This window comes from Bubalus bubalis, chromosome 16, assembly GCF_019923935.1.
Source record: "Bubalus bubalis isolate 160015118507 breed Murrah chromosome 16, NDDB_SH_1, whole genome shotgun sequence".
NCBI classification, from domain to species: Eukaryota; Metazoa; Chordata; class Mammalia; order Artiodactyla; family Bovidae; genus Bubalus; species Bubalus bubalis.
This window is the reverse complement of record NC_059172.1, coordinates 38,094,423-38,166,511: the sequence shown is the minus strand read 5'-3', so window position 1 is coordinate 38,166,511 and position 72,089 is coordinate 38,094,423. Positions and strand designations below refer to the sequence as shown.

Here is a 72,089-nt window from a genome sequence, read left to right as displayed (position 1 = left end):
GGCTAACTTTCCCAAGCAGAGTTCTTTTTCCTCCTAAATACAAGTCAATGTACATTTTCCAGGCATACTTGCAGCTGCACGTGTGCTCAGTGCCTCTGACTCTTTGCAACCTATGGACTATAGCCCACCAAGCTCCTCTGTCCATGGGATAGTCCAGGCAAGAATACTGGAGTGGATTGCCATGCCCTCCTCTAGGGGATCTTCCTGACCCAGGGATCGAACCCTTGGGTCCTGTCCCCTGCATTATAGGCAGATTCTTTACCCACTGAGCAAACTGGGAAGCTCATACTTGCAGTTGTGTGGGGCTTTATGACTAAGTCTGGCCAAGGGAATGGCATGCATCTCTTCCAGGAATGGCTTTTACAACCTCCTCGATGTCCTCTGCATTCTTTCTCTTCCTCCTCCTCTGGCTCGTTGCAGATAATTCACTGGAAGACACAAACCCATAGAAAAGAGTGGAACCACACAGTGAACAAGGCCAGGACCCTGAATGATTGGAAGGAAGAGAGCTTTCACCTTTCACATACACTGAATTTGATGTCATTAAAAAGTATAAAATTGCATTGTGCTAATTCACTGGTAAATTGGAATTGTTTGTTTTGACAGCTGTCAAGTTATGTTGCAGTGGTAAAGAATCTGCTGGTCAGTACAGGAGGTGCAAAAGACGTGAATTCGATCCCTGGGTTGGGAAGATATCCTGGAGAAGGAACTGGCAACCTACTCCAGTATTCTTGCCTGGAAAATCCCATAGACAGAGAAGCCTGTTGGGCCACAGTCCATGGGGTCCAAAGAACATGCTTGAGTGACATGCCTGACTGAACACACACACACACACACACACACACACACACACACAAGTTGGTAATTCTAGGGGAAAGGTTTAAAGAATTCAAAATAATAGTGTGTGTTTGCAGTTGTTGATTTAATTTGATAAGTTGTCATGAGTAATAAATGAACTTAACAGAAAGTTACCTGGTTTCCAAGAAGAAATTAATCACAATAGATAAAGTTTGTAAATATAAAGTCTTGAAGAATGTTCCTAGTACTTGGGAAGTCAAAGGTTAAGAGAAAGATTTAGAATGTCTTTGAGTAGCAAAGACTCATAGAAAATGACCCTGAGAAAAGACTGCTGCTGCTGCGCTGCTAAGTCTCTTCAGTCGTGTCCGACTCTGTGCGACCCCATATACGGCAGCCCACGAGGCTCCCCCACCCCTGGGATTCTCCAGGCAAGAACACTGGAGTGGGTTGCCATTTCCTTCTCCAATGCAGGAAAGTGAAAAGTGAAAGTCGCTGAGTCTTGTCCGACTCTTAGTGACCCCATGGACTGCAGCCCACCAGGCTCCTCCATCCATGGGATTTTCCAGGCAAGAGTACTGGAGTGGGATGCCATTGCCTTCTCTGGAGAAAAGACTAGATTATGTGAATAGCTGTCCTCTCATCTGATAGCCTTAGATAAACACCATTATATAGAAAAGCAGTTGCTTGGGGAAAGCAAAAATACATAAAAAAGGAAATAAAGTTTACCTAAGATAAATCTTGTTAAACTTTTAAGGGGATTCATTGCTAAAGGAACATGATCTAGGCTTTTAAAAAGTTTTTGATTAAAAATTAAAACAATCATTGATTTTAATATTTGACAGACACAAAACAGTCTCCAAATGCAATATCTGCAAAAGAAGTCACACTTTCCAATGCCTGCTTCATATAAGGCAGTGGGAGAACATTAAAGAAGACACAACCCCACCGATGCGGAAAAAGGACATGGAAAGCAACGGCCAGGAGAGTTTCTCCCAGAATCATATAAAGTGGGAGGTCAAGAGAACTTACCCAACTGTTAGGAGATAAAAGTATTGCAGTGCCTGCCCCCAAAGTATTTCAGAATTACCACTGACAAGTTCCTGCTAAATGTATTACATGCTTCAGTTCAACTGGGAATCTTTTTGGTTTATGCTCCACTATTAGATGTATGGCAGGAGGAGGAAGATGACTCATCCAAGAGGAACTACATCAGGACTTGATGGAAATGACCACACACCCCTGGAGACCTTGGACTGTCTGAGGATACAGTGCCTAGGTGAGGGTTCTGGTAGTCTCATTTCGGAAGAGGTTATATATGCTTTACATGTGAGGGTCTCTCATATCATTTTTCTTGTTATTCAGTCATTAACTAACTCTTTGCGACTAACTAAGATCTAACTCTTTGTGACCCCATGGACTGCAGCACACTAGGCTTTCTTGTCCTCCACCATCTCCCAGAGTCCACTCAAATCCCTGTCCATTGAATCAGTAATGCCATCCAACCATCTCATGCTCTGCTTCCCCCTTCTCCTCTCACCCTCAAGCTTTCCCAGCCTCACACTCTTTTCCAATGAGTCTGCTCTTCGAAACAGGTGCCCAAAATATTGAAACTTCAGCATCAGTCCTTCCAATGAATATTCAGGGTTGATTTCCTTTAGGATTGACTAGTTTGACCTTATTTCTCTTAAGAAATAAATATTTAATCACCAGGCCTCTCCAGCTAGATTTATGTAAAGATTCTGGCCAAGGGAATGCAGAAAAAATGGTGTAAATCTCTCTTAAATTGAATCCCTAAAATATCTTACAAAATCCTGCTCACTCTCCCCCTTTATTTGCCTGACATATTCAGAAGCACCAGTGGCAGTCTGTAATGGATTAGAACATGGAGTCAACTAATCAAAGAAGAATGGGTCTCCAAATGCTGACATGAAACAAAGCCCACACGTATTGGAATGGTATGTGGATGAGAATAAACTTTAATTGTTAAGTGTGTTAAGTTACTGTGATATCTTTGATGGAGAAATCAACTTTATTTACACTGAGCAATTCATTATACGTTGGGTTATACAGTGGTCTGCCTTTGCTATTTATAATATGGACCATGAAAAAGTCCAGAAAACTGCAAAACTATCCAGTTGAAGTCTAACAATGCAACTCACTCTTCAAAAATGTAATAAGAAAAGCAGATTTATGTAGCAGATATGCCTAACTCAATCTTGACTCTGGCCACTATTAATTAAATGATCATTAGGAATTTATCATTTTGGTTAATTGCCTAATTGGCAAGGTTAAAAATGATGATAAGTCATGGGCTGTTTTGAACATAATCTTTATTAAAGTAGCTTGTTTCTTGGTAACTGTCTGTTCAGTTCAGTTCAGTTCAGTCGCTCAGTCGACTCCGACTCTTTGCGACCCCATGAATCGCAGCACACCAGGCCTCCCTGTCCATCACCAACTCCCAGAGTTCACTGAGACTCACATCTATCGAGTCAGTGATGCCATCCAGCCATCTCATCCTATGTTGTCCCCTTCTCCTCCTGCCCCCAATCCCTCCCAGCATCAGAGTCTTTTCCAATGAGTCAGCTCTTCGCATGAGGTGGCCAAAGTACTGGAGTTTCAGCTTTAGCATCATTCCTTCCAAAGAAATCCCAGGGCCGATCTCCTTCAGAATGGACTGGTTGGATCTCCTTGCAGTCCAAGGGACTCTCAAGTGTCTTCTCCAACACCACAGTTCAAAAGCATCAATTCTTTGGCGCTCAGCCTTCTTCACAGTCCAACTCTCACATCCATACATGACCAGTGGAAAAACCATAGCCTTGAGTAGACAGACCTTTTGTTGGCAAAGTAATGTCTCTGCTTTTCAATATGCTATCTACATTGGTCATAACTTTCCTTCCAAGGAGTAAGCGTCTTTTAATTTCATGGCTGAAGTCACCATCTGTACTGATTTTGGAGCCCAGAAAAATAAAGTCTGACACTGTTTCCACTGTTTCCCCATCTATTTCCCATGAAGTTATGGGACTGGATGCCATGATCTTCATCTTCTGAATGTTGAGCTTTAAGCCAACTTTTTCACTCTCCACTTTCACTTTCATCAAGAGGCTTCTGAGTTCCTCTTCACTTTCTGCCATAAGGGTGGTGTCATCTGCATATCTGAGGTTATTGATATTTCTCCTGGCAATCTTGATTCCAGCTTGTGCTTCTTCCAGCCCAGCGTTTCTCATGATGTGCTCTGCATAGAAGTTAAATAAGCAGGGTGACAGTATACAGCCTTGATGTACTCCTTTTCCTATTTGGAACCAGTCTGTTGTTCCATGTCCAGTTCTAACTGTTGCTTCCTGACCTGCATACAAATTTCTCAAGAGGCAGGTCAGGTGGTCTGGTATTCCCATCTCTTTCAGAATTTTCCATAGTTTATTGTGATCCACGCAGTCAAAGGCTTTGGCATAGTCAATAAAGCAGAAATAGATGTTTTTCTGGAACTCTCTTGATTTTTCCATGATCCAGTGGATGTTGGCAATTTGATCTCTGGTTCCTCTGCCTTTTCTAAAACCAGCTTGAACCATCTGGAAGTTCACAGTTCACATATTGCTGAAGCCTGGCTTGGAGAATTTTGAGCATTACTTTACTAGCGTGTGAGATGAGTGCAATTGTGCAGTAGTTTGAGCATTCTTTGGCATTGTCTTTCTTTGGGATTGGAATGAAAACTGACCTTTTCCAGTTCTGTGGTCACTGCTGAGTTTTCCAAATTTGCTGGCATATTGAGTGCAGCACTTTCACAGCATCATCTTTCAGGATATGAAATAGCTCCACTGGAATTCCATCAGCTTCACTAGCTTTGTTCATAGTGATGCTTTCTAAGGCCCACTTGACTTCACATTCCAGGATGTCTGGCTCTAGGTGAGTGATCATACCATTGTGATTATCTTGGTCGTGAAGATCTTTCTTGTACAGTTCTTCTGTGTATTTCTGCCACCTCTTCTTAATATCTTCTGCTTCTGTTAGGTCCATACCATTTCTGTCCTTTATCGAGCCCATCTTTGCATGAAATGTTCCCTTGGTATCTCTAATTTTCTTGAAGAAATCTCTAGTCTTCCCATTCTGTTGTTTTCCTCTATTTCTTTGCATTGATTGCTGAGGAAGGCTTTCTTATCTCTTCTTGCTATTCTTTGGAACTCTGCATTCAGATGCTTATATCTTTCCTTTTCTCCTTTGTTTTTTGCTTCTCTTCTTTTCACAGCTATTTGTAAGGCTGCCCCAGACAGCCATTTTGCTTTTTTGCATGTCTTTTCCATGGGGATGGTCTTGATCCTCGTCTCCTGTACAATGTCATGAACCTCCATCCATAGTTCATCAGGCGCTCTATCTATCAGATCTAGTCCCTTAAATCCATTTCTCACTTCCACTGTATAATCATAAGTGATTTGGTTTAGGTAATACCTGAATGGTCTAGTGGTTTTCCCTACTTTCTTCAGTTTAAGTCTGAATTTGGCAATAAGGAGTTCATGATCTGAGCCACAGTCAGCTCCTGGTCTTGTTTTTGCTGACTGTATAGAGCTTGTCCATCTTTGGCTGCAAAGAATATAATCAATCTGATTTCAGTGTTGACCATCTAGTGATGTCCATGTGTAGAGTCTTCGCTTGTGTTGTTGGAAGAGGGTGTTTTCTCTGACCAGTGCATTTTCTTGGCAAAACTCTATTAGTCTTTGCCTTGCTTCATTCCGTATTCCAAGGCCAAATTTGCCTGTTACTCCAGGTGTTTCTTGACTTCCTACATTTGCATTCCAGTCCACTATAATGAAAAGGACATCTTTTTTGGGTGTTAGTTGTAAAAGGTCTTGTAGGTCTTCATAGAACCATTAAACTTCAGCTTCTTCAGCGTTACTGGTTGCTAATGTAACATCTTATAAAATGCTGAGATATATTCTATTTATGAATACTTGACTCACGTCATTGATTTGATATTGACTTTTCAATGTCAATGGAGAAAAGGAAATCAGAGTATAAATTGTCATATATACCTTTTATTTTTTAAGTTAATCATTAAAATTCCCATTGGCTTATGATCATGAAGTACAGTATTTTCTTCTTTAAGCTATCCACAGTCCTTCCCCTATTGTTGGAGATCCCAGAAATTTTGATTTCAAAGTTGTCAATCTCCTTTCAAACACCAAGCAGACTTAAGTGGAATCACTTTTGGAGAGTTCTGACAAAATGTGGTCCACTGGAGAAGGGAATGGCAAAACACTTCAGCATTCTTGCCTTGAAAACCCTATGAATAGTATGAAAAGACAAAAAGATATGACACTGAAAGATGAACTTCTCTGGTTGGTAGGTGCCCAATATACTACTGGAGAAGAGTGGAGAAATAGCTCCAGAAGGAATGAAGAAGCTGAGCCAAAGTGTGAGTGTGTCTGGTGGTAAAAGTAGTCTGATGCTATAAAGGACAATGTTGCTTAGGAACCTGGAGTGTTAGGTCTATGAATCAAGGTAAGTTGGAAGTGGTCAAACAGGAGATGGCAAGAGTGAACATCAACATTTTAGGAATCAGTGGACTAAAATGGACTAGAATGGGTGAATTTAATTCAGATGACCATTACATACACAACTGTGGGTAAGAATCCCTTAGAAGAAATGGAGTAGCCATCATAGTAAAAAAAAATAGTCCAAAATGCAATACTTGGGTGCAATCTCAAAATGACAGAATGATCTTTGTTCATTTCCAAGACAAACCACTCAATATCACAGTAATCCAAGTCTATGCCCCAACCACTAGTCCAAAGAAGCTAAAGTTCAATGGGTCTAGGAAGACCTACCAGATCTTCTAGAACTAACACCAAAAATTGATGTTCTTTTCATCATAGGGGATTGGAATGCAAAAGTAGGAAGTCAAGAGATACCTGGAGTAATAGGCAATTTGGCCTTGGAGTACAAAATGAAGCAGGGCAAAGGCTAACAGAATTTTGCCAAGAGAATGCACTGGTCATAGCAAACACCTTCTTCCAACAACACGAGAGACGACTGTACATATGGACATCACCAGATGGTCAATACCAAAATCAGATGATTATCTTTTTTACAGCCAAAGATGGAGAAACAATATATAGTCAGCAAAAACAAAACCAGGAGCAGACTGTGGCTCAGATCATAAACTCCTTATTGTAAAATTCAGACTTGAAGAAAGTAGGGAAAACCACTAGGTCAGTCAGGTATGACCTAAATCAAATCCCTTGCAATTATGCAGTGGAAGTGACAAATAGCTTCAAGGGATTTGATCTGATAGACAGAGTGGCTGAAGAATGATGGATGGAGGTTTATAATACTGTACAGGAGGCAGTGATCAAAACCATCTCCAAGAAGAAGAAGTGCAAAGAGGCAAAATGGCTGCCTGAGGAGGTCTTACAAATAGCTGAGAAAAGAAGAGAAGTGAAAGGCAAAGGAGAAAAGGAAAGATATACTCATCAGAATTCAGAATTTCAAAGAATAGCAAGGAGAAATAAGAAAGCCTTCTTAAGAGATCAGTGAAAAGAAATAGAGGAAAGCAATAGAATAGGAAAGACTAGAGAGATCTCTTCAAGAAAATTAGAGATACCAAGGGAATATTCATGCAAAGATGGGCACAATAAAGGACAGAAGTGATATGGACTTAACAGAAGCAGAAGATATTAAGAAAAGGTGGCAAGAATACACAGAGGGACTTTACAAACTCTTTTGTAAACAGCTTATCTTAATGACCCAGATAACCATGATGGTGTGATCACTGACCTAGAGCCAGACATCCTGGAATGTGAAGTCAAGTGGGCCTTAGGAAGTATCACTATGAACAAAGCTGGAGGAGGTGATGGAATTCCAGTTGAGCTATTTCAAATCTTAAAAGACAATGCTGTTAAAGTGCTGCACTCCATATGCCAGCAAATATGGAAAACTCAGCAGTGGCTACAGGACTGGAAAAGGTCAGTTTTCATTCCAATCCCAAAGAAAGGCAATGCCAATGAGTATTCAAACTACTGCACAATTGCACTCATCTCACACACTAGTAAAGTAATGCTCAAAATTCTCCAAGCGAGGCTTCAGCAGCACATGAACCAAGAACTTCCAGATGTTCAGTTGGATTTAGAAAAGGCAGAGGAACCAGTGATCAAATTGTCAGCATCTGTTAGATCATAGAAAAAGCAAGAGAATTCCAGAAAAGCTACTACTTCTGCTTCATTGCCTACACTAAAGCCTTTGACTGTGTAGATCACAATGAACTGTGGCAAATTCTAAAAGATATGGGAATACCAGACCACCTGACCTACCTCCTGAGAAATCTGTATTCAGGTCAAAAAGCAACAGTTAGAACTGAACATGGAATGATGGACTGGTTTCAAACTGGGAAAGGAGTATGTCAAGGTTGAATATTGTCACCTTGCTTCTTTATTTAACTTATATGCAATGTACATTATGTGAAATGCTGGGCTGGATGAAGCACAAGCCGGAATCAAGATTGCTAGGGAAAATATCAATAACTTCAGATATGTTGATGACACCACCCTTCTAGCAGAAAGTGAGGAGTCACTAAAGAGCCTCTTGATGAAAGTGAAAGAGGAGAGTGAAAAGGCTGGCTTAAAACTCAACATTCAAGAAAACTAAAATCATGGCATCTGGTCCTATCACTTTATGGCGAATAGATGGGGAGACAATGGAAACCATGACAGACTTTATTTTCTTGGTCTCCAAAATTGCTGCAGATGGTGACTGCAGTCATGAAATTAAAAGACGCTTGCTTTTTGGAAGAAAAAAAAAATGAAAAACCTAGGCAGCATATTAAAAAGCAGAGACATTACTTTGTCAGCAAAGGTCTGTTTAGTCAAAACTATGGTTTTTCCAGTAGTCATGTATGGATATGAGAGTTGGACCATAAAGAAGGCTGAGCGCCGAAGAATTGATGCTTTTGAATTGTGTTGGAGAAGACTCTTGAGAGTCCCTTGGATGGCAAGGAGATCAAACTAGTCTATTGTAAAGGAAATCCATCCTGCATATTCATTGAAAGGACTAATGCTGAAGCACTAATACTTTATCCATCTGATGTGAAGAGCTGAGTCATCAGAAAAGACCCTGATGCTGGGAAAGATTGGTAGGAGGAAACAGGGATGATAGAGGATGAGATGGTTGGATGATATCACTGATTCAATGGACATGAGTTTGAGCAAGATCCAGGAGATGGTGAAGGACAGGGAAGCCTGGCCTGCTGCAGTCCATGGGGTCGCAAAGAGTCAGACATGACTGAGCGACCGAACAACAACAACAAATGCTGTTTAGGCTCCCAGAATCCCTGTCTTGATGTCCCACTCTGGGTCTCTGAGGTCACAGTTGTCATCATTAGCACCCACATGCTTGGAATATATCATAAGCAAAATATAGCATCAGATGTACCAAGAGGCTTGCAAACTCCACTTTTTGATATGTGGAATGCATATTTTTATTTCCTCAACAATATTTAGCTCTTTGTTTTGAGTCTTGGTCACTAGGTTAGATTCTTTTTCCTCTAGATAATTAATTCCTAGGTAACCTGTTGCTCTCTCTTGCTACTGGATCTTGATTAAAATTTTCTCTGTTTCTCAATACTGTTGAATGGTTTCAGATCTTTATTTCTCAAAAGGATCTGTGTTGCTCATGTAAATTTCTCATGCAAATATGACAAACCTGCAAACCAGGGAGTGAGGTGAGTGGCTTTGATAGGTCCCACCTTACCCTTCTCTGGTTCTTAATACAACTTCTTCCAGAACAGTTGAACCATAGTCAGACCATAATAGCAAATCGACTCTTCATAGATTTTCTCAGTTAAATTGACAAAAACAACTACAGTCTACTAATTTTAAATACATTTAGTTAATACTAAATCTGGCCAACTAAGACTGTGCTAAGAGGACTTTTTTTTTTTTTTTTAATATTATTGAAACTTCTTGGCAGTGTTGGATCTGCCCTTTAGGACCTGGTTCTTTGAGTAATCCTGGCCCCATATTCCCATTCCCTTTACCTGTATGTAGAGTCACCTGAAACATTGTCTTGGGACCATTTTGTCCAGTTTCTTGAACCACCTTCCCTGGTTTTGACAATTCTGTGAGAGCCTGTGGTCCTCTTTAACCTCTTGCCTTAGAACCAGGGCAGAAAGACACTCATATGTAGGGACTGACTTCTGTAGAACTAGAGATTCATTGTAGACACTATTTGTCAACTCTACATTTATACACTTCAGTATTGTAAGTAAAGGAATGTTTTCTGAGCCCCTTCATGTGCCAAAATTGTGCTAGTTATCATGAGGAATGACAACTTGTGTATGTAATCCTACATCTTTTACAAATCCTTACAACAGATTGGTAGTATCTATCCCTGTGAACACTGACTTTGAGTCAAATTTCTCACAATTGTGTTGCTATTTGCATTGATTTAAAGACTCTGTATTTTCTTCTCTATTTTCTGATTTTGTCATCAGAATAAAATTAATCTTTAAAATGATTTTGAAAGATTTGCAAATTTGTTAATATTGCTAAACAGTTAATTATTAATATAAGAAACATATGACAAGTTATCATGGCTTCTTACCATCTTACTGGGGCTTCCCTGATGGCTCAGTGGTAAAGAATCCACCTGCAATGCAGGAGATGTGGATTCAATCCCTGGGTAGGGAAGATCCCCTGGAGGAAGAAGTGGCAACCCACTTCAATATTCTTGCCTAGAAAATCCCATGGACAGAGGAGCCAAGGGGTAGCAAAGAGTTGGATGAGACTGAACACACACACCATCTTACTTGGATGAAAATCTGCAATAACCTTTTTTGTCATCTCCCGTCATCATTTTGATCTGTTTAGTTTTTAAAAATCTTGTTTGTGTCAATATTGTAATTTCTATGTAGAAACCTGTCATTTGGTCATTTTTCTTTTTCTTTTTTTAAATTTTATTTTATTTTTAAACTTTACATAATTGTATTAGTTTTGCCAAATGTCAAAATGAATCCGCCACAGGTATACATGTGTTCCCCATCCTGAACCCTCCTCCCTCCTCCCTCCCCATACCATCCCTCTGGGTCGTCCCAGTGTATAAATTTATAAAGAAAAATGACCAGTGGTGCACTGGTCATTTTTCTTTATAAATTTATAGAAAATATAATTTTTTTTTAACTTAACCACCTCTCTTTGTTTATATTACCATAGTCCCATTTTCTGTTTATTCCTTATTCACTCTCTCTTGAATTTTAACCAGGTCCCATTTCCAATTAGAAGCCAAATGAATGTTTCTGCAGTTCCTAGAATACACAAAGAAATCAGTTATACTATCTAGCTTCCATACTCAGATGGGAATGACTTAATGTTAGTAGCCACTCTAGTGCATTCTTCCCTAAAGCTAATCATTGTGCCTCATGCCCTAACCAGGACTGTAGGGCATGTGGTTTCACTGAGTCCTCAAGCCCAGAGTAAGAACTCTTAACTCTTTAGGCATTATAGCCTTCTGACTTAAAGGCTTTGACCAAGGTCAGTGTTGAGTCCCTGCAGACCTCTAAGCACTGGGGTCATCTGTAGCTGGAACCAGTGACTGTAGAGTAAGATTGAAATTAGTAAATTAATCTACATGCACCAGAAGTAACAACCACACCAGAAACACATGTGTTTGTTTTCAATGTTTCTTTGTTCTTAGAAGCTGCAAAGTTGTTCACAACAGTTTTTTTTTTTTTTTTTTTTTAGTTATTTTATTAGCGAGTATACTGACACTCTGAAAGAGATGGGAATATCAGACCACCTGACCTGCCTCTTGAGAAATTTGTATGCAGGTCAGGAAGCAACAGTTAGAACTGGACATGGAACAACAGACTGGTTCCAAATAGGAAAAGGAGTACGTCAAGGCTGCATACTGTCACCCTGCTTATTTAACTTCTATGCAGAGTACATCAAGAGAAACGTTGGGCTGGAAGAAGCACAAGCTGGAATCAAGATTGCCGGGAGAAATAGCAATAACCTCAGATATGCAGATGACACCACCCTTATGGCAGAAAGTGAAGAGGAACTCAAAAGCCTCTTGATGAAAGTGAAAGTGGAGAGTGAAAACGTTGGCTTAAAACTCAACATTCAGAAAACGAAGATCATGGCATCTGGTTCCATCACTTCATGGGAGATAGATGGGGAAACAGTGGAAACAGTGTCAGACTTTATTTTTCTGGGCTCCAAAATCACTGCAGATGGTGACTTCAGCCATGAAATTAAAAGATGCTTACTCCTTGGAAGGCAAGTTATGACCAACCTAGATAGCATATTTAAAAGCAGAGACATTACTTTGCCAACAGAGGTCTGTCTAGTCAAGGTTATGGTTTTACCAGTGGCCATGCATGGATGTGAGAGTTGGACTGTGAAGAACGCTGAGCACCGAAGAATTGATGCTTTTGAACTGTGGTGCTGAAGAAGACTCTTGAGAGTCCCTTGGACTGCAAGGAGATCCAACCAGTCCATTCTGAAGGAGATCAGCCCTGGGATTTCTTTGGAAGGAATGATGCTAAAGCTGAAACTCCAGTACTTTGGCCACCTCATGTGAAGAGTTGACTCATTGGAAAAGACTCTGATGCTGGGAGGGATTGGGGGCAGGAGGAGAAGGGGATGACAGAGGATGAGATGGCTGGATGGCATCACCGACTCGATGGACGTGAGTCTGGGTGAACTCCGGGAGTTGGTGATGGACAGGGAGGCCTGGTGTGCTGTGATTCATGGGGTCGCAAAGAGTCAGACACGACTGAGCGACTGAACTGAACTGATACTGACACTCAAAGAGCTCTAAGTGACAAACTCAGGTAAACCTTCCAGTCAAGGGCAGAGCCTGAGTTTCAACCTGGATCTCATGACTCGTGCATGTCCCTTACCACTGTGTCCTGCTTGACTTTCATGAAATTCATCATTTTTATAGTCATGAACTTCAGCTTCTGACCTGTGAATAACAAGACCATAAGAAAAAAAATTATTGAAGGTACCGGGGGCATGACTTTTTCAAACCTTTTTCTCCCCTTAGGAATTTTGTAGCATCAGTGGGATTTCAATGTGAGAATTTTTGACGTACTTTTCCTGTGGCAAAAAGTAGAGTGATTATTTTGGAATCTTTGAGCTATGCCTTCCAATGGGGATATACAGATTATGACTTATGGGCAAAAAAGTAGTGTGACTGGCTTGTGTGGAAATGCCAGAGGAGTTTAATGAAAATATTTCCAATGTTTACTACTGCTTTGATCTTTTTATTATCCCACGGATGATCATGGAAAATTTTATTGGGGCTAAACATCAATAGCTTTTTGGGTTGAGCATCCTAAGTACTCGCTCTCTTATCTGCTTTGTCCTGACCCCATAGATGATAGGGTTAAGGGCAGGAGGTACAACCACATATAGATTGGCCAGAAGTATGTGGATACAGTGAGGGACATTGTGGTCAAAGCGGTGGGTCATGAAGGAGAAGAGTGCTGGCAGGTAGAAGGCCAACATGACGCAGACATGGGATCCACAGGTGCTGAGTGCCTTGAGCCGTGCATCCCAGGACGGGAGGTGGAAGACTGCTCTGAGGATTTGGACATATGAAAATCCAATCACAGAAAGATCAATGTATCCCACAGAGAAAGCAATCAAGCCATAGATAACATTGACCCTAATACTGCCACAAGACAACTTTGCCAAACCCATGTGTTCACAATAGGTGTGGGGGATGATCCGGACTTCACAGAAAGGCAGTCTCAGGATAAGGAAAATAAATGGAGTCACAAATACCAAAGTCCTAAATATGATGACTATGCCAAGGATAGCTATTACCTTACTGGTGAGGATCATGCTATATCTCAGGGGGTTGCAGATGGCAATGTATCGGTCTATGGCCATGACTGTCAGCACCACAGACTCCAGGCCTGTGCATATGTGAATTGTGTACATCTGTGTGATGCAAGCACCAAACACAATCTCCCTGAGATTGAACCAGAAGATACCCAGCATCTTGGGGATGGTGGCTGTGGACAGGCCAAGGTCAGTGAAGGCCAATATCGCCAGGAAGTAAAACATAGGTTGGTGGAGGCTGCGTTCAGTCTGGATCACAAACAGGATGGTAGTGTTTCCCAGGAGAGCTATTAGATAAACTGCAAGGAAGGGGAAGCCAATCCAGATGTGCATGTCTTCCAGCCCTGGAATCCCCATCAGAAGAAAGGAAGAAGGATGGAACTGTGTCTTGTTGGGGTGCAGCATATCTGTTTGGAGTGGTTATAGATACATTTTTTGCAGTTTTATTGCTTCCAGGGAGAGACCATAAGCTCTTTCAGAGCATGTCACCAGTTTTCTGGAATCTTTAATTTCATAATACTGCTGAGGAGACCTAGAGACGGAATATGAGGCAGAATTAAAAAGACATTCTCACTTCAAAGCACTTACCTCACCAACATAGAAAACCATGTGGAAAATTTCCCAAAAAAAGCCATTCTGCATGTGTATCTTTTTCCCTTTACTCTTTAAGGAAGAAACTGTATATGGCCTATAAAATAACAAATATTGATTGTTAATTATATCTATTAATCATCATGTAAAGCTTAAACAAGATGGTCTCTGTGTGTGTGTATAAAATTATAGGACTTGTATCGATATAGATGGTTTAGGGGAATGATACATTCTTTCAAGAGAGGCCTGAAAAGAAGATGGTATGTGGATACATAAGCAACAAGATCCTACTGCATATCACAGATAGCTATATTTAGTATCCTATAATAAATGATAATGGAAAAGAATATGAAAAAGACTTACAACATTATAAATCAACTATACTTTAATAAAATTTTTTTAATAAAAGAACAAGGAATTGTTAAATGAAAAGAGAAAATGGTATGTGGGAGGGAACTTAGGGTGGAGGGGTGGACAGCTGGTGTTTAGATTTGAGCTAAGGAATGAAATTAAGAAATTTTGACATATCAGGAAACTAATGTATAATTCCAGCAAAATAATAAACCTTCTCAGAACTATAAATTCTTCTAAGTCCAATCACCAAAATAATTCTTAGTCTAAATTTAATGAAACACTATCCACAGAGCCTTCCCCAGATGGCTTGTTTCATGATTATTTATTATTTTTGTTATTTTCCAGAAGTCTATTTATCTTGCTGTTATGCTAGTTATTATTGATTATTAGTGGTTTTTAAAGTGTAGTCCCTGGGCCATGGGTATCAGCATCATCTAATAATTTGTTATAAATGCTAATTACTGGACACTACCCCAGACTCTCTAAATCAGAATCTCTGGGATTGAGACCTATTAATAATGCTAATTAAACCCTCCAGGCAATTCTAATGCTCATTCTAGCCTAAAGATACACTGCTAGCTTTTTACCGCTAGGGTATAATGTCTTTGAGGTCAAAATCTGTGTCAGATTTATGTTCATGGTATAAAGTATCTTTATACTTTACGTAGGGATAGGCAGAGATCAGCGATAATTAGCAAATAAAAGTTAAAAGTTTTAGTGGAAATAATCTTTCCAATTATTATATAAATATGATATCCTAGATAAACACAAACTGGGTTACAGAGTGGCATGCAGAGGGATTTTGGAGGAGATCTCTCAGAAATTATATTTCTAAAAAAATCTAGGAGAGTAGGACTGGGTCAAAGGACAAGCTGACTTACCATGAGATTGCATCTGGGGCCTCCAGTGATATTATGGGAAGCTCTGGAGCTGGAATGGCCCTTCTACGTTGTCCCACGACGATGCAAGGAAATCAGTTATTTGCATTCCACGGTGTCCTGCCATTGGCAAGTGTTATCCTAAGTGATGGGACAAAACTTTGGTTGAGATAGTTTCTTGGGTTGGATGACAGTTCCAGAAAGGGGTGCAGATGTGAGCTCCCAGTATCTGATATTCCTAGTAGCTGGGAGGTAGATGCATATTTCCTAAAAAGCAGATCTGGAAGCTGTGTGACAGGGCATACCACAGATGGCACTGTGTTTCTGCTCATTCTTGGCTGTATTTCTCTTTCAGTCTCAGGAAACTTACTCTTTCCTTACTTAGTTGTCTGCATTTGAACTTCACACCTTACTTTTTCTTCTTTCTCTACCTGCCAATATTCTCTGTATTTCTTGTGTCAGGGGCAAAACTTTAATTTGCTCCTGGACATGGCTTGGACTAAAATTCACATTTGCGTGAATGCTAAGTTGCTTCAGTTGTGTATGACTCTTTGTGACCTTATAGACTATACCCGCCAGGCTCCCCTGTCCATGGAATTCTTCAGACAAGAATACTGGAGTGGATTGCCATGCCCTTCTCCGGGGGATTTTTCTGACCCAGGGATCGAACCTGGGTCTCCTGCATTGCAGGCAGATTCTTTATCATCTGAGCCACCAAGTACTTTAATAGTGTTAGTCTTCAGAAATAGCTATCAAATCTATTTTTCTTCCCCCTCACAGCTACTGAGTTAATTAAGACTTCTATAATCTTTTATCTTAATTTTTCAATAATTCATCCCTCTTCACCAATGACTCAGTAATTTTCCTTTTGAAAAACATATGACTGATCAATATAATACTATCAATAAAATGTGATTGAGATGTGGTGACTCATATCCTGTTCAAAGGGAGTAGGGGGTTCAAAGATTCATGTCCTGTTCAATGAGATTGTCCAGTGTTTCCAATGTTTACTACTGTTTTGATCTTATTATCATCCCACTGAATGATCATGGAAAATTTTCTTGGGGCTAAATATCAATAGAAGCATATTGTCATTGGCAAAAATGCTGTCTGTTTAGGTCAATATATTGCAACCATTGTCTTTACTGGTGGCTTCCCTGGTGGCTCTAGTGGTAAAGAACTCACCTGCCAATGCAGAAGATTTGAGAGATGCAGGTTCAATTCCTGAGTTGGGAAGATCCCCTGGAGCAGGGCTTGGCAACCCACTCTAGTATTCTTGCCTGGAGAATCTCATGGACAGAGGAGCCTGGTGGGCTACAGACCATAGGGTCACAAAGAGTCAGATATGACTGAGCCACTGAGCATGCACACATGCATTACCATTACTATGACCACTACTGATGCGGTCATCTTCGCCTTTTGTGTGCTTAATATTTTCTGCTTAATAAACACTTCCATGTATATTTTTAAAGTTTATATTTACCATAACTCTCTGATGTTCTTTCTTTTCCTTTCTGAACCTCTCTTTCCTTTCAGACACACAGTTCCCCAAGTAAACTTTGGTGAGCTTCTCCCAGGGACTGGCTTCCATCTTTGCAGCAGAATTGAATAATCTCTTTGCCCAGGTTTCCAGGCTTCCCATCTCTCAACCCCTTTGTGCCTCATTTTCAGAAATGCTGCAACCTCCCACTAGGATGACCGTGCCTAGTGTATGAGGTTCTCTTCTGAGATGACAAAATAGAAGGCTGTAGATAAAGAAGAAGTTCATTTGTTCCAGCCAATGAGTTACCATTAGTATTTTTCCCTCCTGTTTGCATATCACATTCTTTGTTCATATGTTTGAATCTATCTGTTCAATATCTATCTACCTATCTGCTGAGTTTGTTGATATCAGTTTGCATATTTAGTCCTGTGTTATGCTATGTGATTTTGTGTTAGTGACTGATGTGCAACTATAAATTCAGGTTTTTCTCAACACAATTTCTTGCTGCTCTGCTTGGAGATGGCCTTCTCTACAGACTCTGTACAGATGGAGCCACTGGAATTCCATCATTCCATGAATCACTTTGGTTACTATCATTGTGATCCCTCTTCCAGCATAACCAGAAACTAACTCACCTACCTCTGGCTGGCATCTGAGAAATCGTTTGTGAAGACCTGGATGCCACACCCTGGATGCCACAGACTGCAGCCTGCACATGTCTGAGTTCTCAATAGCCAAGACCAAGGAGTTATATGAGAACTCTAGCCCCCGGAAGGGCCTTCCCACTGTGGGTTGTATCCTTGGACCTGTAATATAGCATGGAAAATTTCCATATCCCTGAGGACAACCTTAAAATTTTCTGGTCAGAAATTCCCTCTGGTTACAGTTTATAGTCTGCATCCTCCAGTGAGTATCCTCAGGCGTCTAGTAAGTCAAAGGAATAATGGCCTCCCACCAAACTGGCGGGCTGCAGACCATGGGTCACAGAGTCAGACACAACTGAGCGACTTTCGGTTTCACCTTTTTTTTTTTTTTTTTTTTGCCTACATCTTAAATCTCACTGTGGATCAGGTGAAGTTACTTTTGGCAGACAGGGAAGACAGTGAAACATCACTATAGGAAAAAAAACCAGCGTTTCTCAAGCTCAGTGCAGAAATACACGTACTTTTGATAAAGGCCAGAGCCAGAATTCTTATGTAAGTTTACAAACTTTGAGCTATATTTGTTTTAAGAATTACACTAAATGATTTTTGTGAGAGTATAGCACCTCTAACACTAGATATAATAGTAATTATGTATCATGTATATTAGGAACATGGTCCCTTTGCCCATCCCTTTGTTCTATGACTTTTGTTCATTCAGTTTACCTTTTGAGCTTTGGTTTTCTCACAGGGAAATGAGGAAAGAGAATCAACTTAACGGGATTGTTGTAATGATATAATTAGATAATGCCTAGAAAGGACTCTATCACTGTTTATTAGAAATTAATTGATATCAGATACTGGCTATTTAATTAATTTATGGCATTATCTCTGGAATCAACATTTTAGAGTCAGAAAACTTAAGTTTAAATCTTTTTTCTACAATACAATAACTGAGAGACACTGAGCATAATTCTTTACCTCTATAAGCCTCACATTCTGCCTTATAAATAAATAAAATTTTTTAAAAGGGGTGAAAATGACAATTCACATCACAACTTTTTTTCTGAACTAAGATAATGCAATGAGAAATAAAAGTGTTTGACAAAAGACTCTGATGCTGGGAGGGATTGGTGGCAAGAGGAGAAGGGGACGACAGAGGATGAGATGGCTGGATGGCATCACTGACTCGATGGACGTGAGCCTGAGTGAACTCCGGGAGTTGGTGATGGACAGGGAGGCCTGGCGTGCTGCGATTCATGGGGTCGCAAAGAGTCGGACACGACTGAGCGACTGATCTGATCTGATCTGATTACTAAAATGGATATTGTCTTTATTACTTATTTAAGATACATGTTTTTGATGGAATTTGAATAAAACAACTGCAGTTACTTTTTAGTTCACTAGAGGGCAATGGCACCCCACTCCAGTAATCTTGCATAGGAAAATCCCAGGGACGGAGGAGCCTGGAAGGCTGCAGTCCATGGGGTCGCTGAGGGTCGGACATGACTGAGCGACTTCACTTTCACTTTTCACTTTCATGCATTGGAGAAGGAAATGGCGACTCACTCCAGCGTTCTTGCCTGGAGAATCCCAGGGACGGGGGAGCCTGGTGGGCTGCCGTCTCTGGGGTCGCACAGAGTCGGACACGACTGAAGCGACTTAGCAGCATTTAATTAAGAAATGCATTTAGCTTGACCACTAGGTGTCAGTAATGCTCATATGACAAGCAAACATTCTTGATTCAACCTATTATTTACTAAGCTCTTATTAGACAACACATTATTTAGGTGTTCAATAAATATAAGCTAAATCAATAAAACTTTGTAATTTTACCTTTATATATATGCAATGGCATAATCAACTACTTCTTGAGCAAGTAACAAAAGATCTCTTGTGAGCTATCAGGTAAATAACTGTAATTTTTCAAGACATTTTACGTATAGCATTACTTGTATGACTCCAAAGTGCATCACCATCTTCTCTTCAGAAAGCTTTGATTTATTTTATGGTAAAAGATCATAAAGGATAAAAAAAGTTTTTGACTCTTCTTCATTACTTATAGTATTCTCCACAAAATGTGTTGTATCTGGCTATACATTTTCATACCAATTTTTTTTTTTGAATTTCAGTGCTAGTTAAAGCTTTAGAAAGCTCAAAGTTTTCTTCAGTATCCATGGATTTTATAAAACATGTAACAGAATACTCCTGGCATTTCAGTTTTTCTTACATCTCACTTTAGATCTTAGGGAAAGAGTAATATAAAATTACTTGAGAACATATAGGAATACAAACATAGGACATGCATGGCAGTTACATGATTATACATTCCTTCTTTTTAAAAAATTTTGATCCTCCAGGTAAACATGGTACATTTAATTTCAGAGTGAATTCATAACATGAGTTTTGAAAACTGGAAGTATTTTGCATAACTGTTGAGTGGTCTAAAAGGATAAAAAGAAATCCAAATCTCTTCCAAGGGGACTCTGAGAGCGAATAGCATGTGTGCATGCCTGCTAAGTCGTTTTAGTCATGTCTGACATTGTGCGACCCCATGGACTGTATCCCACCAGGCTCCTCTGTCCATGGGGATTCTCCAGGCAAGAATACTGGAGTGGGTAGCCATGCCCAGGGATTGAACCTATGTCTCTTGTATCTTCTGCATTGGCAGGCAGTTTCTTTACCTTTAGCACGACCTGGGAAGCCTGAAAACAAAAAGAGACAGTATCAAATATCACAGATACAATACTGAAAAAATAGTATAGTACTTGAAAGGAGAATATATAAAAATGCTGGCCTTCAAGCTTTTGTTCTGAATTTTTTTTTAGCTCTTCATCTGTGTGGGCCAATGTGCTGCATATCTTCTCTGCCTCTCTAGGACCACTTCATACTCTGCATCCAGGAGGACTCACACAAATGTACTGCACTGATTGCCTCCTTTGCACTTGGACACCTGGTTGTATTCAGAATATAGAAAACACCAGCAGGAGGGTAGCAGGGAGGAAAGTTAGGGTATTCACTCTGGTTTCCAAGTGCCCACTCCTTGTAGATGACCTGAAAGTCATCATGTGCTGGGTGAGTCCCTCAAAATAAATCCCAGCTCCTGCCAGGTAAGTTCTTTCACTGTGTCTTTGAATCTAGATTCCAGGAACCACACTGTGCCTGTTTAAGGGTACCAGCTTGAGTTTGCCAAATATTTTTTCTGAAATTTTCATAGTCAGTAAGCAGCTTTATCTTTCACTGAAGATCTCTCTATTTAAATTTACTTTTAGTTTATACAATAATGTACAATATATAACATATCTTATATATATGTATGTTTTACTGGTCCTACTTTTAACATAGGCAGTTTTATCTTTAACCCTGATTTTCCAAAGGCTTTTGAACTGCATTCAAATATATATTAAAGGAGCTAGTTTTGTAGTTATTGGAAAAGACTGGCACAAACTCAGGCTTCCAAGGTGGCTCAGTGGTAAAGAATCTGCCTGCCAATCCCTGAACTGAGAAGATACCCTGGAGAAGGAAATGGCAACCCATTCCAGTATTCTTGCCTGGGAAATCCCACGGACAGAGGAGTCATGCAGGTTACAGTTCATAGGGTTGCAAAGAGTTGGACACAACTTAGTGACTAAACAACAGCAACAACACAAACTTTATAAAGGAAGATTTAAAAATGGCCAGTAAGTGCCAAAAGTATAATCAATGTCACTAGCTATCAGGGAAATGAAAATGAAAACTGCAGTGAGACACTGTTTCTCATACATTAGAATAGATAAAATTCAAAAGATCAAAAACCTCTCACCATTGGTGAAAATGTGAAGCAGCTGAAACTCTCATACTTGTTGGTAGGAGTACAAAATCATGAAACCACCTTGGAAAACTGTTGGTAATTTTCTTCAAAACTTCCAAGTGGGCACCTGGAAAATGGAAGTGTCTGCAAGGAATTTTCCAAGTTTTTAAAGATACCCCTGAATTATGGGTGGGGACTTCCCTGGTGGCTCAGATGGTAAAGCATCTGTCTACAATGTGGGAGACCTGGGTTCGATCCCTGGGTCAGGAAGATCCCCTGGAGAAGGAAATGGCATCCCACTCCAGTACGATTGCCTGAAAAATCCCATGGAAAGAGGAGCCTGGTAGGCTACAGTCCATGGGGTTGCAAAGAGTCGGACGCGACTGAGCAACTTCACTTCACTTCCTTTTGGCTTAGCTGGTAAAGAATCTGCTGGCAATGAGGGAGACCTGGGTTCGATCCCTGGCTTGGAAAAATCCCCTGGAGAAGGGAAAGGCTACCCACTCCAGTATTCTGGCCTGGAGAATTCCATGGACTGTATAGTCCATGGGGTTGCAAAGAGTCTGGTCGCAAATGAAGCACAAGCTGGTATCAAGATTGCTGGGAAAACTATCAATAACCTCATATATGCAGATGACATCACCCTAATGGCAGAAAGTGAAGAAGAACTAAAGAGCCTCTTGATGAAAGTGAAAGAGGAGAGTGAAAAAGTTGGCTTAAACTCAGCATTCAGAAAACTAAGATCATGGCATCCAGTTCCATCATTTCATGGCAAAGAGATGAGGAGACAATGGAAACAGTGTCTGACTTTATTTTTGGGGGCTCCAAAATCACTACAGATGGTGACTGCAGCCATGAAATTACAAGATGCCTGCTCTTTGGAAGAAAAGTTATGACCAACCTAGACAGCATATTAAAAAGCAGAGACATTACTTTGCCAACAAAGGTCTGTCTAGTCAAAGCTATGGTTTTTCCAGTAGTCATGAATGGATGTGAGAGTTGGACTATAAAGAAAGCTGAGTGCCGAAGAATTGATGCTTTTGAACTGGTGCTGGAGAAGACTCTTGAGACTCCGACTGCAAGGAGATCCAAACAGTCAATACTAAAGGAACTCAGTCCTGATATTCATTGGAAGGACTGCTGCTGAAGCTGAAACTCCCAATACTCTGGCCACCTGATAAAAGAACTGACTATTTTGAAAAGACCCTGATGCTGGGAAAGATTGAAGGGTGGAGAAGGAGGAAGATTGCAGGAGGAGAAGAGATGACAGAGGATAAAGATGGTTGGATGGCATCACTGACTCGATGGACATGAGTTTGAGCAAGCTCTGGGAGTTGGTGATGGACAGGGAAGCCTGGTGTGCTGCAGTCCATGGGGTCACAAAGAATCAGACACACCTGAGCATCTGAAATGAACTGAACTGAACTGAATTATGGGCTGATAAACCAAATGAATGGACCAATACTGGAACAGATTTGAGAGATATTGTATCTGGATTAAATGTCCTGAATGTTTGCTTCTTTCTTTATTTTTTTTAAAAACATGATTTATGTATATTTATGGATTTATACAATAATAGCAAAGATTTTTCTTGTGTCTGTAAGTGCATTAGGCACTTCTCAGTGAGTATTGGAGTGGGAATGCGGACTCTGCACTGGTACTAAACTCCACCAGCCAAATGTGGGAGGGCCTGTCTTTGTCTGGTTGGGATGAACGGGGCCGCCCTTGGCCAGGCTGCCAGGACATCACCCCCCTCAGGGAGGAGGCCAAGAGTAATATTAGGCTGTTTTATCGACATAAACCACACTGCATCTTTTATTGAACGACTACTCATTAATCATTCAGTTGGAGAGTGGGGTAGGGTAGGGTAGGGGGGATTGGTAACATATATTCAGCAGCTAAAATAAGTCCAAATAATATACTTTGGGGGAACTGTTTCCATTTTGAGTGTCTTTATTCTCTTTTGGGATGTTCCATTGGTTTACTGCTCACTGGGATTTTAATTTAGACTTTAGCAGTTTGTCAAAGCAGACCTTTCCAAGTAACACATCTATCCTTAAATATACTCCATATGTCTACATTATGGAAACAATACTTAATATATAAAATATTCAAATTGCTCTATAATACAAAATGCTTTTAATAACAGTACAAACTAGAGGAAATAAATCAATTAGACTGAGTTATGTCCACTCTCAAGGTGCTGGTGAATAATATAGAAAGAAACAATGCTAATATTCTATGAACTAGATGGGTTTCTGTATTCTGTGAAGTACCCTGTGATGTATAAAGGGTTCCCATAAAGGAGGGGTATCTGGGAGTGTAAGGGTGGCTTAAGAGAAAAGGCATTGTCTTGGGCATTTAATCTGATATAATATAATTAAAACTGGAGTCATTTTTCTCTTGTCACCATTTCCTTAACTATTTTTATGCTTATATATTTTTTCTTCTTATCATATTGTTCAGCGTTCAGTGTTAGTCACTCAGTCATGCCTGACTGTGACCCCATGGACTATAGGCCACCAGGCTCCTCTGTCTATGTAATCTCCAGGCAAGAATACTGGAGTGGGTTGCCATTTCCTTCTCCTATCATATTGCATATCTTTGCTATTAAGTCTGTATGTAAAGCATTTAATGTTCAGACCCTAGCAAATTCATGTCATGTGTAACACAAACATAAGCATGTGTACACACATACACTTACACACAGCATTGTCCATAAATCAACAGTCAAACTGCATACATATTATTCCCAGAACACTGGGATCTTATTCAGGTCCAGGACGGAATTATCTTGACACAGATCATAGGAATGAAATGGGATGTTAGAAGTTGGGTTCACAGAAACTGAATGTAAAAATGTATGGAGGACTTGACCCAAAGAACACATTGCCTGGGTCCTAAACATACAAACCATTTGCCTAAAAAATGTATGATAAACACCATGTGGTATATAGTAATTTATCAATGAGCATTTAAGATAATGAGTAGAGAAGAATTAATTATATATTTGGTTATTGTATAATCACTGCACGCAAAGATTCTTTGTAGTTTCCAGGTATTTTTTTCTTCCTGTTCAGCTCCATGACCTACTTGTTTTTTAATTGAGAAGACAGGCCATTTCTGGCCATTTCAAGTCTCCTGCTACAAAAGGTTCTGATGTGGTTATTATTTACTATGACATGGCTGTTCAGAATAATATAGACCATCTTGATTCTAGCATTTCCAAATTCTATTTGTTTAATGCTGATTGCATCATTAGTAGGCTGCTGCATTCTCCATTATATTACCCATGGATAACAGCTTCCAATGACTCTTCAAAAGTTCTTTCTATGTTTCATTGATGATGACTACAAATGCCAGGTTTAACCAGATCCTTTAGGAAATTTTTTTTTTACTGTGGCCACTGGACTGGAAAAGGTAGTTTTCATTCTAATCCCAAAGAAAGGCAATGCCAAAGAATGCTCAAACTACCGCACAATTGCACTCATCTCACACGCTAGTAAAGTAATGCTCAAAATTCTCCAAGCCAGGCTTCAGCAATATGTGAACCATGAACTTCCTGATGTTCAAGCTGGTTTTAGAAAAGGCAGAGGAACCAGAGATCAAATTGCCAACATCCACTGGATCATAGAAAAAGCAAGAGAGTTCCAGAAAAACATCTATTTCTGCTTTATTGACTATGCCAAAGCCTTTGACTGTGTGGATCACAATCAACTGTGGAAAATTCTGAAAGAGATGGGAATACCAGACCACCTGATCTGCCTCTTGAGAAATTTGTATGCAGGTCAGGAGGCAACAGTTAGAACTGGACATGGAACAACAGACTGGTTCCAAATAGGAAAGGGAGTACGTCAAGGCTGTATATTGTCACCCTGCTTATTTAACTTATATGCAGAGTACATCATGAGAAACGCTGGACTGGAAGAAACACAAGCTGGAATCAAGATTGCCAGGAGAAATATCAATAACCTCAGATATGTAGATGACACCACCCTTATGGCAGAAAGTGAAGAGGAACTCAAAAGCCTCTTGATGAAAGTGAAAGTGGAGAGTGAAAAAGTTGGCTTAAAGCTCAACATTCAGAAAACGAAGATCATGGCATCTGGTCCCACCACTTCATGGGAAATAGATGGGGAAACAGTGGAAACAGTGTCAGACTTTATTTTTCTGGGCTCCAAAATCAGTACAGATGGTGACTTCAGCCATGAAATTAAAAGATGCTTACTCCTTGGAAGGCAAGTTATGGCCAACCTAGATAGCATATTCAAAAGCAGAGACATTACTTTGCCAACAAAGGTTTGTCTAGTCAAGGCTATGGTTTTTCCAGTGGTCATGTATGGATGTGAGAGTTGGACTGTGAAGAAGGCTGAGCGCTAAAGAATTGATGCTTTTGAACTGTGGTGTTGGAGAAGACTCTTGAGAGTCCCTTGGACTGCAAGGAGATCCAACCAGTCCATTCTGAAGGAGATCAGCCCTGGGATTTCTTTGGAAGGAATGATGCTAAAGCTCAAACTCCAGTACTTTGGCCACCTCATGGGAAGAGTTGACTCATTGGAAAAGACTCTGATGCTGGGAGGGATTGGGGGCAGGAGGAGAAGGGGATGACAGAGGATGAGATGGCTGGATGGCATCACTGATTCAATGGACATGAATTTGAGCAAACTCTGGGAGTTGGTGATGGACAGGGAGGCCTGGCGTGCTGCAATTCATGGGGTCGCAAAGAATCTGACACGATTGAGCGACTGATCTGATCTGATATTCCATTTTTTTTTTTGGACTTTATAACATTAATGTAGAAAGACACATCTTTTGCCGCCTAAAATATTTAATCCCTAATGACTGCATGTCTAGAAGATGGTCTCTTTCAGTTCTTACTGCCTTGTTTCCTTTCAGACTGTGTCACCAGCTTGTAGCATAAAATGAGAAGGGCATTCTCACTCCTGTAAGGAATACCCCTACCTCATCTGGTGTTATTTAACATTGACTCAGGGTGGCATGTCATCATATCAGTTGGCTATAATGGTCACAAATCCTTTGTGGTATACAGATGTAACCACTTAGCTGACAGGTGGTATGGAGCTTGCAGAGAGAGTGGGATGGTCAGTCACTCTGGGTACCAGGGCCATGGTGAGGAAGGCAGTAAGGTAAAGGAGGTCTGCTGCTCCCGCTACTACCTTCAAGTGCTGTAGCTAGGAAACAGCATGAGACTGTAACGTAGACAGTTGAAAGACAGTGAACAGATCTAACACATAGTTCAAGCCCAGCATTTCAGAATGGACCATTGGAGGCCTAGAGCCCTGAACTCATCCTATGTCTGTCATGAATAATGAGTGAGAAACACCTCCAATCAGCATGTTAAAACCCTTCTGGTGGCTCATCTCATGTGATTCCATGAAAGTCTATGCTGTCCAGAAAGAAAAAACTGCTGACCAAGCCACTCTCCTGAAACCAGGTCCCAGGATCCAGCGATGAGGTCCCGAGACAACCTGATAGACATGGGTCATAGAGCCCCTTAGGGCAAATGTCTGACTCCATAAGGTGGTGGGTGTTGAAAAAAGAGAATCAGAGTCCTCTGAAGAGGAGAATTAATGATTAGGCCTATGTGTGCTTGATTCAAGTTCAAGGCACCCTGCACAGATAGTGTTGCTATCTCCAGCTGGCCCCAAGCAGCAGAAGTGAACTTAGAACAATTTGGGGAAGCTACTCCAAAGCACAGAGCTGCCCTGAGAAACTCTGCTCAGCCAGGTCCAAGCACAGCACTTGATTGTGAACCATTTCAGGGCCAGCATTACTGTTCACTTCAATCCACGTTGTGTACACTATTACTTTTACATTGAATTTTCCCCAATATCATAAGTAGATTTAATCATAAAGTTGCTTTTTATGTGTCACAGACCACTTAGTATAATTGACAGAGAAATGAGAAAGCATTGTTTTTATTTAGTCTGTTTATGTGTGGTATAGATATGAATGACCAGGGAGCTAGTCAGTCCTCACCACTCAGGATTTATAGACCATAGTAATACATGAAGACTGTATTAACTTTAGTCACTCTTTGCTACTATTCTGCTTGCACCTGCAGCAGAGTTTCTGTAGTCTCCTTTTTCTCATTACCAACACCAATCCTAGGTTACTTGCTCTGTTTTCCACTTTCCTAGCTATCTCTTGGAGAAGGCAATGGCACCCCACTCCAGTACTCTTGCCTGGAAAATCCCATGGACGGAGGAGCTGCAGTCCATGGGGTCGCTAAGAGTCGGACACGACTGAGCGACTTCCCTTTCACTTTTCACTTTCACGCGTTGGAGAAGGCAATGGCAACCCACTCCAGTGTTCTTGCCTGGAGAATCCCAGGGGTGGGGGAGCCTGGTGGGCTCCCATCTATGGGGTCGCACAGAATTGGACACGACTGAAGTGACTTAGCAGCAGCAGCTATCTCTACCTGGAACTATTATTGGATTGTCACTTATATATACCAAGTATTTTCTATCCAGATGTCCTGCAAGAGTTGAGTTTGTGGTCAAAATGATTTATCTGAGTGATCATTTCTTGTTACCTCTGTGCATGCATACTAAGTTGCTTCAGTCATGTCGAACTATGTGCAACCCTGAACTGTAGCCCCAGGCTCCTCTGTCCATGGGATTCTCCAGGCAAGGATACTGTAGTGGGTTGTTGCGTCTTCCCCCAGGGCATATTCCTGACCCGGGGATCAAACTTGTGTCTTTTATGTCTCCTGCACTGGTAGGAGGGTACTTTACCACTAGAGCCACCTTGTTACCTCTAAATGATACTAAATGCAGATACGCTTTATGCACAAATTTCCTGCCTCTCTTTGAAATTTGGTTTTCTTATTTGTAAAATACAGGAGGTAGATTAGCTCTCTCCATCTTAAAAATACTAAGTTCACATAAAATTTTAGGGACATGAGGCAGAGGCCTAAACAAAACAAAACAATTTATAACTCACGCAGACAGGCCTAAGGAAATTCCATAAAGTGTTGTAGGATACAAGAATTGTATTTAGCCAGTGTTAAATTTCAGATCAAGAGCTGACAGATTTACAGAAATTGTGACATACGTTGTTGCTTTCCTTGTCTTATTGGTTATATCTTTCCTAGTTTCCAGATATCTAACTCTGAAGAGCTTTGAATATTTTGCCTATCTTCATTAAACCTAGAGAGTGGTTCTAAAACACAGGATATGATAGAGACTTCTGATTTCCACTCAAGAGTGTTGTGGTCAGTCACGAATTTCAAATCAGTGCTCTTTTTACCTAGTTTAAGCAAACCACACTTCCCAACTGTATCTAGAGTTTGCAAATAAGACTATATATGTGAAATCTACATTGTTAATAAATTACAGTGAGATAATTTTGGCCTTGACACCAAGACTGGTCTTCTTAAACCACAGAGTGATCCTGATTCCTTTTTAAGTGTTCTGAAGTCCTGTACATCTGAAGGTGCATGGTATAGAAAACAAGAAAAATTTTAAGTAGATTTCAATTGGAATTAGACATAGTACAGAAGATTATTCACATCCAAAATGACTTTTTTGACGGGCCATCGCCTGCCTCCCTGGGGGTGCAGTGTGGCCTGCTCTGCTGAGCATGGGGATGGGGTCCAGTGTGGGGACCCCTACTTCCTGGGACACTGGGGCGAGGCCAGAAAGGCGGATATCCCCTTGCCAGTCACACACCTGCACTTTCGTGGGGAACCTGGTGCTAAACCATTCGTAGAGGACCCGCTTCTTCGTTGGGGTTTCCTAGAGCAGCTCCCTTGCTGCGATCTATTGAAAGTCAGCCCTGAACACAAGGGTTTGAAAAGAAAATAAATAAATAAAAAATAAAATGACTTTGCTTCAGGAGGGAAAACAATATTATGTATTCTTAATGCTCACACTGCAGATTCTCTTATTCTTTAATTCCCAAAAGCTTGATCTGTTAGAGAAAGAAAGAAGAAAGAAAGAGAGAGAGGAACTAAGAAGAATAGTAAAGATAAAAAGGAGCAAAATGAAAAGACTGAGGGATCATAAAAATAAAAATGAGTCCAGGATTCTAGAGTAGGGAGACTAAATTCAAGGATTGTTATAAAGAACATAGTTCTATGGAACAGGATATTCTAATTCAGACGTCACTACCCACCCATGGTTTGAACTTTATTTTCTTGATCTATATCATGAGATCAGTATTGTATCAGACTTTAAACTTACCTAAAGAGAAGACATGGAGAAATGAGGGAAATCTCACCCTTTTCCATCAGGCATTCTATCCAAGACCACTGCTGCCTCCAGAATATTGATAGAGTCAATTCCTAGGCAGGTTGATAAGAAGTCCAGGGTACTAGAGGAGGGGAGATGAGTCTGGGGCTCTCAAGGAGGAGATAGGGTTCTGGAATTCTCAAGGAGGAGGAAAGGACAAATCTTTTTTATCCTCTACATTCCTTAGTCTTAGTCACATAAAATTTTTTTACTCTAAGCCTAGAACTGATGATTACATGACAAACAACTCAATTTAAATTCTGTAGTAAGGATTATATAACGACAATGTATCCCACTTGAGAACAGTTTCTCCTTCTTGAAAAGTTTCTGACTAATCCTGAAATCTTAGAATGTATATTATGGGAGTGGGTCTAGTAAGATCTTTACAACTTTGAGACATTCTTTTGATTTATTGTAATAACCAATTAAAAAAGTATATAGCTCCTTTGCTAACACTAACAATGGGGGCAACTCTCTGGCCCCCTTTTTATGTCTATGTAAGAAGCTTTCTCTGTCTCTTTCATACTTTAATAAAACTCTGGTATGCAAAAGCTCTTGAGTGATATCCTCTCACAGGGACCAAGACTGGTCCCTGGTCCCAAAGCTAAATCTTCTTCTTTGGTGATCTAGAATCTGACTCCGTTCACCATAAGCTATCATCTTGGGAGCTCGTCCAGGATCTTCAGGACAAGGTAAGAACACTCAGAGCTCTAGCCTCTCTGCTTTCCCAGTATACACGTTTTCTACTTTACTTTACTAACTCTATGGTGTGCTTATGTGAATGAATGACACACCCTGATACTGTTTACCATAAGCTATCAATATCTTCCTGTTTTGTTAGTCTTTGCTCAGTTACATGGGGGAGGTGAGCAGAGTGGACAAAAATGGTAGTTTGCTTAATCTGTTTACCAAAGTAGAGTCGCTCAGTCATGTCCGACTCTTTGCGACCCCATAGACTGTAACCCACCAGGCTCCTCCCTCCGTGGAGTTTACTAGGCAAGAGTACTGGAGTGGGTTGCCATTTCCTTCTCCAGGGGATCTTCCTGACCCGGGGACTGAACCAAGGTCTCTGGCATTGCAGGCAGACACTTTACTGTCTGAGCCACCAGGGAATCCCGTTTACCCAATAAAAATGAAAAATCTGGAGAGTACTATACAATATAATGAAAGACTTAGATCTTAGATTATTAAAATTTGTGAATATATTTCCCAGTCATTTCACAGAGCTATTATTTCTATACAAATATTTTTACAACCCGCTCTCTGATTTGCTTTGTCCTGACTCCATAGATGACTGGGTTAAGGGCAGGTGGGACAACCACATATAGATTAGCCAAAAGAATGTGAATGTAGTGGGGAATATTATGACCAAAGCGGTGTGTCATAAAAGAAAAAAATGCCGGTGTGTAAAAGCACAGCATGACACAGACGTGAGAACCACAGGTATTGAGAGCCTTCAGTCGGGCATCCTGACAGGGGAGGTGGAAGACAGCTTGAAGGATCAGTACATAGGAAGAGGCAATCAGAATCACATCTACAATAATATTAGAAATCACCATGAGCCCATAGATAACATTGATCTTAATGGATGCACAGGCCAATCGGGCAAGACCCATGTGCTCACAGTATGTATGGGGAACAATGTGGTGCCCACAGAAGGACAGCCTCAGAATGAGAAACACAAATGGAGTCACAAGAAGTAAATTTCTGCCCACAACAACAGAGGCTAAAATGCCGATGGTTTTACTGGTGAGGATGGTGGTGTACTGGAGGGGGTTGCAGATGGCAACAAAGCGGTCATAAGCCATGGCCACCAGTAGAACAGTCTCCATTCCTGTAAACATGTGGATAAAGAACATCTGAGCAAGGCAGCCTCCAAAGCTGATCTCTTTGAGGTTGAACCAGAAGATGCCCAGCATTTTGGGGATGGTGGAGGTGGACAGACCCAGATCAATCATGGACAACATGGCCAGAAAGTAGAACATGGGCTGGTGGAGACTGTGTTCAGTCTTGATCACATATAGAACAGTGATGTTCCCCACAAGGGCAATCAGATACACAACACAGAATGGGAAAGCAATCCAGATATGTACAGTCTCCAGCCCTGGTATTCCCAGCAGGAGAAAGAAGGGAGGATGGAACTGGGTGTCATTGGTAGAAGGCATTCTCCTAGAGGTGTCATTGAATTCTTGTCAGAAAGTAGAATCACATTGTTTTTCTTATCAATGAGTCCTAGAAAGATGAAAAGACTTTTAATCAGTACACTGGAGGTTATGGTAAAAGTAGTTAATTTAGAAATATTAGATATTCTCCTGTTTCCTGAGAGTAGTCAACAACTCTGTCAATAGAAGTTATTGTTCTGAGATTCATCAGTTCAGTTTAGTCCCTCAGTCATGTCTGACTCTTTGTGACCCCATGGACTGCAGCGTACCAGGCTTCAATGTCCATCATCACCACCCAGAGCTTACACAAACTCAAGTCCATTGAGTTGGTGATGCCATCCAACCATCTCATTCTCTGTTGTCCCCTTCTCCTCCTGCCTTCAATCTTTCCCAGAATCAGGGTCTTTTTAAATGAGTCAGTTCTTAGCATCAGGTGGCCAAAGTATTGGACTTTCAGCTTTAGCATCAGTCCTGCCAATGAATATTCAGGACTGATTTCCTTTATGATAGACTGGTTGGATCTCCTTGCTGTCCAATGGGCTCTGAATAGTCTTCTCCAACACCACAGTTCAAAAGCATCAATTCTTCAGCACTCAGCTTTAGGCACTATTACTTTTTCTTATATATGAGAATTTTGAAGGAACTGGCAGTATTTAAAAAAAGAGTGTATACTATCTTTAATGGTATTCGCTTCCTTTCCTTTTCCAAGAAGTTTTTTGGTTACTTTTGAGAAATTATTATACCTAGTGTTTTTCAAGTGTGGTCTGGTGTTAAAGAATCCTAGGTCTAAATGAAAACTGCTGACTTATACCATTGTTTGTGTTTGATATTATACAAATATAGGGATTTCCCTCATGGATCTGTTGCAGCCACATTATGGGAAGCAGGGCTTCCCTCATAGCTCAGTTGGTAAGGAATCTGCCTCCAGTGCAGGAAACCTGGGTTCTACCCCTGGGTCAGGAAGATCCCCTGGAGAAGGAAATGGCAACCCACTCCAGTATTCTTGCCTGGAGAAACCCACAGACAGAGGAGCCTGGCGGGCAACAGTCCATGGTGTTACAAGAGTCAGACATGATTTAGCAACTAAACCACCACCAGTCAGATGGTCTCTCTTAGAATTTTCTTCTTTCTCTTTATACTAGAAAGCCATTGCTATTTTTGATGCATGCTAATCTTACGGAATTAACAAGCATCAACAATCTAAGCCTATTATACAGAGTGAAGTAAGCCAGAAAGAAAAACACCGATACAGTATACTAACGCATATATATGGAATTTAGAAAGATGGTAACAATAACCCTGTGTACGAGACAGCAAAAGAGACACTGATGTATAGAACAGTCTTATGGACTCTGTGGGAGAGGGAGAGGGTGGGAAGATTTGGGAGAATGGCATTGAAACATGTAAAATATCATGTATGTAATGAGTTGCCAGTCCAGATTCGATGCAGGATACTGGATGCTTGGGGCTAGTGCACTGGGACGACCCAGAGGGATGGTATGGGGAGGGAGGAGGGAGGAGGGTTCAGGGTGGGGCACACATGTATACCTCTGGCGGATTCATTTTGATATTTGGCAAAACTAATGCAATTATGTAAAGTTTAAAAATAAAATAAAATAAAAAAAATCTAATCTAAGCTGCTAATCTTACTTTGGTCACCTGATGCGAAGAGCCAGCTCATTGGAAAAAACACTGGTGCTGGGACAGGTTGAGAGCAGGAGAAAGAGGTGACAGAGGATGAAATGGTTGGATGGCATCACTGACACAATGGACATGAGTTTGAGCAAACTCTGGGAGATATTGAAGGACAGGGAAGCCTGGCATACTGTAGTTAATGAGGTTGCAGAGTCAGACATGACTGAGCAACTGAACAACAACAGAACAAATCTTATGAAAATGTTTGGTTTCTGATCTGATATCTCCAGATTCCTGTTTATTCTGTGATCCCTTGATGTTCTTACAGGAAGTACAGTAATTTGCTTTTTGCTTATCAGCTAAATCATGTTCATATGCCTTTCATGCCTTAACTTATCACAAATTAACATGAAAAATTGCACTTATGTCTTGAAATTATGCTTAGCTTCAGGTTTATATAGATAAAATGCCTTGCAAATTTAAGTGACACTAAAATTAAAGCATTGTGAATGAATCTTTCCTGATGCTTAAAAATAATAAAGTTATATATTTTTAAGTTTTGGCATCTCTAGGATATTATACAACTCTGCAGCATCTAACATAGCATGATTTTATTTATAAATTTTTCTATTCCCTACCAACATAAATGCTGCTACTGGAGGTAACAAACCAGGAGTATTTACTTTAATATCCCTAACATTGCTATATGAGGATATGGCTCCCAGTTTTTCAGAATGTAGCTGTTGAATAAAATAAGGATTTGTGTATGTGTATTTTTATATTTATGTAAGGGTGAGAGAGAGAGTATGTGTGAATGTATGTGTAAGGGAGAGAGAAAGAGCAGAAATATTCTGCGTATAACTCAGTGACATATTACTGTTTTCTCACCTGTGGTCATCTGCTTTAATCCCATATGCTGTGTCATATTTTGTTTGTGTGGTGAGAATAGAAAATGGTTACTTTGGATAACTTCTCAGCAAAGGGGAGGCTGCTGTCCCATTCTCTCCTCATTTGCCTCTTCTCCTCCTTTCTGTAGCATCTCCTTTCCCTCTTTCATGTATCCTTACCTTTCCAATATTTCCTCCTCCAAACCTTCCTTGGAACAGCGTGTCACAGTATAAGCCCTGGTGCTAAAGATGGTGATGGGAACCCCAAGAAACCTCTGGGTTTCAGTCTGTCCTATCACATGGAGAAAAACTTTATAGTGAATGAGGGTGTCTCTAAGTCTAAGCATGTCCCAGAATCCCAGAGCTTAGCCTTCAAAGTCCTCTGGGCATAAACATGGGCTCATGGGTCATTAAATCCAGCTAACTCTTTGTTCTTCCCTACTCCATCTGCAGAGACACATCACCATACCAGACATAATTCCTTAGCTCACAGGAAGGGATGTCTCTTGTGCTATTAGGAAGGGAAACATCTAAAAGGGGGAGGAATCAGCATAGGGGATGACATTGACTCTGTCCATTTCAAAAGGCATGAAAGTATTAAATTTAGACCATTAAGTTTTCAAAGTGTGACTTCCTAGGGATCTATCCTTAGCAAGTCTTTTGCTTTGTTGAACATAAATATGTGAATCCTGATGCAGTTTGACAATGCTACAAGTGAATTTCAAAAGTTAAAGAAGATCTGTCATGTAGATGCATTGGACTCTGTAACAGTAAATTTTGGTTTTGGGTAGTGCTCATCATACCTGTAGAAAATGGCATCAACTTTCTTCCAACCCAGTAAGACTCTCCTTCCTAAATTATAACGAATGGTAACAGGTAAAATCTTCAGAGAGGGGCTTTCTTATGTTTCACTTCTCTGGGCAGAAGGCAAAAGAAATTCCACAATCTCCCAAGAAGACAGAATCCAGCTAGAGCTCAAATTCTAGAGTTTACTTAGAATTTCCCTTCCTGGATGGTGATGGAGTTGACCTGAGAGTACCTGGATGTGCCATAGATTATGGTTTTCCTGAGTGCAGACAGAAAAAAACTGACAGAAAATTGAATATACTAGACAATCAGTTTTTCTTTTTTTATTTTCCGAGTTCAGACAATTTTTTGTTATTATGCAGAAGATAATGTTTGTGATAAAAAAGATTCTGGTTCAATCTCATATGTTCCTGTTTTTTCACTGCTTCTCTTTTTGATTAATGAGACCTGTACTTCCAGTCTCCCCCATCACTTTCTCATGTTATCCATCCTCACCATTGTGTCAACATTTACCTTTCCAAATCAAGTCTGACTCTGTCAAATCTCCTGTTAAAATTCCTCCCTATGACTTTCATTTCTCTGGTGTGTATTATAGACTTTATTTGGTAAAGCATACTCAACATTGTTGCCAAAACCTTCAGTCAATACCTAATCAACATTTTAAACTTTAATTCTACATCATGAATCTTCAAAACACTATGCTGTTTTGGTGATCAAAAGTCCTCTTTATGAAACCATTTATTTCAGTTTTCCTTCAGCCCTCCCTTATTTACCATTTCCTTTATGAAGAGTCTGTATGAAGCAGATATGATCTGTATGTCTCCTGTATCAGTTTATGATACTATTATAACATGAACAAATTATTTTATTTGATTCTGTTTACTCCCTTTCCCATTTTTCCCAATATTTTACTGTGATAGAAACACTTTACACAAAATTTTCTATCTTAACTATTTTAAAGTATATTTCAGTAGTACTAATGTCACACGAGTGTATGCTCCTCGGTTCTGTCTCGTCACAACAAAGATTTGGAGTGACGGCCATTAAAGCCCCCTCGGCATGTCACAGTTCTCAGGTCTTGGACAGACCGTGTCATAGCTCTTAGACAAATCAGTGTTACAGCTCAGTGTTACAGCTCTATTTTATTTAGAAGATAGCAGGAAAATCCATCTTTGAGGTGTGAGGGTACATCGATCCAAAGACACGAAGAGAAGAGCGCTCCAGTACGTTGGAGAGAGACAGAGAGCTAGCTCTGGCCCCTCTTTTTATACGTTTTTGTTTTTTTTTTTTCCTGGGCCTGTCCTATGTAAATTGGGCCAGCCAGGAGTGTTGTTTGTTTTACCTGAGGGCCTCACTCTGGTCCTCGGACCTTCCTGTGTTCTATTTTCGCTGGCTTTTCTCTTCCTTATCTTTTAGCCACCGCCATTCTGGACTCCTTTTTCCCTATTCTAACTACCTAACACTAAGTACATTCATATTGTTTCACTTTGTTAAAATAAAAACTATATCCATTAAACAATAACTCCTGATGATCTATTCCCTTCGTTCCTTGGCAACTACCTTTCACTTTTTAAATAATCTTTTTTCCCCTAAGCCCCAGCATGTGGTAATTGCCATTCTACTCTCTGTTACTATGAGTTTGACTTCTTTTAATAAAGGTGCCACATAAAACCAAGATCATGCAATGTTTGTCTATGTGACTGGTTTATTTCGCTTAGCATAACTTCCTGTTTCTCCCATGTTGTTGCAATGATGGGATTTCCTTCTTTTCTAAGGCTGAATAATATTTCATTTTATACATAAACCAAACTTTAAAATGTCTGCATTGAAGTTTTCAGTTCAGCTATTACATTCTTCAGTTTCAGTATTGCTGTTTAGTTCATTTTTATAGTATTTATTTGTTAGCCTTCTTATTTTATTCCCCATGGGCTGTAGCCCACCAGGCTCCTCCATCCATGGAATTTTCTAGGCAAGAGTACTGGAGTGGGTTGCCATTTCCTTCTCCAGGGGATCTTCCCAACCCAGGGATTGAACCCAGGTCTCCCGCTCTGTGGGCAGATGCTTTACTGTCTGAGCCATCAGGGAATCCCTTATTTTATTCATGTGTTGTTTTCCTGATTGCATGTAGTTGTATATTTTCTCTTGTAGTACACTGAGCTTCTTTAAGATAATTATTCTGAATGATTTGTCTAGCAGTTCATGGATCTCCATCTCTTTAGGAACAGTCATTGGCACTTTATTAGTTACCTTCATTGGTGTTTGTCTGATTCCTTGTGGTCTATCTAGCCTTGAGTTGGTATGCACATTTGAAGAAACAAACATGCCTTCCAAGATTTACATTGGTTTTAGCAGGTAATGTTTTTCCTCTGCTGGGATCCTGGATTGATGGGACTGTCGCTGAGATCATTGTTGGATAAAAGTGGAACTAGGCCTTATGGCTATTATCTGGTCTGTAGTCAAGTCTGCAATTGGCAGGCTAGTTACCAGGTTGCAAGGGGGTATGGTTTCCACTGGTTCTCTGAGAGTGCTTTCATTGGGTCACTGGGCTGATCTCTATTTGGGAAGAATTGCCCCTAGTCTGTGCTAGAGTGGAACGGCACTGGGGGTCATGATTAGGTCTGAAGCTGCCATATCTATCACATGGGGAACAGATAGGCTTGGTTCTTCATAGGCCCCCTGGCAGCAGTAGCTAGTGATAGAACTACATACAAGTGGGACTGGAGTGGAACTCAAAGGGGACAGGGGTGTTTCCAGTATGCAGTCAGAACCACGACATCAGGCCTGACACTGGTGTGCTGGTTTGCATTCCCATAACAGTCCTCCTTAATCATAAGCTCTACCTGGATTCCAAGCTCCCTCAAAGGCATTATTTTTCTTCATGGATGGCTGCCAAATATTTGGTTCTCTGGGTGGACATAAGTTGGAGTATTCTTGGTTGAAAGTTTTTTCTTTTTAGCATTTTGAATACATCCTGCCACTTCTGATCTGCAAACTTTCTGCTGAAAAATCTGCTGAAAGCTTTATTGGGTTTCCCTTGGGTGTTAACAGGTTGTTTTTCTCTTGCTTCTAAAATTTTCTTTATCTTTAACTTTTGACATTTTAATTGTAATTGTGTCTTGGTGTGAATCTCTTTAGGTTCATCTTATCTGGAATTCTCTGTGCTTCCTGGGGGCTTCCCAGGTGGCTCAGTAGGTAAAGAATCTGCCTGCAATGCAGGAGAAGCAGGAAACATGGCTTTGATCCTTGGATTGGGAAGATACCCTAGTGGAAGGCATGGCAACCCACTTCAGTATTACTGCCTGGAGCATCTCATGGTCAGAGCAGTCGGTGGACTATAGTCCATAGGGTTCCTGGACCTGGATATATGTTTCATTCCTCAGATTAGAAAAAAAATCTTCAGCCATTATTTCTTCAAATAAGTGTTTGATCTATTTCTCCTTCTGGGACTTCTACAGAGCAATGTTTTATTTCTAGATTATCATTAATTTCAGCACGTTTTTGAAGGAGAGCAGAAATATTTATGCTCAAAATATATCTTGACACAGAAATGTAGGCAGAATTTTTTGACAAAAATTCAGTCATAAAATGTGTAAATTAAGTGGGTATTTGTCCCTCATTACTTTAATACATAAAGAATATTTATCAATATTCTGGAATTTAATGTGTGATTATGAAAACCTGTGGGCATGTTACTTTTTATTGTTCTCTTCTACTGTCACCTCAATATTAACTCTTCTGAGATTGAAATATAATCAATAATATACTTTTAAATGTTGATTTTAAATGTATATTAAATTAATAAGAATCACTAGAACAGGAATGTCATAAAATTAGGTGAATTGATTGCTGTGGTAATTTTCAAAGTTAAATTTGAGCTTGGAGAATATTCTATTGATACTTAGGTCAGTCATCCTTTAAAAGTTTTATTTTAAATTATCGTTCTTTCTTTTCTATTGACATTTTCTATTGACATTTTGAAGTAGGTATAAACAATGTTTATACCTACTTCATCCATTTTATATATTCCTCTTATATTTACTTTTTCACATTCCAAAATTTTTAAGGTCCTTTACAATCCAATTTCTTTATTTGTGTTTTGAAGTCCATGAATAAGTTTCTTTTTTTCTTCTTATATATTTCAACACTTGAAGCCATCTAGTTAAAAACTAATGAACAAAATAAATATTAACCCTTGCTCTCTCTTGCTCAGTTCAGTTCAGTCACTCAGTCGTGTCCGACTCTTTGCGACCCCATGAATCGCAGCACGCCAGGCCTCCCTGTCCATCACCAACTCCCGAGTTCACCCAGACTCACATCCATCGAGTCAGTGATGCCATCCAGCCATCTCATCCTCTGTCATCCCCTTCTCCTCCTGCCCCCAATCCCTCCCAGCATCAGAGTCTTTTCCAATGAGCCAACTCTTCGCATGAGGAGGTCAAAGTACTGGAGTTTCAGCTTTAACATCATTCCTTCCAAAGAAATCCCAGGGCTGATCTCCTTCAGAATGGACTGGTTGGATCTCCTTGCAGTCCAAGGGACTCTCAAGAGTCTTCTCCAACACCACAGTTCAAAAGCATCAATTCTTCGGCGCTCAGCCTTCTTCACAGTCCAACTCTCACATGCATACATGACCACAGGAAAAACCATAGCCTTGACTAGACGAACCTTTGTTGGCAAAGTAATGTCTCTGCTTTTTTTTTTTTTTATTTTTGAATATGCTATCTAGGTTGGTCATAACTTTCCTTCCAAGGAGTAAGTGTCTTTTAATTTCATGACTGCAGTCACCATCTGCAGTGATTTTGGAGCCCAAAAAAATGAAGTCTGACACTGTTTCCACTGTTTTCCCATCTATTTCCCATGAAGTGGTGGGACCAGATGCCATGATCTTCATTTTCTGAATGTTGAGCTTTAAGCCAACTTTTTCACTCTGTGTGGCTAAGTTGTGCCCCATGTCTCTCTCTTGTATCTCATACCTGATATCTTCCCTTTACTTGCATTATAATTATCCAAATTACAGTTCTCTTTGAGTCATAAAATGATCAGAAATCAACTTTGTGCTTCACTAATTGTCTATGGCCTATCTTTCCTAAATGCTAATGTGACATAAGACTTTCTAAACTCCCACATAATCATTTTACTCACCAGTTTACAAACTTTGATTTCTAAATGAATAAACTTCAGGCCACTAAACACACCTTTTTAATCTTTTCAAAGTATGACTCAATTGTTCAGTAACATTTTGCTATATTCAGTCGCTCAGTAGTGTCCAGCTCTTTGTAACCCTGTAGACTGTAACCCACTAAGCTCCTCTGCCCATGGAATTTTCTAGGCAAGAATATTGGAGTGGGTTGCTGTTTCCTTCTCCAGGGGATCTTCCTGACTCAGGGATCAAACCCGTGTTTCCTGCATTGGCAGGTAGATTGTTTACCACTCTGCCACCTGGGAAGTAACATATTCTTTTATCTCTGTTTTTAACTAAATTACTTTATCTATTGCTAAAACATGTGTCTTATAATGATTTTCAATCATTCCACAGCATTTTTAAACTCCAAGAAGGAAGAATGTTTCATTGTCACAAAATACGTAGTGTTAAATTTACTATTTCATGAATGAAAGTGTTTATAGGAGGTTAGACTTATGAAGAACTTCATAGAATCAGGAACTTGAGAGCATGGAAAGGGAAGAAAACACTACAAAAATGTCAATAGAAAATAAAGAATGATAATTTAAAATAAAACTTTTTTTTCTTTTTTTTTTTAAATTTTATTTTATTTTTAAACTTTACATAATTGTATTAGTTTTGCCAAATATCAAAATGAATCCGCCACAGGTATACATGACTGACCTAAGTATCAATAGAATATTCTCCAAGCTCAAATTTGACTCAAGCTCAAAAAGATTAGTCTAATTCTTATCATTTTCTTGATTATACTTTGGTAAAAATTTTACTATTTACTTTAGACAGTACTTTATTTTCAAAATTAAAAAAAAATTATGGGAGAATAGTTGCTTTACAACGTTGTGTTACTATCTGCTGTACAGCAAAGTGAATCAGCTACATATTTACATTTATCCCCTTTTATGGATTTCCTTTCCATTTAGGTCACAACAGAGCACTGAGTAGAGTTCTCTGTGTTATACAGTAGGATTTCATTAGTTATCTATTTTATGCATAGTATCAATACTGCATATATGTCAATCCCAATCTCCCAATTTATCCCACTCCCCTCTTCCCCCTTTGTATCCAAATGTTTGTTCTGTTGACTTAGAATATATTCACAACTTAAAGGATCAGAGTTATGTTTTATTTGATAGGAGTTTTTAGGACTTAGTAGTGTTAAGTAGGCAGTATCTCAGGTAACCCTAATAGGCAGTATCTCAAGTAACCCTAATAGAACCGATCCAAGGAGGCAAGCAGAGGAGGGGAGCCAGGAGATACAGAAGTTTTGAAAAAAGGTAGTCTGATCACCAAAAGATTTGTTGTTAATTTAAAAAATAACAGATATCTAAAGTTAAGAAATTTAGTGCTTTTCTGTCTTTCTATGTATGGGAAGATGCAAGAGTCTAAGCTAGCTGAAATCATTCTTTTGATACTCACCTTAGTCATCTGGGGCCAGTAACCTGCGTTTTCACATTCAGAATTTCTTCATGGCTCATTCTGAGGAGTGGCTGCAGTCTGATGGCTGCTGCTGCTGCTGCTGCTGCTGCTAAGTCGCCTCAGTCGTGTCCAACTCTGCGCGACCCCATAGATGGAAGCCCACCAGGCTCCCCCGTCCCTGGGATTCTCCAGGCAAGAACACTGGAGTGGGTTGCCATTTCCTTCTTCAATGCATGAAAGTGAAAAGTCAAAGTGAAGTCGCTCAGTCAAGTCCGACTCTTAGGGACCCCATGGACTGCAGCCTACTAGGCTCCTCCGTCCATGGGATTTTCCAGGCAAGAGTACTGGAGTGGGGTGCCATTGCCTTCTCCAGGAGTGGGGTGCTAGACAGCAGGTATTCTTTTCCTTCCTGAGTTCCCTCAAGGCTCACCAGCTCATTTATAAAAACTTTGCATTTTACTTCCTACTTGTCATGTGATCTCATTGAATATCCTTATGAAAGAAATCTTATTACTATCTGAAAGAGATCTAGAGCACTTTATAGTTTTAAGCTATTTCTTCAGTGAATAAAATCTCTCCTCCTTGAGATTTATTCTTGTATGGCATATTCTATGCCTGGGTCAGTAGTGAATATCATTGCAAGTATACATTGAGACACACACAAACACACATGCCTGCAACAATTACAACCAATATTTCTTTTCTATGTCTACATATAGTCGATATGGTACTTATACTACTTTAAGGGGCTTCCCTGATGACTCAGTGGCTAAGAATCCACCTACAATGCAGCAGACGCAGGAGACAAGAGTATAATCTCTGGATCAGAAAGATCCCCTGGAGGACGAAATAGTAACTCACTCCAGTATTCTTGCCTGGGAAATCCCATGAACAGAAGAACCTGGTGGGCTGCAGTCTATGAGGTCTTAAAGAGCCAAAGTGACTAAGTTCAAGCATATCTTAGACTTTATACCTTTATAAGCTGAATAAATTACCTCTAATTCAATCTTTTTTTAACAAATATACTGTGTACACGCTCCTGGATTTGCTTGGTCCTGATTCCATAAATGACTGGGTTGAGGGCAGGGGGGACAACTACATAGAGATTAGCCAGAAGGATATGTATATACTGGGGGATGCTATGACCAAAACGATGAGTGAGGAAGGAGAAGAGAGCTGGACCAAAGAAGGCTAAGATAACACAGATATGAGAACTACAGGTATTTAGAGCCTTTAGGCGGGCATCTTGGGAAGGGAGACGAAAGACAGTATTCAATATCCTAGCATAGGAGATAATGATAAGAAGCACATCCAGAAGCAATATAGAAATATTCCCAAGACCATAGTAGACATTAGCACTAATGCTGGCACAAGCCAGACGAGCCACTCCCATGTGCTCACAGTAGGTGTGAGGAATGATTCTGCTTCCACAGTAAGGCAGTCTCAGGAGGAGAAAAATGATGGGGGCAATCATGCATAAACTTCTTAGAACTACCACCATACCTATCACACCAATAACTCTATTGGTGAGAGTCATGCTGTACCTGAGGGGATTGCAAATAGCCACATAGCGATCAAAACCCATGGCAAGAAGTACAATGCTCTCCATGACTGTAAAAAAGTGGATAAAAAAGACTTGAGCAATACAGCACCCAAAGCACAGCTCCTGAAGGCTGAACCAGAAGATACCCAGCATCTTGGGGATGGTAGCAGTAGAAAGACTCAGGTCAATCACTGACAGCATGGCCAGAAAGTAGAACATGGGTTGGTGAAGGCTACGATCTGTCCAGATAACAAGCAGAATAATAATATTCCCAATGAGAGCAATCAGATACACGACACAGAAGGGAAAGCCAAGCCAGATCTGTGCAACTTCCAACCCTGGAATCCCCAGCAATAGGAACGAAGAAGGATGTGACTCTGTGACATTGGGAGAAGACATTTTTCTTCAGGTGGCATGATTTTTAAAAATTGTTGATGATTACCATTGGACAATCCACAGTTAACTGATATCTATAAAGATTAAAAATAAAAAATTCCCAAACAAAGGATTGGTATTAGGAATAAGTTTCTCTAAATGTCTTTGATTATTATTTTTTTATTTTCCAGTTCTCCATACATAATCCTAGTGACTCTTCTCACCTGTACCATAAGTATGAGAGTTGAAGTGTCAAATAGAAGTTAACACCATTTTTCTCTTAAAATTATGGGTTCAGAGTAGATAAATGCACTAACTCTCCTCTTCTCCAAGAAATAAATACTATTAAGCAATAATAAAATTGATAATAATAACCACCAGAATAATAACATCTATCTTGAATTGGTTACCTACTATTTTTCAGACATTATTCTTAATGTTATGTGCTTATATTATCTCATTCAATTCTCCCCACAACTTTATGGCACAAGTTTTACTGGTCTCTGGTTTATGAAAGTAAAAGGTTTTGAGATGTTGGTTAACTTATACCATTGCTTACAGAGCTAATAATCATCAGAATCAAGATTTGAAATTAGTTTGGAAGTAGGTTTTGTGACATTGATCTGGACCTATATTTGCAAACTTGTCATTAGAGGTAGTGAAAGAGGGTAGAAAGAAAAGTAAGAGATAAGGAAAAATAAAAGGAGTTGGTTCAGTCAAAAATATCTCAAAGAAGAATAAATCTGAAATATTTACACTATCAGATATTGAAATTTTCCATAAAGCTATGATATATCACAGTGTTACTGGCAAAGTAAAAATGTAGAAAAAGAGACAGTGGAACAGAATTGAGAACCTAGAAGCAGATCCACACAATACTTGGGGTCCAGATATCTAAATTTCATATATCTCCAAGTAGGAATTTAAGATAAATCATCAAGAGGGGAGTGATAATCCATGAAGCTTCCTCTCAGAATGAAGTTCATTTTTAAGAACCTGTCGACTCCATTAACTGTTGAGAGAAATGTTGAGACACCAGATCTGAGATAGCTAAACTGCAAAGTTAAGGCACAGTTCCTAAGACAGTCCTTCCTTCTGCCCAAACTTCAAGTATATGGGTTTTCCTAAACTATACCTGGGTTCAATAATTTACTAGAAGGGCTCATAGAACTTACTGAAAGCTATGATATTCATGGTTAGAGTTTATTCTAGAGAAAGATTATAACCAGATAAAGGAAGAAAGGCTTAGGGAAGAGGGTTAGGTTTCCAAACATGAAACATCTATTGTCCTTTCACGTAAAGTCAGGAAGAATTACCCTCCTGGCATTGATTTGTGGCAATGTGCATTGAGCCAGTGTGCCAACCAGGAAAGTTTACTTGACCTCTTGTTTGGACTTTATATTGAGGTTTCATTACATATACTTGATAGATTTTTTGCACACATGGTTGGACACCCATTGACTGATGCCACATGACTCAAATCTCCCTTCCTGTTATATTGTTGGTCTTTATGGCAGGGTCAACCCCCACACTCAGGTCTGGTTTGGCCAGCCCTCACCTTAAATAAAGACACTCCTATCAGATATGACATAGATTACTTCATGGAAGCCAAGAGCAAAGGCCAGACCTTTCTCTGGGCAAAGCCAAATTCTTTACTCACATCTGTTCATTTAGTTCCAAAGATATTTTTTTACTATTGCTGTAGTTATGCTTTCCACTTCATGCTTCATATTGGGCTATGCCATCAAATCGTTAATTCAGGTCTCCAAACGATCAAGTTTGAATTCAGTTTAATCCCTTTGAAATATAAAGCAGGAGAAAAAAATCAACAGCTGATCATATTGTATGCTTTTTTTTTTTTTTTTTTTAAAACATTTTGGTATGTAGGGAGTCACTAAGTATAAGGGGATTCAAGTTCATCGCTCTAGTCTTATTTGCCTACTCAGCTTTTTTTCACTTTGTTTTTGTGTTTGTTTTTGTGTTTTTTTTTTTTCACTTTGTGTTTTGTGTTCACATACTACATTATCATGGTAGTATGTGTAGGAAAAAGAAGCAAAAACATATAATATTTAATATTACTCATCTCGTGGCATGAAACAGAGTCCTGAGTCTGTTCTTACTGGCCTTGTGGCCTTAGGTAAGTTGCACTATGTTCTGTGTTTTAATTTTATTTAGAAATAAGCACAGTCATACTTACCTCATATTGAGTGGGATAGGGAAGCCTGCAATATTATAGGTGTCCAGCAGGTACTTTCTCTCCAACTTCTTCCCATGTTAGTCTTCCCGGTATCTCTCCCCAGACCACCAATATGTGCCATTTTATTCCTTACTCCAATACTCAAAGTCTTAACTTGATTTCTGTGAATCAGAATCCCAATCTTAGGCACACATTATTCAGATCTATCACGGGCACTTACCAGGTACTCTTTCTTCTGTCGTAGGGGATCATGTAGCAACTGAAAATTCAGTTATTAACATTTTTTAGGTCAGACCCTTGATACATCCCAGGAGTGGTTAACAAATGTTTTCATGACTGTGTGTTGAGGAGGATTTGCAATGTCATCTCTAGATGCCAGACAGTCTGAGGCACTGGAATTAAAATGAATAGGAATTCCCTTTGGTCATTGCTCCAGCTAAAGAGAAGCTCTAGGGAAATCTTAGTGACCTTGCTGCTTGTTATTTGGTCAACTGTCAATTCTTGCTATTTTACATAGTATTAGTGATCTATCATATTTAATCATTTTTCCTCCCTTATTTCTTATCCTGTACTCTTTTAGGTCATAAAATGCTGGGACTAATTTTTTGGACTCTGTTGGGCATCTATATAACCAGAAATTCTTTTTTTAAATTGTAGTAAAATACACATAACATAGAAATTGACCATTTTAACCACACCAGTTCAATTCCTGGGTCAGGAAGATCCTCTGGAGAAGGGATAGGCTACTCACTCCAGTGTTCTTGGGCTTCCCTTGTGGCTCAGCTGGTAAAGAATCTGTCCATAATGTGGGAGGCCCTGGGTTCAGTCCCTGGGTTGGGAAGATCCCCTGGAGAAGGGAAAGGCTACCCACTCCAGTCTTCTGGCCTGGAGAATTCCATGGACTGTATAGTCCATGGGGTAGCAAAAAGTCAGACACAACTGAGCGACTTTCACTTCACTTCACTTCAACCATTTAAAGTATGCAATTCAGTGGCACTTAATACATTAACAGTGGCAACTATCACTGTCTAGTTTTTGTACAATTTTCATCACTCTAAAAGAAAACCTGGTACTCATCAAGCAACCACTCCATGCTCTCCCCTTTCTCCAGACCGTGGAAGCCACTAATCTGTTTTCTGCGCGCGCGTGAGTGCTAAGTCGTTTCAGTCATGTCCGACTCTTTGCGACCCTATGGACTGTAGCCCATCAGGCTCATCCATCCTTGGGAATCTCCAGGCAAGGATACTGGAGTGGGTTGCCATGCTCTCCTTGAGGGGATCTTCCTAATCCAGGGATCGAACTGGTGTCTCTTTAGTCTCTTGCATTGACAGATGTGTTCTTTACCATTGAGCCTCCTGGGAAGCCCAAACTGCTTTCTAGCTCTATGAATTTTCTCCAGGAATCAATTCTAGATATTCAATATAAATGGAATCATATATATGAGACTTTTGTGCCTAGCTTTTTTTGCTTAAAAGCGTAATACTTTTAAGTTGAACCCTTGTTGCAGTGTATGTCAGTACTTCATTCCCTTTTTATGGCTAAACAATGTTCCATTGTATGTGTATACCAATTTTGTTTATACACTCATAGTTTGGCTATTGTCAATAGTGCTGCTACATACATTCTTATATAAGATTTGTTTGAATACCTGTTTCAAATTCTTTAAGTGTATACCAAAGAGTGGAATATTGGCGTCTTATGATAATTCTATGTTGTCATTTAGTTGCTAAGTCATGCCCAACTCTGCAACTCCATGCACTGTAACCCTCCAGACTCCTTTGTCCAAAGGATTTTCCAGGCAAGAATACTGGAGTGGGTTGCCATTTCCTTCTCCAGGGGATCTTCCCAGCTCAGGGATACAACCTGTGTCTCCTGAAGCTGCTGCTTTGGCAGGTGGATTGTTTACCACCGTACCACCTGGGAAGTCCAATTCTATGCTTAACTTTTTAAAATTAGAATATAGTTGATTTACAATATGATATTAGCTGCAGGTGTACAACATAGTGATTCAAAAATCTTATAGATTATACTCCATTTATAGTTATTTAAAATATTGGCTGAATTTCTTCTGTTGTACAATATGTCCTTATAAAGCTTGTTTATTTTATCCATAGCAGCTTGTAGCTCTTAATCCTCTACCCTTATCTTGTCTATCTCCTTCTCTCTTCCCACTGATAAATACTAATTTATTTTCCATATCTGTGAGTCTCTTTCTTTTTAAAATATTCGCTATTTTAATTTTTAGATTCCACATATGTGATAGCAACAGTATTTGTCTTTTTCTGACTTATTTCACTCAACATAAAACCCCCTAAGAACACTCTCAAATAGTCTTTGACATAAATTGTAGCAATATTTTTTGAATCTGTCTCCTAAGGCAAAGGAAACAAAAGCAAAAATAAACAAATGGGACCTAATTAAACTTAAAGGCTTTTGCACAGCAAGGGAAACTGTTGACAAAACAAAAACACAACGTACAGAATGGGAGAAAATATTTTCAAATTATATGACTGATAAGGAGTTAATATTCAAATTATATAAACATCTCATACAATTTAATATAAAAAATAAACAACTGGATTAAAAGATGGGTAGAAGACCTCATAGATATTTTTCTAAAGAAGATATACAAATGGCCAACAGGCACATGAGAAGAAATATTCTTTTCATCATTACTTAGCATCATTAATTATTATAGAATTGCAAAGCAAAACCTGAATGAGATATCACCTCACAGTTGTGTTTTGCTGAAAGTTTTCACTTTCATCTCATGTTCAAAGGATTTGTCAACAAAATAACCCACTCGTTATCTGCAAATAAATAGTACAAATATTTATTAGAGAATTATCTAGCTTACTTTCAATATACTAACATTAAAAGAAAAGAGAAATAGAACAGAGGATACATCACCAAATTGGGTTTTGACCAACATCCAGACTTAATTAGCGCTGGGAAGTCCCATGTCACAGCACATCTGGAGTCCCAATTAGGAAAGGGTCCCAAGCAGTGCGTCAGCTCATCCTCTGTAGTCCCCTTCTCCTCCTGTCTTCAATCTTTCCCAGCATCAGGGTCTTTTCAAATGAGTCAGTTCTTCGAATCAGGTGGCCAAAGTATTGGAGTTTCAGCTTCAGCATCAGCATCATTCCTTCCAGTGAATATTCAGGACTGATTTCCTTTAGGATGGACTGGTTGTAAGCCTGGTTTCATGTTAATGCTGTTTGTTTTGTCTAGTAAAACTGGGAATGTTGATAAGCCTGGGATTTGGTTGGCCAAGCCCCCTTCAGAATCTTGGGAACAATCTCAAGATTCCTCCCCTAATTTATCTAAGGTGCTGCAAGTCTTACACTCACAGCAGGCAGTCACTCACAGTCATTCCCAGTCAAGGCAGTGTCCAGGCAGATTAGAAGCAAGGTTAGAGACCTGTTCTATCTCTGAAGCCTGCTAAGTCACTTCAGTTGTGTCCGACTGTGTGTGACCCCATAGATGGCAGCCCACCAGGCTCCCCCATCCCTGGGATTCTCCAGGCAAGAACACTGGAGTGGGTTGCCATTTCCTTCTCCAATGCATGAAAGTGAAAAAATAAAATGAAGTCGCTCAGTTGTGTCCGACTCTTAGCGATCCCATGGACTGCAGCCCACCAGGCCCCTCCATCCATGGGATTTTCCAGGAAGTTCTCAATCTGAAGCCTGAACAAGACTATTTTTAAAATTTCCGTAACAACTTGTCAGAATAGTTATCATCAAAAACCTGCAAATAACAAGTGTTGACTAGGATGTAGAGAAAAGGGGACCCTGGTACAGTGTTGATGGGAATATAAATTGGTGCAGCCACTATGGAAAACACATTGGAGGTTCTTCGAAAAATTAAAAATAGAATTGCCATATGAGTCACCAATTCATTTATGAATATTTACCTGAAGAAAACAAAAACCTTAATTCAAATATTATATGCACTCTAAATTTCATTCCTGAACATGGAACAACAGACTGGTTCCAAATCAGGAAAGGAGTACATCAAAGCTCTATATTGTCACCCTGTTTAATTAACTTATAGGCAGAGTACATCATGCGAAATGTCAGGCCAGATGAAGCATAAGCTGGAATCAAGATGCTTGGAGAAATAATATCAATAATCTCAGATATGCAGATGACACCACCTTTATGACCTAAAGTGAAGAAGAACTAAAGAGCCTCTTGATGAAAGTAAAAGAGGAGAGTGAAAAAGTTGGGTTAAGTCAACATTCAGAAAACTAAGATCATGGCATCCAGTCCCATCACTTCATGGCAAAGAGATGAGGAAACAATGGAAACAGGGCTTTTTCCAATTTCTGTTGGGCTCCCAAATCACTGTAGATGGTGACTGCAGCCATGAAATTAAAAGATGCTTGCTCTTTGGAAAAAAAGCTATGAACAACCTAGACGGCATATTAAAAAAGCAGAGACATTGCCGACAAAGATCTGTATAGTCAAAGCTATGGTCTTTCCAGTTGTCATGTATAAATGTGAGAGTTGGACTATAAAGAAAGCTGAGCACCAAAGAATTGATGCTTTTGAACTGTGGTGTTGGTTAAGACTCTTGAGAGGACAGCAAGGAGATCCAACCAGTCCATCCTAAAGGAACTCAGTCCTGAATATTCATTGGAATGACTGATTCTGAAGCTGAAACTCTAATACTTTGGTCATCTGATGGGAAGAACTGACTCATTTGAAAAGACCCTGATGCTGGAAAAGACTGAAGATGGGAGGAGAAGGGGACAACAGAGGATGAGATGGTTGGATGGCATCACTGACTTGCACATGAGTTTGAGTAATCTCCAGGAGTTGGTTATGGATAGGGAAGCCTGGTGTGCTGCAGTCCATGGGTTGCAAAGAGTCGGACACAACTGAGGGACTGAACTGAACTGAATTGGACTTTCATTCCAACATTATTTATGTTAGGCAAGATTTTGAAGCCATCTGTCTATGGATAGATGAATGGTGAAGAAGATATGGTATACATATACAATGGAATGCTACTGAGCCATAAAAAATCAAGTCTTTTCATTTGTGACAACATGGATGTATCTGCTGCTGCTGCTGCTAAGTCGCGTCAGTCGTGTCCGACTCTGTTCGATCCCATAGACTGCAGCCCACCAGGCTCCGCCTTCCCTGGGATTCTCCAGGCAAGAACGCTGGAATGGGCTGCCATTTCCTTCTCCAATGTATGAAAGTGAAAAGGGAAAGTGAAGTCGCTTAGTTGTGTCTGACTCCTTGCGACCCCATGGACTGAAGCCCACCAGGCTCCTCTGTCCATGGGATTTTCCAGGTAAGAGTACTGGAGTGGGGTGCCATTGCTTTCTCCAATGGATGTATCTAGGGTTTGTTATATGAAGTGAAGTAAGTCAGATAAAGAAAGATAAACACAGTATCATCTCACTTGTATGTGGAATCTAAAAACAAAACCAAGCAAAATGAAAACAGACTCATAGATATAAATAACAATTATTCGTATTAGTTTAGTTTAGATTAAACTATTAGATTAGTTACCAGAGGGGGATAATGTTGCAAGGGTTGAAACAGGTGGAGGGGATTAAGTACAAATCCCTGTTATAAAATAAGCCTTATGCAATATACAACATAAAGAATATGGTCAATAATATTGTAGCAACTTTGTATAGGGACAGATGTTTACTAGACTTATTGCAGTGATTATATCATAATTTTGCAAATTTTAAATCACTATGTAGTGTAAGATACCTGAAACTAAGATAATATTGTATGTCAAGTGTATTTCAATAATAGTAATAATAAAGAATTCTTTGGAGTCTATTAACTGCATCAAATCCCCTAAGATACTATTGGGACCCATCCCAGGGGATGTGGGTTTTAATAAAAGTGTAAATATCTCCCACTTAGCATAATAAATGGTATGCCAAGGGATGTTTCTTAGAGACCATGGTAAGTTATATAATGGTTAGGCTGTGAAAATATCAAGATGAATGGGGAAAGAGCTTATGCCAAAATAATATGGAGAGCTGGAGGAAAAGTGAAGGTAAAAAAAGATGAAATGAGAATGCACGCTCACAACCTCCTGAGGCTACACTTTTACCTACATGTTCTTATACCTTTGATTGTGCAAAATCTCATTTGGAAAATGTGGAAGGAGATGCACCAATATAACCTGCATTGATTTAGCTATTGTTTCTGATCTAGTTTGCAATTGTATGTATGTGAATAGCAAGAGGTCAAGGAGTACTTTTCTCTGTTTTCTAGAACTGCTTTTGAATTCATGAAGTTGTTAATAAATGAATCTTGAAGCACAGCTCTGGAGAACAGATTTGATGAAAAAAAGGCTTAGGGCTAGGTTGATGAAGCATCTGAGAAAGGAAATAGCAGGATTACCATGAGGTTACAAAATCAGGCCAGGACAAGAAGAAGGTATGCATGCTTCTTGTACTCATCAGTTCTGGGAAATGGGAATGTGGATAGTTGGGGTCTGCTGGTGGTTGGTGGAATAGAGTAAGTAGACACCATGTCAAAGAGAGCCAAATATACTCTCATGTAGAACTTTAAAGTTAGACGGTAAATGAGGGCTTGGGACCAGTCTTAATTCTGAACCCAGAGAAATTGAAAGATATATGAATGTATATTGAAATAACAGGTCAGTATACATTATAAAATGATTAAATAATTTGTTGACTTGTTAAGTGTTTACAGACTGGAAATGATGTTGACTCTGAGAGGAGGTAAGCATCCATTTTCAAGTCCACTTAGAAAATTCACAGAAATAAGTGGAATAATTGGTTTTCTTGGGATGTAACTATTTATTTTCTAAAGTTTTGCTGTGTGGTGCCCTTAAGAGAGACTAAGACATCAGATGATTAAGATTTTGGTCATTAATCTACTGGATTTCTGTATAAGGTCATTGAGAGAATATGTTATTTCTTTTTGATGTTCTTTCTGTCCACTGTGCTTTCATTTTCACTTTATTCTTACTCTTCACTCCATTTAAAATAAAACACATTTTGTTCTTTGGCTGAAGAACAGTTCTGTGAATCTTAGCCTAAGCCTAACCACCATGCAATTTTTCTGATCCATTTCTATACCAAAGCATTCTGTGCATACTTCTAAATTGAACTTACAATACAATTTCCAAATTTTATCTTTGGAGTTTTATCTCCCTTACTGCTCAGTGGTCTCATTGAAGGTGTGTGGTTACTTTTATTCAAACTTGTATTCAAATTCCCTAATCTAGGTTGGTACACAGAGGACCTCTTAAGTACTTGATGGACTAAATTGAGAGAGTACGTCTCCACTTGGGCTTCCCAGGTGGCCCAGTAGTAAAGAATCCACCTGCCAAGTAAGGAGATTCAGGAGACGTGGGTTTGATCCCTGGGTCAGGAATATCTCCTGGAGAAGGAAATGGCAACCCACTTCAGTGTTCTTGGCTGGAAAATCCCACGGACAGAGGAGTCTGGTGGGCTACAGTCCATGGGGTCAAACAGAGTTGGACATGACTGAGCACGGACACACCTCCCCACTTACCTTATATATTCTCACTAATGAAAGACAGTAGCTGTCTCTGAAAGCTTAACATGACAAAACTGAGAACTTCACCTGTCTTCTCCTCAGCCCTAGCAGTCCAATTTTACCCCACAGGTCTATTATGTAACATAGTATATATATATATATATATATATATATATATATATATATATATTTCCTGAGAGGATTTCCCAAAGTATCAAATTATCTCTCATTTTTACTAGTCTTCATAGGCTTTAAAGGACACAGCAAATCTTGACATGGGTCAAAGTCAACAGATGTGTTTACCTTCTTGTGCATTTATCTCTGATGGATGCTTTTCAACTTTGACTTCCTTCAATATTCAAACATTCCTAAATTTGAATCAAAACTTTCCATACAATTGCACACTTCAAACATCTGCATTTTCTATAGAACTAGTTTTTCCCACAAAATCTTCCTTTTTTTGCTTCAAATATTTATTTATTATAACTACATTCAGAATTCCCATGTATTCTGGATGAGTGCTGTGAAACAAAATCACTTGATAATTCTTTTCAATGTCACTATAAGGAAGGTATCCATAAAGACATGACCACCAGGATAGAAAGAATCTTATTAGGAAGTAAGATTTAGGGTATCTAAAATGCTCTGCCCTCTCCCCATGGTTACAAGGTAGAAATATATTTGAAAGTTGCCTAGTCCAGAATATTTAATCTCTGCTCCCTCAGCTGGGCTGTATGTGGACAATGTCTTTACTGAATATGTTGAGTTATGAACTCTGTAAATGATAGGCTTATTTAGATTAGAATGATCTCTCAATTCATGTTTCATCATAACTAAAAAAATACTCTGTCAAGTATTTCCCTCTCTTTGATCCATTTTCAAATTTGATGGGTACTTTAAAAAAAATTATGATGAGAACTGAGTTGTTTATTTTCTAAAATAGGACATAGAAATTTCTTGTCCTGTTTCTTCTTCAGCAATTCATCTATTTGTGAAGTTTTAAAATTAATTTTTATGTGGTAGAATTTTTCATTCATATATGTAAATAAAAATAAATTGTTTCTTCTGCCCTAAAAAACCAGACCATCTATTATTCACAAACACCACAAAAATGCATAAACATACATACAAGATTATGCACATTATATTTTGAGGGGTTTTTAGATTCCCTAATAGGGTAATAGTTGAGATTACAAATACCAAAGAAATCACCATACACCCTAAGCAAAAAATATATGGAATGCTATCACATACATAGACTCTGGAATTTTATTCTTTCCACTTATTTCTGGCTATACTCCAGATTTTTAATTTTCACTGTGCAGAGGATATTATTCTGCCCTCTCTTGTTTATATCAGTTTTTTTATTAGGGAAAGCGGCAATAAAGTAAGGTAATTTCTATTCCTGGTGCCATACGATGCTCAGGAGAGGCTAGCAAAAAATAAGGAATGGGAGTGTACTTAACCTTGTTTCTTTTTTCAAAAATTTGATATATTTGATACATAGCATTGTGTTATGTTCAAGGTATACAGTGTTGATTTGATACATTTGTATATCACAATATGACTACTGCCATAGCTTTAGCTATCACTCCCCTGTCATCACATAGACTTTTTTTTTGTGATGAGAACATTCAGTCTGTTAGCAATTTTGAAGTATGTAATCAGTATTGCTGACAAAAATTATTTATCTTATTTTTTTAAATAGAAACAAAGGATGATTAAAATGTTCTTTTGCATCTTAACAGGAGTCTGAAAAAATGGAGACATGGAGGAGGGATCACCGACTGGAAGCCAACAATTGTTTCTGATATGGACAACAGACAAATTGTGGCAGGAATGATGGGGCAGAATAATTGTGGCAGAAAAAATGTCTATGCCTAATGACACCCAGTTCCATCCTTCTTCATTCCTTTTGTTGGGCATCCCCGGGCTAGAAGATGTGCACATCTGGATTGGATTTCCCTTTTTCTTTGTGTATCTTGTTGCACTCCTGGGGAACGCTGCTGTCCTATTTGTGATCTGGACCGAGCATAGTCTCCACCAGCCCATGTACTACTTCCTGGCCATATTGGACTCCGTTGACTTGGGTTTGTCCACGGCCACCATTCCCAAAATGCTGGGCATCTTCTGGTTCAGCCTCAAAGATATATCCTTTGGAAGCTGTCTTTCCCAGATGTTCTTTATCCACTTTTTCACTGCCATGGAGAGCGTTGTGTTGGTGGCTATGGCCTTTGACCGGTACATCGCCATTTGTAAACCCCTTCAGTACACCATGATTCTCACCAGGAAAATCATTGGCATTATTGCAGGCATTGCTATCCTGCGGAGCCTGAACATGGTGGCTCCACTGGTATTTCTCCTCCTGAGACTACCCTTCTGTGGGCACCATATCATCCCTCATACCTACTGTGAGCACATGGGCATTGCCCGTCTGGCCTGTGCTAGCATCAAAGTCAACATATTATTTGGTCTTGGGGATATGGCTATCTTATTATTGGATGTACTTCTTATCATTCTTTCCTATATCAGGATCCTCTATACTGTCTTCCACCTGCCTTCCTGGGAAGCCCAGTTCAAAGCTCTCAATACCTGTGGCTCCCACATTGGTGTTATCTTAACCTTTTTCACACCAGCATTTTTCTCTTTCTTAACACACCGTTTTGGCCACAACATTCCTCAATTTATCCATATCCTCTTAGCCAATCTATATGTGACTGTTCCACCAGCCCTCAATCCTGTAATCTATGGAATCAGGACTAAGCAAATTAGGGAACAAGTTTTGAAGAACTTTTTTTTGGGGAAAAAAAAAAAAGGTTAACCATCAGTAGCCTTAGAATGTTTAACAGTTCATATTTTATCCATATGCTTATTAGAAGGGGGTTATTGTCTAAAAAGATAGAGGGCAGGGAGCCTTAACAGTGATTATTAACAGTAATGACATTCCTTTGTCCATAATTCCTTTAGTTTAAGAATAATAGTGAGTTTATTGATGATAATATAATCATCTGTAAGGATTATATCTTTTGAAACCTGTTTATAGTTAGATTGTTTGATCAAGATAGCCCTGTAAAATAGTTACTCTATTTGAACGTTTTCAAATGAATAGTTGAAGATTTATCTGGAAATTCAGTTGTTAGTGGAATGTAGATAGCTAGGGCAGGTAGCTTTAAAATTATAGTAGTTTCTGGATCACCAGAGGAAATGTGAAAGCAATAAAATAAAATCAGTAACAGGATTTTAGAAATAATAACAATGATATTATTTAGAATCATTAGTATTTATTGTTCTAGAAAATTTACTTGTATTAACACACATGTTTCCTATGTGAGTTCTATGATGTGGTTACTTTTAAAATTTGCATTTTTTATTAGTAAATGATGGGTCATAAAATTCTCCATAACAAATTATGATCATGATTTTCACCCTAGGGAAACATGAGAAACCATGCATTAGAAATGAAATAGGAAATTCCGTGGTGGTCCGTCTAGTCAAGGCTATGGTTTTTCCTGTGGTCATGTATGGATGTGAGAGTTGGACTGTGAAGAAAGCTGAGCGCCGAAGAATTGATGCTTTTGAATTGTGGTGTTGGAGAAGACTCTTGAGAGTCCCATGGACTGCAAGGTGATCCAACCAGTCCATTCTAAAGGAGGTCAGTCCTGGATGTTCTTTGGAAGGAATGATGCTAAAGCTGAAACTCCAATATTTTGGCCATCTGATGCAAAGAGCTGACTCATTGGAAAAGACCCTAATTGGGAAAGATTGAAGGCAGGAGGTGAAGTCGATGACAGAGAATGAGATTGTTGGATGGCATCACCAACTCAATGGACATGAGTTTGAGTAAACTCCAGGAGTTGGTGATGGACAGGGAGGCCTGGCATGCTGTGGTTCATGGGGTCGCAAAGAATTGGACACGACTGAGTGACTGAACTGAACTAAAATAAATATTCATGAACTTCAACACATGGTAAGTTGTATATGGCTATTTGGTGATACACAGATGGAAAGGAGAGTCTTACATCCTGAGAATCCCATGGTAGGAAAGTTACGCTATTAAGGCTAAGAACATTCTGTTATAGGATTGTATATTACTTTATTTTGGGAGGAGCCTTTTAGAAAATTTGCAATAATATCCAATAAATATTACAAATATTGCACCAATATATTGAAGAATACCAAGCAAAGATAGAAATATATTTGGCTTTTTTCACTTTCTAGAATAATCATACAAAAAATTATTGACTTAGTCCATAAAGGAGGTGTCATTTGAAATTGCATTCAATAGGGTCTTCCACAGTTATCTCTTTTACTTCAGTTACTTCAGAAATTTTTACTTCTGATTCTTCATCAGCTTATAAGCATGGACATTTTACTGCATGACCAGAAACCGTCATAGATAAATTTAAAAAATAGATATTGTCTTCTAAATCTTAAAGCTAATTTTAGCAAAAATGTTGTAAAAGGACAACATCATACTTGCTAAAAAAAAACTCCATAGCAACTGCTAAATCTTTTGTATTTAGAAAATTTAACAAACCAAAAGAACATACTCAGGCAAATTAATAAACAGATAATCAGGTAAATTGAGTCAAGCTAGCCTATATATTCAGAACCTTCTGACTCTAGACAGGCAAGAAAGTTTTAGTCATCCAAATAGACATCAGAGGAGCTCACATTAACAAGCAAAAATAATATTATCATATTAGATATAAGTAAATATAAAAAAAATTTTAGAACATTATCTATAGCAAATTGGGCCTTTGGATAAAATCATCACAGTAAGAAAAACCTCTTGAAGACTTTTGAGGAAGAACAAATAGCTAGCCAATTTGTTTTTCAGTAGTCAAAGGATGAAAATTAAAAATGTTTTTTGACACTTTTAAGTTAGGCATTCCTGGTGCTTACTGACATTTCCAAGTTTTCTTTTTCTTCCAGGAACATGGGGGGTTTATGTGTGTAAAACTTCTTGCAGTTAGACTTGGCCATGGGACTTGCTATGGCAAAATATTTGTAGAACTGACCTTTGTCAATTCTTAGTGAAATATTTAAGACTAATTATGTACTTTTTCATTTTCTCTCTCCCACCTCTTGTTTTCACTGAAGGCTTTTGTTCAGATGTCATGTCATAAAATTCTGACCTTTGTCAGAATAACTCCCTGAGTGACTACAATAGAGCCCCTCCCCACTCCCAAAGCTTGTATTAGTCATGTAGTAGGAATAAGAATTAAACCTTTTATTTCTTAATACACTGAGGGAGGGAGTGGGTATTATCTTAGCATTATCTATACTATCTTGAATAGGGTCACATTCATGAAAAGTGTCCAAGAATAGCCAATTTTCTGTCTGAAGAGCTATATTGGAAGACATACAGACAAACAACAAGACCTGTTCTAAAGCTATAGTAGTGAAGACCTATAATAAAGCATAGTAATTTGGAGAGTATTGTTTTGGTACAAGTATAGAAACCCATATATGATATTATACGTATTTCAATGCCATTCTCCCAAATCATCCCACCCTCTTCCTCTCCCACAGAGTCCAAAAGACTGTTCTATACATCAGTGTCTCTTTTGCTGTCTCGTATACAGGGTTATTGTTACCATCTTTCTAAACTGGGATGGTATGGGGAGGGAGGAGGGAGGAGGGAGGAGGGTTCAGGATGGGGAACATATGTATACCTGTGGCGGATTTATTTCGATATTTGGCAAAACCAATACAATATTGTAAAGTTTAAAAAAAAATAAAGTATAGAAACCCAGTCCAGTGAAACTGAATAGAGAGTTCAGAAACAGACCCACAGATACATGTTTGCACAAATTATAGGAGAGATAACATTGTAGTACAGTAACAAAAGATGATATTTTTAATAAAAGATATTGGATAAATTGGAGAGTCACAGAAAGGAACAGTGAATTTTGATGTTTATCTCACATTACACACAAAAATCCTTCCCAAATGAATTGTATATGTAAATTTGAAAGGGAAAACCATACAACTTCTGGACAAATAACTTTCCAATAAGAACGGATTATAAAGACACAATAAATACACATATATGTGCTAACAATATGAGAAATATATTCTTAAAGTTAAGAACATCTTTTATAAAATAAAGCATAACAAATATATATATTTTATCAAATAAATAATGGGGAGAATAGACAAAAAAAATGCCTCAAATTAAAGAATATATACATGATGCTTATGAATTGATAAGAAAATGGAACACTACCACCTAGAAAACTTAGCAAAGGGTTTGTATGGGGCTTTTGCAAAGGAAGCCGTCCAAATTTCTAGTGAGCATGAAAAGATGCACTGTTTTCTTAGTCACAAAGGAAATACATATGAAATCATTAAGCAATTCTACTATATACTGACCGTAATGGATAAAGTGAAAGGATCGCAAGAGTCAGACATGGCTTAGCAACTAAACCACCAAAGTACCAAATACGTGCACCTAGAATCCTTAAACATTGCTGGTGAGATGGTAAATTGGTAAAATCATTTTAGAAAACTATTTGGCAGTATCTCAGGAAGCTGTCCTTTGCACCCCAGTTCACTCCATCATCACAAACATAGAGTGATTTTGTCTGATGTTCATATCTTGAAAAGTTGTTTATGTTAAGTGGGTATTGTCACAGTCAAGATATTGGTGCCAGTCCAGTGAGCCAATGACAACTGTTAGAACTGCTTTTTTCTGTCTCTGAAGAGAGTCAGCTTCATAATTCTATACTTATCCAGGCTAGACACAGTGCATAATCCTTCTGTGATGTCCACAAGTAATGTAAGTTTATGTTTTCCTTTGTAGTTTTTATTGTGCCACCTTCTAAGCCCTTTCTAAAGGAAATTAGGTTAGAAAGCATAGAAAACATACAAGTTCTCTGAGTTTCTGTAGCTCTAAAGTTAACACTGTACAACTTAAACTTAATTATTTGCACATTTATAAGTTGTTAATGGGGCTTCCCTGGTAGTTCAGGGAGAAAGAATCTGCCTGCACAACAGGAGACAAAGGATTCAATCCCTGGGTAGGGAAGATCCCCTGGAGAAGGAAATAGCAACACACTCCAGTATTTTTGCCTGGAAAATCTCATGGACAGAGAAGCCAGACAGGTTACAATCTACGGGGTTGCAAAAGAGTCAGACACAATTTAGCAACTAAACAACATCTCGTGGTTAGTATTGTCTATGCAACCAGAATATAGGCCTCATGGGGAAAAGATTTACAGATTAAAACATATCTGGCCACATATTTAATCTTTTTTTGGCCATGTGGCATGAGGGATCTTAGTTCCCTAACCAGTCATGGAACCCATACCCCTTACAGTGGAAGCATGGAGTCAACCACTGGACCACAGAGAAGTCTACACATTCTTAATTTTAAATAAGTGTTCAATGGCTACTTGACTTCTAGATCAAGGCAAAGATATTTGCTGGAAAAAAAGTGGTACAATAATTAGAGAATACAACAGCCTTGGGGGGCCAGATAGAAAAATCATAGGTTGCTTCAGGTATTATTCTTATAGGACTGATGGCAAGGGAATAATTAGAACTGTTGGGTTCTTAGAGAATTAGAAATACTTGGAAATTGGGAATCTACAGGGAGAAACTTGAAAGTCCCAAAGGTTTCCTTTGCCCATGTCCTTTTTTATGCCTTCAAACCTGTGGTAAGAACTTGTGAATTCATTTTCTTTGATGCTTTCATACTGTGGAGCCTCAGAAGAGTAGCTACTCTCAGTCCGGGAGAAAATTTTCCATCCCAGTAAGCTTTTCTCTTTGGACCACAGTTACAGTGCTGAGACATACTTAGCACATTTATTAGTCTGGATTGTACATTTTTTTTTTAATGTTGGCTATTCCTGAAGCTGGTAAGTTGGTGCAGGCTTAGCTATGGCTATATGCATTTGAACATATAGATTAGGAAAGTTTGGACTTGAATCTATTGATTTAACCCCCTCACTAACTTTAAGTATGAAATTAATTTGGAGGAGATAAACCAAAATATTTTACATTCTTATTTCTAATTGATAGAATTGTAGGTAATTCTGTGTATTTTAGTGTTTTATTACTTTTTTGTACAAGTATCTCTAATTTTCATGAAAAGAGGAATAAAAAGAAAAAGCTAAACAGTCAACTAAGCAACTTGTTATGATATTGCTAAATTCTCTCTCCTCCTCTTCGATCTTTTCTGTCCCTTTCCTTTACATATTCTGACTTCTTTGTTTCTTTCTGTATCTCTTTCTCCCTCCCTCCCATTTCTAATTTTCTCTTTTAGTTTAATTCTACTGAACTTTGTCATGCTACAGGTTATTTTGGAATATTATTTTGTATTTAATATACAAAAATAGACATTCTAAATTTTTTTTCAAATCAAACCAACACATGATAAAGAGCCTCAATATGTTTAATTACTTTCAGATTCCAAATAGTTTGTAGTTTCTTAAAAGCATATAATGAAACTTCCATGCTTATTTATACATATAAGACTCCTTGTTTACAAATATATTCATTCTTGATTTAGTCTTCCATATTATCAAGCAAGTTTAGTGTTAAATGGACTTACCTGGTGACTCAGCTGGTAAAGAATCCACCTGCAATGCTGGAGACATGAGTTCAATCCCTGGGTTGGGAAGATCCCCAGGAGAAGGGAATGACTACCCACTCCATTATTCTGGCCTGGAGAATTCCACGGAGTATATAGTCCATGGGGTTGCAAAGAGTCAGACATGACTGAACCACTTTCACTTTTTACTTTAGCATTAAATATATAAGCTGTACACAAAACACACAACACTAGCAGGTGGTGCTAGTGGTAAAGAATCTGCTTGCCAATGCAGTAGATGCAAGAGACATGGGTTCAATCCCTGGGCTGGGAAGATCCCCTAGAGAAGGAAATGACAAACCACGCCAGTATTCTTGCCTGGAAAATCCCATGAGCCTGGTGGGCTACAGTCCATTGGATCACAAAGAATTGGACACGACTGAGCAACTGAGCACACAAAAACACATAACAGTTGAAAAATAATCAGTTTTTAAAATCACATCTCTTCTTTCCTGTAAAAGTAGCTATTTGTAGAACTCAATCATTACCTGCTCTTCCAGTTTATTTATTATTTAAAGAAAATATTAGAGTCTCCTTTGATGCTCTGTACATACACACAGACATAAAGAACACACTTTTGAATTTAGTGGGAGGAAAGGCTGGGATGATTTGAGAGAATAACATTGAAACATATACATTATCTTATTTAAAATAGATAGCTGGTGGGAGTTCAACCTATCACGCAGAGCACCCAAAGCTGGTGTTCCATGACAACCTGGAGGGATGGAGTGGGGAGAGACTTGGGAGGGGTCTTCAGGAGGAAGGGGACACATGTGTGCCTATGGCCAATTCATGTTGATGTATGCAAAACCATCACAATATTGTAAAGTAATTATCCTCCAATTAAAATTAAAAAACGTATTAGAGTCAAATTTAGAAAAAGTAAGATGATAGTCTTTCTCCCAAATTATGAACATGTATTTATTTATTTATTTAGCTATCCACCTGTTCTATTTGGTATAGAATGGAAAGGCGAATCTCATTTGAGTTGAAATATATCTGATATATAACAGTTGCTTCTGAACTAGGCTGGCTCAGTGTTGTGCAAAAGAACAATTTTGATCTTACAGGCAGGTACTCCTTTATCCAGGACTGCAGAATACCTAATTGAACATCTTTCTGGTTTTAGCACTGTTATTGAGCTTTTTTTGTTCATCGTATATAGGAATAAAGATCTTTTAGAATGAATAAGAATCTATTAGATAGGTGACATGCAGGATGAAGCTGTTTTGCAGCAATTTCCCCCCTATTTTTACTTTTAATTTATTTCTGTCCTACATAGGGGCCTCCTGAATTGCCTTATTCAGGAAGTTTTGATTTAAGATCTCACAAGTCTTTGGCATCACCTTTTGCCCCTTGTACAATTCTGTTTAGGCACTCTAATATAGAATAAATAATGACTTTATGATGAAAACAAGTTGACATTGCAAAAGACTGATTAACTCTGATTTTTGAAAATGTACCACTATGAAACTATATTATTGATGTTTTACTGATGTATTTGAGTAGCCAAATAGTCAGGAGGTCCCATGAGAGAACAAGTTATGCATGAACAAATCTACCAGTTACATTTTACTTCCTATTTTTGATTGTCATGATCACCTGCTTTAATAAAATTCTCTCTAGAATGTCCTCTTTGTATTTTCTTTTTATTGCATCACAGGCCCATTGATAGCTTCCTTGTCAGGAAAGCCTCTGATCAGAGTTTTCTTCCTTATGTACTCAGAGTATGCTTTTTTGAGGATTATGGTTTTCTTTTTCATTTCTCCATTCTTAACTGCCAGATATACTGTGTGATATCTGTTACCATTCTTCTAACACGAGGACTTTTGACCAGGAGTCAAAATTAATAATTACCTACTCATTCAGTCTTTTTGTAAAAGAAATGTTTTGAGACACAGCTATCCACCAAATCCTGTGCTAGAGAAATAATGATGAACAAAACCACTTCTTGGCCCTTGATGCAACTCTGCCTGAAGCTTACAATTACATGGGAACTCAGACATTGATTAAATAGCCATACAGAGAGCTATATACAGGGTCTTGGGAGAGAAATATAACAAGTCAACACTAAGTTCCATGAAGCCTTTCTGAGCATGAGTAACTAAAAGACCTGGGAGATTAATGGGAGGATGATGCTGGTTCTTCTTTCTCTTCCTCATATCAGCCTTGATGTATATACCTTACAACAGATATATTTAGATATTTAGAGACTTTAGCTTCCTATCTTTTCTCCTGAAGGATCATGCTTCTTTTATTCTTAGAATCTTCTACATAGATTTCCTAAAACCTTAAGGGAACGGTGTACTGTGATGTCCCCTAACTTCCTTAGCTTCAAAGAAAAGATCAAGTCTCTTATTATTAATACTATTTCATTCTCTTCAAAGAGAGACGAGAATCTGTCCTTCACGGATTATAATTAAGAACACACTTATATTTGGTTCCCTCTTCTTTAGAAATGTGTATTTAGACCAATTACATTAAAATTTGCAAGAGGTAGTATAGAACAAGGAAGAGTAATTGGAAGAAACTGGAGATTGCTAGCCACAAAGTTAATATAGCACAAGAAAAAGAATGAAGAACTGACTACTTAGTTCTAAAATAAGCACATTTGGGCAGAACACTGGGAATACCAGAAGGTCAGAGAGCTGGGTGACTGGAACAAAGTAGTTTTGTTTTGCACCTGCGATTCAGACCAAAAGAAATCACAATGAGCTATCATCTCACACCAATCAGAATGGTTGCTATCAAAAAGTCTACAAACAATAAATGCTGGAGAGGGTGCAGAGAAAAGGGAACCTTCTTACACTGTTGGTGGGAATGCAAACTCAAGTTTGCATTTGAGTACAGCCACTACGAACAGTGTGGAGATTCCTTAAAAAACTGGAAATAGAACTGCCGTATGACCCGGGAATTCCAAGGAAACCAGAATTGAAAGAGACACTTGTACCCCAATGTTCATCGCAGCACTGTTTACAATAGTTAGGACATGTAAGCAATGTGGATGACCATTGGCAGATGAATGAATAAGAAAGCTGTGGTATATACACACAATGGAATATTACTCAGCTATTAAAAAGAATGCATTTGAATCAGTTCTAATAAAGTGGATGAAACTGGAGCCTATTATACAGAGTGAAGTAAGTCAGAAAGAAAAACACCAATACAGTATATTAATGGATATATATGGAATTTAGAAAGATGGTAATGATGACCCAATATGCGAGACAGCAAAAGAGACACAGTAAAGAACAGACTTTTGGACTCTGTGGGAGAAGGCAAGGGTGGGATGATTTGAGAGAATAGCATTGAAACATGTATATTACCATACGTGAAACAGATCGCCAGTCCAGGTTTGATGCATGAGACAGGGTGCTCAAGACTGGTGCAATGGGATGACCCTGAGGGATGGGATGGGGAGGGGGGTGAGATGGGGGTTCAGGATGTGGAACACATGTACATCCATGGCTGAATCATGTCAATGTATGGCAAAAACCACTACAATATTTTAAAGTAATTAGCCTCCAGTTAAAAAAAAAAAAAAAAAAGAATCCACTTACTCAGGAACCAGAATCAGTCTTGTTTCCCCATGTCTGAATACCAAGTAATATAATTTATTTGAAATTTCCCTGTGAGATTGAGATAAATAATTTTAAATACTTGTATGATGTTATTATTTTAGAATTATTCTCTTCCTTCTTATAACAATGACAATATAATAATGATATAGGTGTTTTAGAAATGCAGTAAGCCCAGGTTGCTGGTGCAAGAAAATAGGGAAAAATGGGGAGCCTGAAGCGTTGTCAGAGCTTTAAACCTGAGTCAACCTCGCTAAAATAGAGATGGTTTTATATCTAAAATTAGTTTTGTAGCATTGAATTTTGTGAAGTCAGTGACCTTATAAGGTAAGGTTCTATTTCAAAGAATAAAGCACATGTCTTCATACATTGATGACAAAAGTAAGAAATAACACAAATTTAGAAGCAAAAAATATATATGATTAGATTTTTTGTAATAACTTTTAAATTGCAATATAATTGATTTACAACATTATGTTAGTTTCTGCTGTATAACATGAATCAACTATATGTATACATATATCCCCTCCCTTTTGAGCCTCTCCATCTCACTCCTCTAGGTCATCACAGTGGATGAAGCTGAGCTCCCTGTGCTATACAGCAGCTTCCCACCAGCTATCTATTTTACACCTGGTAGTGTACCTATGTCAGTGCTACTTTCATAGCATGTTGAGAAAGAAATATATGTCATATTAAGTACTGGGGGGAAAAGCTCATTGATTTCAACTGGAAACACCCAAGGGCATATGTTAGAGTAATATTTCTAGTTAAGCAAATGGTTTTAAAGGCTGCTTCTGAAATCTATAATAATGCCAATGCTCACAAATTGTAATCATTTATCAGTGGGATATATGTATCTTCTTAGAATGTGTGTATCTTCTCTCAATTTATAATTAACATTTCAAAAAGTTAGAGCCTAGTATAGAATCTTATATTAACTGACTTGGTCTAATTTCTCACTAAAACTAATTTAGATTATCTTGTCTAATGTCTCAATATCCATTCATTTCTTAAGGAATATTCTCCTTCACGTGCCATACATAACAAGGAAAGTAAATGAGAGGAAGAGAAGTCTGTGGAATAACGTGCTCTTTCTTCTATATTTCTAGAGAAAGTGTACATACTTATATCTTATCATTCTTCTGCAGTATTAGCAATATTGAGGCATTGGGAAGCCTGATGTAGAACAAAATATTCCTTCAAATGAGTGGAGCGTGACCATCAAAAGCCTTTGCCAATATGTCTCCAGTCAATAACTCATGGATTCACCCCTCATCTTTCCTGTTGTTGGGAATTCCAGGACTGGAAAATATGCAAGTCTGGCTTGGCTTTCCGTTTGGTATAGTGTATCTGATTGCCCTCCTTGGAAATGTTACCATCCTCTTTGTCATCCAGACTGAACACAGTCTTCACCAGCCCATGTTCTATTTTTTGGCCATCTTGGCTCTCACAGACCTGGGCCTGTCCACAGCCACTATTCCCAAAATGCTAGGCATCTTCTGGTTTAACCTCGGTGTGATTTCCTTTGGGGGATGCTTAACTCAAATGTTCTTCATACATCTGTTTACAGGCTTTGAAACATTCATGCTTGTAGCCATGGCTTTTGATCGCTACGTTGCCATTTGCCACCCTCTTCGATATAGCACAATTCTCACCAACAGAAATACCTGTATTATTGTGGAAATAGGAATGTTAAAAAATTTGGTTTTTGTTTTTCCACTTATATCCCTCCTTCTAAGGCTTTCATTCTGTGGACATAATACTATACCCCACACCTACTGTGAGCACATGGGCATTGCCCGTTTGGCCTGTGTCAGCATTAAGGTCAATATATTGTTTGGATTAATACTTATTTCTATGATACTTTTGGATGTTATTTTGATTGCTATATCCTATGTGAAGATTCTACGTGCTGTCTTCAGACTCCCATCCCAGGAGGCCAGACTCAAAGCTCTCAATACCTGTGGTTCCCACGTGTGTGTCATTTTAGCTTTCCTCACTCCAGCCTTTTTCTCCTTTATGACTCATCGATTTGGACACAATATTCCCCATTATATCCACATCCTCCTGGCTAATTTATATGTGATCATCCCCCCTGCTCTTAACCCCATTATTTATGGGGTGAGAACCAAGCAGATCCGAAATCAGGTGGTGACAGTATTTCATTTTAAAAAAGCTTGACTCTGAACATTTTATTTGAAAAGAGCCTTAAAATAATTTTCCCCCCATCCTTTAAAATTAACGTGTCCTTAAGATTTTATGGAGAATATACTTTACAGAATATGATATTAAACATCATATTGAGAGAGTTAAATCCTAGGCAGGTTGATAAGATGTCCAGGGTTCCCAAGGAGGAGAAAGGAGTCTGGGGCTCTCAAGGAGGAGACAGGGCTCTGGAATTCTCAAGGAGGAGGAAAGGACAAACTTTTTTTTTTTTTTCCTCTACATTCCTTAGTCTTAGTCACATAAAACGTTTTTTCTTTAAGCCTGGAACTGATGATTACACAAAAAACAACTCAGTTTAAACTCTGTATTAAGGATTATATAACAACAACGTATCCGGCTTGAAGACAGTTTCTCCTTCCTGAACACCTTCTGGCTAATCCTGTTATCTTAAAATGTAAATTATGGGAGTGGGTCTAGAAAGATCTTTGTAGCCTTAAGACATTCTTTTGATTTATTGTAATAACGAATTAAAAAGTACATAACTCCCTTGCTAACACTAGCGAGGGGGACATTCTCTTTTCCCCTTCTGATGTCTATGTCAGAAGCTTTCTCATCCCTTTTCTTACTTTAATAAAACTCTGATACACAAAAGCTCTTGAGTGATCAAACTTGGTCCCTGGTCCTGAAGCTAAATCTTCTTTGGAGATCATGAATCTGACATCATTTACTGTAAGCTATCAGTATTTCCTTATTTATGCTGCTAAGTCGCTTCAGTTGTATCCGACTCTGTGTGACTGCATAGATGGCAGCCCACCAGGCTCCCCCGTCCCTGGGATTCTCCAGGCAAGAACACTGGAGTGGGCTGCCATTTCCTTCTCCAATGCATGAAAGTGAAAAGTGAAAGTGAAGTCGCTCAGTGTGTCTGACTCTTAGCGACCCCATGGACTACAGCCCACCAGGCTCCGCTGTCCCTGGGATTTTCCAGGCAAGAGTACTGGAGTGGGGTGCCATTGCCTTCTCCTTATTTATACGTAGTATCAAATTGGAGATAAATTGGAGAGCAATTATTAGTCCCTAGACAAAATTTAAGTTTTATTGTTAAATAGTTAGGTGTAATTTATTTCTGTAACAGATATTAAAATCAGCTTTTGAGAATTAAGTCTCAATGCAACTCAAGTAGTATTAAATAGTCTCTCTATACAGAATTCATTGATTATATGATAGAGGAGTGCTGTGCTGCCAAGAACTGTCTTAGCTGTAATGGGTCTAACGAGACAATGCTGCAAGATATGAGTTCCAGGAAAACTAATCAAAGAATCTGAACACAGACCTTTTTGCTTCCATGGTAGAGTTGGTTCCCATGAAAACATAATCATAAGGTAGGAAAAAAATCAACAAACATAGGTATAATTTTTTTATTCAATTTCATGCTTCGTTATAGCAACTGAAGCAATTACACGGAAGTAAAACAACTCAAAGGGCTTATAAGACTTTACAGGATACACTCATTTTAGGCTGTAATTAAGATCAACGTAAATAAAGTGCAGCAGTAGAAATAAACAGATATAGCAGGCAAACATACTAACCCTAACCCTAATTAAAATTAAAAGCTTCTGCACAACAAATTATAAGCAAGGTGAAAAGACAGCCTTTAGAACGGGAGAAAATAATAGCAAATGAAGCAATTGACAAAGAACTAATCTCAAAAATATATAAGCAACTCCCGAAACTCAATTCCAGAAAAATAAATGACCCAATCAAAAAAATGGGCCAAAGAACTAAATAGACATTTCTCCAAAGAAGACACACAGATGGCTCACAAACACATGAAAAGATGCTCAACATCACTCATTATCAGAGAAATGCAAATCAAAACCACAGTGAGGTACCATTTCACGCCAGTTAGAATGGCTGCGATCCAAAAGTCTACAAGCAATAAATGCTGGAGAGGGTGTGGAGAAAAGGGAACCCTCTTACACTGTTGGTAGGAATGCAAACTAGTACAGCCACTATGGAGCACAGTGTGGAGATTCCTTAAAAAACTGGAAATAGAACTGCCTTATGACCCAGCAATCCCACTGCTGGGCATAGACACCGAGGAAACCAGAATTGAAAGAGACACATGTACCCCAATGTTCATTGCAGCACTGTTTATAATAGCCAGGACATGGAAGCAACCTAGATGTCCATCAGCAGATGAATGGATAAGAAAGCAGTGATACATATACACAATGGAGTATTACTCAGCCATTAAAAAGAATACATTTGAATCAGTTCTAATGAGGTGGATGAAACTGGAGCCTATTATACAGAGTGAAGTAAGCCAGAAAGAAAAATACCAATACAGTATACTAATGCATATATATGGAATTCAGAAAGATGGTAACCATAACCCTGTATGCAAGACAGCAAAAGAGACACTGATGTATAGAACAGTCTTTTGGACTCTGTGGGAGAGGGAGAGGGTGGGATGATTTGGGGGCATGGCATTGAAACATGGATAATATCATATATGAAACGAGTTGCCAGTCCAGGTTTGATACAGGATGCTTGGGACTGATACACTGGGATGACCCAGAGGGATGGTATGGGGAGGGAGGTGGGAGGGAGGTTCAGGATGGGGAACACGTGTACGCCTGTGGTGGATTCATGTTGATGTGTTCCAGAACCAATACAATATTGTAAAGTAATTAGCCTCCAATTAAAATAAATAAATTTAAAATAATAAAAAAAGAAATTGAAAATGTTTAAGCACAACTCCTGGGATGCTTTATCAATTGTATATAATGAACTTCATCTTTGTTGTGTATCACCAGAAAATGTTTAGACAACTTGTGTATGTGTGCTCAGTCGTGTCTGACTCTTTGCAACCCCATGGTTAATGTTAGCTCACAAGGCTCCTCTGTACACAGACTTTTCCAGGCAAGAATACCGAAGAAGGTTGCCATTTCCTTCTCCAGGGGATCTTTCCAACGCAGGGACCAAGCCTATGTCTCCTGCATCTGCTGCATTGGCAGGCAGATTCTTTACCACCTTGCCCCCTGGGAAGCCGATAGTTTTACCCAAGCGGAGGGCACATATTTACTGAGAATCTTTTAAACCTTACTGTTTGCATAGAGAAATCCAGGATCTCCAAAGTACGGATGGACATCATTGAATCAATTGAAGCCCTAGACAGAAGAAAAGACTGACCTTCCTTGAAGAAGTTCTGCCAGCTGCTAAGTGTATCTATTCCAATTATGCATTCTGGAAAAAACTACAAAAGAATTTAAGAGACCGAGTGGGCCAATGTGGATGGGCCTGTGTTAAAATTTCAATGGTCATCTGACTTCCAAAAGTACCTTTCTGACTGTGTGGACTTTATAAAATATATATAGATATATATTATTTCACAATATACTACTAAGAAAATTAAAAATGCAAGCTCCAGACTAAGAGAAAATACTTTCAACATATATATCAGACAATGGATTTACATGCAGGCTGTATGAAGAACTTTTTCAGGCCGATAATAAAAAGACAGCTCAATTTTAATAATGAAGATAAAGTTTTAATAACTATTTCACAGAAAGATTACGAATGCTCAATAAGCAAATGAAAATGTGCTCACTACCACTGGTCATTAGGGAAATGCAAATTGAAGCCACACAAGATACGTTTATAATCAAAATTGTTAAAATTAAAAAGACTAGCTATACCAAATATTAGCAAGGATGTGAAGCAACCAGAGCTCTCATATATTGCTGTGCATGTGTGCTAAATCGCTCAGTCATTTCTGACTTTTTGTGATCCCATGGACTGCAGCCCGCCAAGCTCCTCTGTCCATGGTGATTCTCCAGGCAAAAGTACTGGAGTGGATGGCCACATCCTCCTACAGGGGATCTTCTAGACCCAGGGATCAAACCAAAGTCTCTTATGTCTCTTGCATTGGCAGGTGGGTTCTTTACCACTAGTGCCACCCGGGAAGCCCCTGCTACCTTGATGTAAAATGGAAGACTTTGGAAAACAGCTTTGTAGTTTTAAAAATATTGTTTAACATATGCCTATCATATGACCCAAACAATATATATCCTATGTGTTTACCCAAAAGAAATTAAAGAAAAAAATTTTTTAACCAAAAAAAATGGCTGCATACAGATATTCATAGAAGCTTTATCTGTAATAGCTTCAAACTGAAAACAAGCTGTTGAATCTACAAGATTTTAATTTTCTAACATAATGGCATAAGGGAAAACAACCTTTTAATATACAATACTTCATGAGTTTTACAACACCTATTTGGCATACTTTGGTTAATCAAGAGATGAACTAAAAATAAGAACACAAGATGGTGCAAAATTAATGAGCACTAACTAAAGCACAATGAATAATTCCATTTTCATAAATACCATCATCATAAATATTACTAGAC

The 72,089-nt window shown here is 38.9% G+C and overlaps 5 protein-coding genes across 5 annotated transcripts; 2 read left to right on the top strand and 3 right to left on the bottom strand.

Moving 5' to 3' along the window:
• Positions 1-13,094: 13,094 nt before the first annotated feature.
• LOC102413452 (olfactory receptor 52E5) lies at positions 13,095-14,535 on the bottom strand. Its single transcript, XM_006053099.2, has one exon. It carries the CDS (start codon positions 14,034-14,036, stop codon positions 13,095-13,097), a length of 942 nt encoding a protein of 313 aa, XP_006053161.1. The 5' UTR covers positions 14,037-14,535.
• A 16,323-nt stretch (positions 14,536-30,858) lies between these two features.
• LOC102408830 (olfactory receptor 52E4) lies at positions 30,859-31,788 on the bottom strand. The gene has a single exon (XM_006053089.1). It carries the CDS (start codon positions 31,786-31,788, stop codon positions 30,859-30,861), a length of 930 nt encoding a protein of 309 aa, XP_006053151.1.
• Positions 31,789-38,187: 6,399 nt separating this feature from the next.
• LOC102413118 (olfactory receptor 52E8-like) lies at positions 38,188-43,654 on the bottom strand (the record flags this gene model as incomplete). Its single annotated transcript, XM_006053098.2, has 2 exons — positions 42,746-43,654; positions 38,188-38,196 (listed from the first exon to the last, which is right to left on the bottom strand). Coding segments are annotated over exons 1-2 (918 nt in total), but the record flags the coding sequence as incomplete, so codon positions are not given.
• An 11,442-nt stretch (positions 43,655-55,096) lies between these two features.
• LOC102412773 (olfactory receptor 52E8-like) lies at positions 55,097-56,156 on the top strand. The gene has a single exon (XM_006053097.2). It carries the CDS (start codon positions 55,206-55,208, stop codon positions 56,154-56,156), a length of 951 nt encoding a protein of 316 aa, XP_006053159.1. The 5' UTR covers positions 55,097-55,205.
• A 10,595-nt stretch (positions 56,157-66,751) lies between these two features.
• On the top strand, positions 66,752-67,693 carry LOC102412450 (olfactory receptor 52E4-like). The gene has a single exon (XM_006053096.3). It carries the CDS (start codon positions 66,752-66,754, stop codon positions 67,691-67,693), a length of 942 nt encoding a protein of 313 aa, XP_006053158.3.
• The last annotated feature ends 4,396 nt before the right edge of the window (positions 67,694-72,089 follow it).

Coding starts and splice junctions, on each gene's coding strand:
- LOC102413452 (XM_006053099.2), bottom strand. CDS start 14,036: ATGCTGCACCCCAACAAGACACAGTTCCATCCTTCTTCCTTTCTTCTG.
- LOC102408830 (XM_006053089.1), bottom strand. CDS start 31,788: ATGCCTTCTACCAATGACACCCAGTTCCATCCTCCCTTCTTTCTCCTG.
- LOC102412773 (XM_006053097.2), top strand. CDS start 55,206: ATGTCTATGCCTAATGACACCCAGTTCCATCCTTCTTCATTCCTTTTG.
- LOC102412450 (XM_006053096.3), top strand. CDS start 66,752: ATGTCTCCAGTCAATAACTCATGGATTCACCCCTCATCTTTCCTGTTG.